The following is a 62,035-nucleotide window of genomic DNA, read 5'->3' as shown; positions in this document are numbered from 1 at the left end:
TGTCTTACCTTATTTAAGAGGGATACAATGACTGCCACCACCACATATGAGACCAGGTTTGGTACTGGTTTCACTTGTACAAGGGACTGATTTCCTGAATTCCTAGGGACGAGTTCCATGGTGTTTTTGAAATCAGTTTCAGTGTTCTTAAAACCAGTTTCATCCTAGTACCAGGTACTGGTACTCCTGTAATGAGATACATAAGGCCAAATAAAGTTTCCCAACTATGGCTGGGATCCTACTGGCACATGCTGCAGTGAAAGAGTTTTCTTCACAAAATCGGACTTAGTTTTCTGTATAAATCCCAAACATCACTTCTTACACATGGCTACACAAGAATACCAGCTTGATTTTAGGGTTTTTTTCAAGTGTAAATCTATCAACACTTGCACGTAAGTTTGGTTTTGCTGGGCCACGTGCCTGAATCAGAATCATAGGGGACCGACCCCGTGTGATTCTGATTCTCAAATGAGAAATTGCAAATAAGTGTTGGATTCTCACCACTTTTTTCTGAAGTCTGTTTAATCAGCCCAATGAGATTTATTCTCATTTGCATTACCAAACATGCCCTTCATATCCAAAACAGAAACTCACCCAATAAGTTGATCAAGAACAAGCCACTCGCAAATTTGTTTTAAGCTACCTTCATGCATCCCATGAACATCTGGGAGCTTATACCCTAATTGTAGCTTTTTTTTTAGAGAATACCATAGTTTTTTTTTTGAAAGGCAAGCTGGGGTTAGGCAGACCCCTACCAGATATCTATTAAGCCCCATATGGCAGGGATTCGAACCTGGGCCATAAGCTTGCCACAGGACCCCGCTTACCACATGGGATACCACCTCGGTGGTGAGAGAATACCATAGTTGTAGCTTGTATCGGTCGTTACTTCTGTTTTATGACTATAACCATTTCGATGTAACTTTGTTCAAATAAACATAGCAGCCATGCAGTTGTGAATCAGAATAACAAGACATGAAGAGCAATGCAACGTAGTCAACCCAAGCTCTAGGATGCAAGGATCTCCCAACTTTACAAGCCAACTGCTCTGCTTAAGAACGAAGGCAACGTGGCTTTGATGTAAAAATGTTATGTGAATCACCAAAAATAACCATTATATGTCAATCTGCATGACTCCAAAACAAGTCTCTCTTGAAACATCACTTGGTTTCAGCTAAAGTTAGCAAACCTCAAAACAGCCAATCAGTCCAAGGAATACGATATCAACACCATGAAACCACCAGCTGGTTGGAAAGGAAACCAAAACCAATCAGTCCAAGGAATACGATATCAACACCATGAAACCACCAGCTGGTTGGAAAGGAAACCAAAACATTTTCCATCAAGAAAAGTTATAAGCAAGTGAGACAAATGGAAGTCATTAGCCTGAAATCACTAAAAGCATCTATTGGTTCCAACCACCTCGAAGAATGTAGTAGATTCAGCTCAGTAAAAGCCACAAAAAGATGGATTCCAAGAGAACAGTTCTAAAACATGCACGTAAACAGCTAACCTTTGAACTGAAAATCATTTTAATGCTTTACACATGCATTTATGTTTCAAACAACCAGATACAGTGACAGAATGAAAACTCCATTTTCATAATCTGACAGTTATCTATTTAATTCAGGAATGATTACAATGACTTTAGTAGCTGCAAATGTTCCAAAACCCGAACCAAAAGAGATGGACTCAAGGAAAGCTTATATAGCAATTAGCAAACCTAATTGTTCACATAGAACTGTAGATACTAGACAAGATAAGCTTATTTCCAGATACTACAGAAATCCTTCAAGCTTGTCAACTTATTTCTTTCTGTGGCGCAGCACGGAAGCAGGAAATCATATTTGCTTGTGTAACACAGGATGCCATCAGCAGCAAAAACAGTGGCTTTTACCTGTCTTCATAGTGGCACCTATTGACCACGAGTGGACACCATTTGCCCACGCCCTCTCCCTCCATAGCCATATCCTCTTCCTCCATAGTATGAGCCCCGGAAATTCCCGCGACGACCTGCTCCACGGCCACCTCTCCCTCCGCGATGCCTAGAAAAATCGCCAAAAGTCTGCAAATGCACACATTGGAAGGAAACCAATATTAACCTTTAACAGTAACTATCTACATAAATACATGGTCATAGCCGCAAGCTTTGTTTGCTCAGTCTGACCCACAGATGTGTTTGGCATGGTCTGATTAGTGGAAATCTGTATCAAGTTGTTTCCACATAAAACTTTAATTCTTCTCTCAAAATTTTGGCAATTTTGAAGCTCTTGAAAAAACTGTTTATGCATCGCAATCATGCAGCCCAAAACATGTTTTCTACTAAACAAGCCAGGAACATCACATCTGTAGGGATCAATACAAGAAAGATTCAAAAAAAAAAAGATTAGAAAGATACATGCAGAATCTACCAGAAAATATGGTCTCCTCCTTCCCACCCACATACAAAGCACACACACACACACACACACACGCACACACACACACACACGAATATGATGAAAAACAAATCAAGTGAGATACCTCGGCGTCTATTTTCATTTGCTCAGAGAATTTAGTCCTGCCATTACGTGATCCTTGATCCAGTGCATTGCACGAAAGTGAATCAAAAAAGTCATCCTTGACATAAACAGGCTGCAGAGGAATCACATAAAAAGTCAAAGAGCACGAAATCAGCAACACTGGTAAATGCAGAAGTATATTAATGATAGCCACCTTAATCTCAATCCTTGAAAGATGGGCATTATCTTCTTCATCTTCAATGTCATCATCAGTGTCATCTTCATCTAGATCTACTGCTTTGTCCCTTTGGTGTGCTTGAGTTTTACCAAGATGACCCCATACCTCATCCTTTTTGAACTTTTCATTCATTGCCATGAAATCAAAATCTTCTGTAAATTGGATCACAGCCCGTGCAGCCTGCAAGAATCAGAGAAGTCTGAATTAGATACAAGACAGGAGCAGAAGATCAATGTCATTCATCACATACTGCTATTTTTTGAAATTTTGAATTCTCACTGGACATCTAGCTACACAAAAAGGTGAAACTCGAAGACTACTTTTTACTCAATAAGGATCTGTGGTCTTTGGAATGAAGACTATTACTTTATTTATTTGTATTTTTAGATATTTTTTTATAATTTTTTTAAAGTTTTCAAAAAAAAATTTGAGGCTTACGCTTTACGCCTCGAGGCTTATGCCTCGCCTCGGTTTTTGGTGGAGTGCCTCGCTACACCTCAACGCTTTTCACAACACTGGTCCTAACCCATCCGAGTTACTGAGTTGACCCGCTGACCCGAGAGTCAAGGGTCAGGTGATCCAAGCCCGAGTCAGGGGTCTGCCAACTATATAGTAATGGTCATGTGGAGGACATCTGGTATACTCAAAGCAGGGTCGCACATCACAGGAAGTTGGGGCCTTGGTACAAGGAGAATTGGAAAAATTGATAGCTTCTACTGCTTAGTTAATGAAGCGGTGGTGCTTGTTGACTAAAGGACAGGTGGTGGTCTAGGCTTATAAGGCAAGTATTTAAGGCTTTACAAGCAATTGGAAATCAAACCGTTGAAAGAAAACTGGTTCTTAGGTATTTAACAGATAACAAAGAGGAGAGGGGAACAAAATTTTGGTTGAAACCTCGGACTAGCTCTATCACCCAACTGCTTGATCCATGAATTCAAGCCACATTTCTTTGTTAGAGGATCGGTGTCACCCTTCCCCTTAAAAGCCATTTGGGAGAAAGGGCCCTAGTCAAAGAATGATGGTATTTTCTTGGTTGGTTTGCCCAGACTGTTTGCTAACAAAACTAAACCTGAAAAAGAAAGGTCTTTCATTTGTCAACATGTGTCCACTTTGTTTAGCTGAGGAAGAGACCATGTTTCAGCTCTCCCAGAATTGTCCTTTTTGCAGATCTTTTGACCTTTTGGCTGCATTGGATTGCTGGATTGAGTTCTACGAGATATTGGCTCATGGTATTAGAATGTGGAATATGAATTGGATATGGATCCGATATCGGATCCATATCCATCCACGAGTTTTGCTTTAGTTGTATTATTATGTAACGTGTGTTACTTATAAGGGGCAGTTTTGTCCCTGTAAAAGGTAATTTGTAACCCTATAGCAATAAAGGTACTGGCGCAGCAACAGATATTCAATAGGCTGTCGACTTCTCAAAAGGTTCTTCTCTCTCTCTCTCTCTCTCTCTCACGTGTTTTCACATGGTATCAGAGCACGCTGTATTCCTGGGTGAAAAAGGGTCTTCCTCAGCAACGTGAACAGCCAAATCCTATCCCTCGACATCAGTTCACGTGCACACGCCAAGATCTGCTGCAGCAAAGGTCGAGTTCTCCTCGTTTCTTCCAGAACTCGTGGATCTGTCTTCCTCACGTCTGTCTTCCTCAGCAACGTGAATCAGTTCACGTGAATCAGGTCAACGTGAATTAGTTCACGTGAATCAGGTTCTATTCTTTCCCTATTCATTTTTGTCAGCGTCTGCTACTTGATTTGTTTGTCTCCTTTTCTTATTCCTCTTAATTCATACACAGCAACTGCTGTGGTTGCTTCTCTCTTCTATTCCTCTTAATTCATACACAGCAACTGCTGTGGTTGTTTGTTTTAATCCACACACAGCAACTGCTGTAGCCTTTCTTGTTTATTCCTCCTAATTCACACACAGCAACTGCACTTCATTTTCTTAATTCACACAGCAACTGCAGGTCCCTTCTTCTACTTCATTCATTTACAGTTGGTCACTTCTTCTTTTTTTTATTCATTCACTGTTTTCATTTCTTCTGGTACCGATTTTTGTCATAAGCTACGTCAATCTATTCTTTGTTTTCTGCCACATTTCTGTCATAAGTCCACAAATGGATTCTTCAGGCAATTCTAGTCTTTCCTCCAACTTCCTGGGGCAACTGGTTTCGGAAAAACTGAATACAAATAACTATTTGACTTGGAAAAGGCAGATTACCCCTTTTATTCGCAGTCAAGATCTTTCAGGTCACTTGGATGGTTCTACTCAAATACCTCCGCAATTTGTCACGACCGAAGAAAAAGGGGATGGAGCAATGACAAGCACCATTCGCAATCCTGTATTTACTGCTTGGATGAAACGTGATCAGGCCCTCGTCGCATATATCACTTCTACACTGTCGCAAGAAGTTTTGATTTCTATCCCTGATGATTGCACATCTAAAGTATTGTGGGAAACTTTAGCTCAAACCTACTCTCAGATATCAGAGGCTAAGGTGTTGTTTCTCAAGCGTGAATTTCAGCTTTTAAAGAAGGGAGCAATGACCATTATTGAATTTTTAAATCAAGTCAAAAGCATCACAGATCAATTAGCCCTTGTTGGATATCCAGTGTCCGATAAAGAAAAGGTGCAACAAACACTGAATGCCCTGGGATCAGAGTATCATGTACTTGTCACTTCTTTATTATGCTTGCCTTCGTTGCCCAGTTTTGAGGAATTACGTGCTAAACTCTTCCAATACGAGATGTCTTTGAAAAGCATATCTGATGCTTCAGCAGGGCAATCATCTACACATGAGATTCTTGTCACAGGGATGTTTGCTGATCGTACACGGGGAGGGCGTGGCAGAGGCAAGGGAAATCCAATTCAGGGTGGACATGGGATACTACCTACACCAAATTCTAATGCCAGCTTTTCAAAGAATGTTCCCACATGCTATCAGTGCAACAAGCGAGGTCATATCAAGGCTAACTGCTGGTTCAACCCACAAAATCGGAATAGAATGCAAAATACCAGAAATGTTGGTACATCAGGAACTGCAGGTACGTTCCGAGTCAGTGAAGATGCTAAGGATCTCCTTCTATCCGCTATGGCCAACTTGAATCTGAAGCAAAATGATGATGGAATATGGTATGTTGACTCTGGGGCAGCAACCCATATTACTGGTAATGCAGGTAAGTTCTCTACTATGACTCCCTATTTTGGAAAATCTAATATTGTAACCGGAGATGGGACTCACCACCCTATTTCGAACATAGGCAATGTCGTCATTCCTTTGTCTAAGTCATCCATTCCTTTATCTGATGTTGTTCATGCACCAAATATAAAAAAAAATATTGTATCTGTTTCCAAGCTTGTTGATTCTACCAATTCTTCTGTGGAATTTACTCCTACTTCTGTCTTTGTCAAGGATCTTCAAACGAAGGAGATGTTCGCTAAAGGAGAGCGACGTGGAGACATGTATGTCTTTAATGAAGATCCAGCCCCCAGTGTCCTGAAGCCCCAGTCTGATCTCGTCTTCAAAAGTGTCCTAAGTACATCCAAATGTAATAAGTCAGATCTCTGGCATTCTCGTCTTGGTCATTGTAGTCAAGTCTTTATTGAAAAGTTAGTGTCCAATGGTCTTCTTTCGGAGTCTGTTTCACCTTTATTGAGGAATAAAATGTCCCAGTTGTCAGGTCTGCAAAAGTCATGTACTTCCCTTTCATCAAATAAATAAAAGAGCTTCTATGCCTTTTGAGATAATATGTTCAGATGTTTGGGGCCCAGCTCCTAATACTTCCTCTTCTGGAAGTAAATACTATGTATCCTTTATTGACAGTTTCTCTCGTTTTACCTGGATATTCTTCATGAAACACAAATCAGAGGTTTTTTCCATTTTCCGTCACTTTCATGCCTATGTTAAAAATCAATTCTCCCAAAATATCCAAATTCTCCAATGTGATGGAGGTGGTGAGTATTCCTCTAAAGAATTTTTAGATTTTCTCCAAGATAATGGGATGCATCGTAGAGTTTCTTGCCCGTACACTCCACAACAAAATGGAATTGCTGAACGTAAACACAGACATATTGTGGAAAGTGCAATGAGTATGATGCATGGGAGTAACTTACCCATTAGTCTTTGGTCAGAAGCCTTTCACACTGCCACTCATGTGATAAACCGCCTTCCCATGCCTATCCTTGAAAATCAATCTCCCTATTATGTTCTCTTTGGTGCACATCCCGATTATAATGAGTTACGAGTTTTTGGATGCACATGTTATGTTCATATTGACAAATCCATGAGAACTAAATTCCAAGACAAAGCCTCTATATGCCAATTTGTAGGTTATGCAGATGAACACAAGGGTTACAGATGCTATGATCCTGCCAATAAGAAGATTAGAATTTCCAGAAATGTTGTTTTTGATGAGAGTAATTTTCTGGGAAAAGAAACAGATGCCAATTGTGAACCTACTGATTCAGTTGTTAATTGGTATGATCCATGGCTTAGTGCTGAACTTATTTCACATGCTGACGAGCATACTATTCTGTCTCCTGAAAGCATACATGGTGAGACAGTTTCAGATGATGCATCACAAGCAGAGTGTCTAAGATACAAAGGAAATGTGTATACCAGGAGATCTAGAGAGCAAACGAATGTACCTACTGAAGAACACATTGCATCGTCTAATGACAGAGAAGCACCAAGAAGATCAGGCAGGATAAGGCATCCTATTGAAAAGTGGGTTAGCTATGACAACTTTTCTATGGACTTTCAGATCTTTCTATCCCAGATTGAAAAACATGATGAACCACTTGGTTTTCATCAAGCTATCCAATCCAACAAATGGATTGAAGCGATGAATGAGGAGATCGAGGCACTACACGAATGTCGAACATGGGAGATAGTTGACCGTCCTCCAGACAAAAATGTTGTTGGTTCCAAATGGGTTTATAAAATTAAATATAAACCGGATGGTAGCATTGAACGGTACAAGGCGCGTCTTGTGGCCAAGGGTTTCACTCAAGAATATGGTCAGGATTATGATGAGACATTCAGCCCAGTGGTGAGAATGGGAACTATTCGCATTATACTTGGCCTGGCAATTGAACATGGGTGGATCCTCAGTCAGCTTGATGTTAAGAATGCATTCCTTCATGGGGACTTAAAGGAAGAAGTCTATATGGAGCAGCCTCAAGGTTATGCAGAGGGAAGCCCAAAAGAATATGTATGCAAGTTAACCAGAGCTTTGTATGGATTGAAGCAAGCTTCTAGGTCATGGTTTGAAAGTTTTTCCTTAGAAATCCATAAACATGGTTTCTTTCGTTCCCAACTTGATCATTCTCTGTTCATATATAGGAACGATACCACTGTGGTTTTCTTACTCATATACGTTGATGATATTGTTATCACTGGTAACGCTCCAGACCACATTCAGCGAATCAAAGTTCTATTGAGTATGCGGTTCAAAATGAAAGACCTTGGGGAGCTGAGATATTTTCTTGGAGTAGAGGTAGATAGACAAGGTGATAACATGTCATTAACTCAACATAAATACACTCTTGATCTTCTAGCTAAAGCAGGAATGACAGATTGTAAACCTCTACCCACACCCAGTGTTGTTAACCAAAGGCTCAGTATTTGTGATGGTGAGTTATATCCTGATGCAGTCAAGTATCGGAGTTTAGTAGGTATGTTACAATACCTTACCTTCACTAGACCAGACATTGTGTATTCTGTCAATCAAGTATCTCAATTCATGCATGAACCAAAGACTGGTCACATGGATGCTGTCAAACGCATCCTTCGCTACCTAAAAGGAACGGTGGGTGATGGACTCACATATACTCAATCTTCATGGAAATCACCGAAGCATGACATACTGGCCTATACAGATGCAGACTGGGCAGGGGATCCAGATGAGAGGAGGTCTGTTTCAGGATACTGTGTTTTCATTGGAAGAAATCTTATCTCATGGAGTAGCAGAAAACAGAAGGCTGTGGCAAGATCTAGCACAGAGGCAGAGTATAGATCTATGGCAGCTACCACAGCAGAAGTGACCTGGATTAGGCATCTTCTTACAGAGATGAGAGAGGATATCTCAAATTCGACACTTATGTGTGATAATAGAAGTGCTATACAAATTGCATTCAATCCTGTTCATCACAGTCGGACTAAACATATTGAAATCGATCAACATTTCATCAGACAAAAGATAGCCGACAAAGAGATTGAACCAGTTTATGTGCCTTCAGAAGACCAAGTTGCCGATATGTTTACAAAAGGTCTTACAAGTCATCGCTTCTGGTATCTGAAGAACAAGTTGCACATGGTTAAACCCCATGCACAACTTGAGGGAGGGTATTAGAATGTGGAATATGAATTGGATATGGATCCGATATCGGATCCATATCCATCCACGAGTTTTGCTTTAGTTGTATTATTATGTAACATGTGTTACTTATAAGGGGCAGTTTTGTCCCTGTAAAAGGTAATTTGTAACCCTATAGCAATAAAGGTACTGGCGCAGCAACAGATATTCAATAGGCTGCCGACTTCTCAAAAGGTTCTTTTCTCTCTCTCTCTCTCTCTCACGTGTTTTCACACATGGATCAAAGGTACATGTCGAAATGGATTTGGATTTGAAGATGGTGGCACTAAGTAGCATGATGGTAAAAAAAATTCAACCAAAATCAATTTTAGTTTTTATGGGCATGAAACCAGAAGGCCATCTTATAAGAATATCTCATGTGGCCAACGGGAAAAAAGGAGCCACCACTTTTAAACTCACATGAAATCCAAACTTACACACATATAAACCGGCTCATCCAAACCAAAACCATGAGGTTTTAAGAGAAGGAGCACCCAGACAATATCTATTAATAAACAGATATAAACTGGTTCGTCCAAAACAAAATCATAAGGTTTTAGCAAAAGAGAAGGAACACCAAGACAATATTTATTAAGAAACAGATACCAAAGGAATTCATCCCTTGGATCTGTAAAAGATTGACCAATGAAAATAGATGGTGAGTGCCTGATCGAGTTGATCAGGTCACGTAGGAACAAGGATCAACTCTCTTGATCTGCTAGGATGCCTAAGCCGCATAAATAACTGCACTTCCACTTCACACTAATCATGATGACAAACGGCTTGTCTCCCCGTGACCATATCTTGAATTCTCAATACTTTTGTCACTTCATCCCAGCAGGGACAGAGAACCCATAGCTGTCTCAACTGTGCTACCAGAGGCTCTGGGGAAGTACGAATAAGAGACACCCATCTTGGGGTGTGCTTACAACTTAGATGCTTTCAGCAAACCTGCTTATGGACTAAGTAGTCAAAAGCGCTAGTTGGTGCCTAAAAGCCACCCCACTAAAGGCCTAGTCGGTGCCCAGGCGGGACTATTTGAACTACTCGGAACCAAAAAAAATTAAAAAATTACGATAAAATCTTTAAATAATATAAAATACATATTCTGAAGCTAAACAACTGAAACTTAAAAAAAATATGAATGAATCTAAATAATTAAATATAATTACATTTTTAACATTCAATTTCATATAAACAAATATTTATTTAGCTGCATCACCTAGAAACGCATAAATGAATAAAAATATTTAAAATAAAAATATAAAAATCACAAAGATAATTGAAAAAACTAAAACACTTAAATATTTAAAATTACTTAAACAAAACATAATTATAATGTTTTAAATATTATAAGAACAAACGTAAAATACCAACCTTAGTAATCTAGGTACACAAAGATAATTGAAAAACCAAAAAAAAAATATTATTTCACACTTAACAAAACATAATTATAATGTTTTAAACGTTATAAAAACAAATGTAAAATACCAACCTTAGTGCCCCTCCTCCAACCTAGGTACTTGTGTAGGCACCTAGGCACTCCTAGGAGGTAGACTTGCGCCTAGGTAGCCTAGGCGATCTAGTCGGGAGCCTACGCGGGATTTTAACTACATAGCTTATGATATGCAATTATTCCTAAGTGATATTAGTTCCTAAACCAAGCAGAAAAAACTTTGTTTGAACATAGTGTGATGGCAATGGCCAATGGGACATAAGTGAATAAGATAGGTAGCCAAATTCATGATGTAACAGAAAAAAAAACAATGAAAAACCTCAGACTTGCAAATAAGTCTAAAAACATATATACTGTGGTTAACCATCACAAATTTCAGTATGTGCCCTTATATCCAAGAACTGACTCAAAGGCGGTTGTATATATTAATTTAATATATCACCCAGGCACCACCCATATTAGGGTTCATATGCAAGTTTGTGACATACTTCAAGCCTGGTCATACAGCCGCAGACAAAAGAGCAGATAAGTAGTGCAGGATGATAACTGCTAATATCACCTAGCAATAAAGGAATCAATAAAGTGCATCCTTGCTGATGAATCTACAACACAAAGTGCTTGCAACTTCAAGAAAAGGTCCATGAAATGAATGGCAAAATACCAGAATTTTAGGCTTTTTTCAAGGAATCTCTTCATTCACATATGAAGTAAAATTTTAGAGAAAAAAATAATCAAAAAACAGATAGGAATGCAGTACCCCCCGTCCTCCATGTCCTCTTCCTCTTTCACGTCCTCTATTATTGAGATGAGAAACTCGATTAGCTCCATTTACCTGAAAAGTAGAAGCCATTTTTTATTAGCATCACTAATCTAAATTTCATTTGACAACTTACTAAAATCATATACAATAACAATTTACAGTTAAGGACTGCCATAAGTCACTAAACCAATCTGATATGAATGTAATCAGTGGAGCAGGGTTCTCATGTAAACCAGACTTGCAAACACCGTGAAGTAGGGGGCATCCACAATTCATCAACAATCATGACCATTAAAAGAGAAATAAATCAAGATTGTCAGTTGTCATCCATGAATCTCATGCTATGAAATCAAAGTCTCTTTTTTCTTTTTCTTTTTTTTGTGTGCGGGCAAGAACCCCGATTCCTCAGGAATTAAAAATAAGGTGTTCTCTTGAGAAAACATCAGGCAAACTTTAGCAAATTTCTAAAGCAAGAAATTTATTTTGTCTAAAGAGAACATGATGAAAGCGAGAATTCGGTTTCATGTGAAGGATGATGACCACATCTAGTGTCTTCTTATTTCTCCCATAAATGTGATACAGGACAAGGTTAGCAACTTCCTGGACTTATATAGTATCTTATAAATGTTAGGTTGCACTGTGACATAATATCAAAAATAAGCATGAACTGAGAAAAACTAGCATTGTCCCAGTTATGGAAAGAAAAGAAAGTGGAGATTGCTGAAACCAATGCATACTAAAACACCAAATATGCTTATAGGACTTGGTATACAAACAAACAAACAAATAAAATCATCTGGAAAGCATCATATGAAGCCATTTGCAGGTTCAGTAAGCAATAAGAGAGTATTAATGCATTAGCATTTAATATGAATAAAATAAATAGCTATGAAGTACTTAGAGTCTTAGACTTTAGTAGTACTTATCCTACAGATTTGCATTCATGCTAGATATCATCGCCGTATGGTGGTATGAAGTTATGAACATTGATAACAAGTATTTGCTCTACAAAGAATGACAAATAACTAATTAACATAATAAAAAAGATTATAAGTGGCACATACTGGTGAGGATATAGATTCAGGTAAAGAATATTCCATTTTTTTAGGAACTTACCCTCAGCAATGATACATTCTCCAAAACTTAATAGGAGTTACCCTCATCACTGGTATATTTCCAATATAACAATACACAGAAAAATAAAACAATAATCAAATGCGCGGTGGCAGATACAGCTCTGAACCTTTTGATCAGAAGGTTTAGGCAGTGGCAAGAGTGGGCCTTTTGCATCTTTTGAAACCAAAGCAGGTGATTCTGCGGTTGATGATGATGATACTACCACCTCCACGTCCTTTTGCACTGAATGCAACAGCTGATTGGTTGAAGACGCAGATGGCCCAGGCTGCACTAGTTGATCCGGCGTGATCAAAGACGGTACAGAAGTATCAGAATGCACTGATGTAGAAGACCCCATGATGGACGACGCTGACTGAGACACAGTCTGATAAGGCAAAGTTGATGGTCGGACTGGCCTTGGTTTAGTTGGAAGTGGTGTAACAATTGCATTTATTTCTTGAGTAGAGGAAGCTAAAGAAGATGCCAATGGTAAACTCACACTTCCACCAGCCGAAGAGAGAGAAATCAAAGGAGCCTTATCTGAGATGAGACTGGGTGATGTTTCAGATCCTAACGATGAAACCTGGGCAGGAGCTAAATTTGATGGCAAGGAAATTGAGGTTGAAATTGCAGAACTGACAGGTGGTCGTATAGGATTTGAAAGTTCAGGCAAACTTATAGAACCTGTCTGTAAGGGTGCACTCAAACCAGGGTATGGAAAGTGCTGCTGCATAGTTTGGGGAATTGCCAAGCCAGGAGGAGGTTGAAAAGGCATAGGTTGCTGTTGAACATGAGGAAGCCCATTAGGTCCATAGAATCCCTGCCAATACATTGGCACAGCAAGACCAGCACCATTTGCATTTGGAACTGGAGGTGAAGAGCCCCAGGAACCAACACTACCTCCTGGTTGGTATAATGGCAAGCCGCCTTGAAATGTTGGTCTGGCCAAATGTGATCCATGGGAACTAAGATCTATAACAGACCCACTGCCACCTGAACCGACACTTGTAGATCCTGATGCTGGACGTGAATAGTGAGACTGCAAAAGAAAAACATAACATTATTAATCCTTTCCACAGTAGGCTATTTGTGAAATCCTCAGCCATAAATGTACATAAATTAGAGTGGTTTCACTTGCTTGTATAATAGCAGGATCATTGTGTATTGGTGGTGTTGCCTGTACAGGTGGGGATGACTTCACTTGTAAATCCTGAACACAACAAAAAAGTAATAGAACATTATAAACCAAAATGCAAACATATTATTCATGAAACAGAGTATAAAACAGCCAATATCAGGAAAAAGTAATAATATGCAACAGCAAAAGGAGAAACAGTTACAATCAGTCTTTGATGATTCCCTTCCTCATTGTTCATACCTTGTCTGCAAGGGAAACTGGTTTTCATTTTTCTTGATAAGGCATGCGACTTGCACACACACACACACACACACACACACACACACACACACACACACACACATGTAGTGCACGCATACATATTTATGTGTTTATTCAAGTTTAAGCACTTTAGGTTAACTTTAGAATTTTCAAGTAACATAAAACTACCATACTACCCCTAAAGCTGGTAGGTTTGAAAATTTTAGTTATTTTTCTCTTGTCAATGTCAACAAGTTACTTTTACCAGACAAAAAAGAAACCAAGTTACCTTTGTTACTTTTTGAAAATTGTGTTTCACTTTTAACTTTCCCTTTCCAACAAGAAAGAGGTATTCCACCATCAACAGAAAAATGTAAATTTAAACAATGCCACCATTATAGGCATAATAGTTTGCTAATTTTATGCTAATTGAACACTTCCAAAGTTATTTACAAAGGGTTTCTCTCTCTGTGTGACTTTTTTTTCCTAAAGGCTCTCTGTGTGATTGCATCCACGGTTGTTCAGAGTGCCATTGTGCACAACTCGAACAAAAATATTATCAGGTAGTTGAAGTAGAGATGGCTTTTCACCCAAGAAACAAAGATGAATTCCCCTTAATATTGCATCAAGAACACTGGTGGAATCACAAATTCAAGGTCAACCAAAAAACTAGTGCAGAGCATGCAACTGATCAGTTATTACTTCATTATGAAGAAAAAATACATTATGGGAATGTCCACATGCACCCCATAAAGATTATTTTTCTTTTTTACGACCTATAACGAAGACCTTAGACATATTTATAATCATTTATGATTAGATGCCTCCATAAAAGGGCTTCCTTTTTACAAATAAAAAATTATTCCTTCTGAAAACATTTACCCTCCTAGCATCTTCTTTGCCCATTTCCCTTCTACTCATCTCTCCGCCATTGAACAAATGAAACCAGCAATAAAATGCATTGGTGCCTGGAGCTCAAGTGGAGATAGCGGCTGAGCTTGAGAATGGGAAGGCCTGGAAATGGAAGGGCAATGGTCTATTCTAGCTCCTTATGTAAGTCTTTGCAAAGACAAAAATGAAAAATGCAATACAAAATTTGACAATATTTATTAACAAAATATAGGTCTCAAAGAGAGTAATCATGAACCTCAAAAGTCTTCACACTACTAAACAAAAGCTTGTAAGTCAATAACCTTGATGTCACTTCCACGAAAAAGTATATACTCATAAACTTTGTCACTTGGAGGAATTTGTGGGCCATCTTTTTTCCGTCCTTCAGTTCCAAACGATCTTACTGCAAAGCAAGGATATGATAAGCAGTTTCAACCTCTGATTTTGACAACTGTCGATAAGGTACTAACATAAATGGCATGGACATGCGGTTATGAACAGAAGTCACAAAACACAAAGTTGGATTGTCATATTGATTGAATACACTATAATAAGATCCAACCCAGCATTGTTATGCATTTAGCATTTGGGTGCATTTTTAAGTAACTTGCATTGGTTTCGTGTTTACATTAAACATTTAAAAGAATGTGTCTTGCTTCTCTTTATATTTTAATTTTTTGGAAAAAAAAAGAGAGAGAGAAATATCCAATCTTTTGAAACAGGATATATATAGAGGATTGTGAGTAGGTGATATAACAAAAGTTAGATGCCTACGCCAAACAAACAGGGTTTCTTGGGGTGTTTTCGCAAATCTGACCCTGCAGATATGCTCAGCATGGTTGATTTGAAAGGAAATGACACTTGGATCATGCTTTTTCGATTATAAAAAAATACACGATATTTTAAAACTTGAATATTTATGAAAACCTTAACCGTTGATTTTCAAATCTTATAAGAGCCAATTTACACATCAGAATCGAACGATCCAAGAGTCAATTCCTATAAAATCAAGCATATAGAACCCATCTGTATGGTTAGGTCTCAGAAAAACATGGAAAAAAAACAAAAGCCCTGTATGATGGATGTAGGCTCGATACATTGTGCAAATAGCAAACCAATCTATTGGCAGTCGTAAGAGCAACAGATGCCCTCAATACATCATGCAACTAAATGATGCAGTCCATAGCAACTACTCAGTTGAAAACCAAGAATTTTACATCAACATTATCATACATTGAGTTTTTTTTTCGGGGGGGGGGGGGAGAGAAGAAGATAGAATAACCAGTTATGTGAAAAAATAAAGTCTTGAAACACAGGAACCACTTGCTCGATGTCAAAACAATTCTGAAACATTCCCGTGGAGGTTGTCCCCCTCCCGTTGTCCCAAGACAAACATTGTAATTATCGGTTAACACAATTCCATGAATTCAAATCAAGTCTGCTGGAAGCCCAATCTGCTTCAGGACATGACATGACAAAATGGTAACATTTGGAAAAACTGAAGAAAAACTTTTTTGTCTAGTTCTTGAAATAACAACTGTCTAATGCAACTCCAGAATTTCTTGATTAGAATCAATTGGAGCAGATAACTCGCTCAGTAAGGGTTTTTTTTTACCCATGCGCTACTAGGGTTTGAACCCACTTCAAAGTTTCAAACCAACTTCTTAAGCAATAGAAATGTTTGGTTCTGAACATTTCAACATTAGAGGTTCTTTTTTCCTTCCATCGCCAAGCCTCTTATTCCCCTACAGGGCTTAATGTCAAGTCAATCAACAACAACTACGCCTTCATCCCAAAACAATTGGGGTCGGCGATATGAACCAAAAAAGAAAATCATTCTGGGTCTTCCACATGAATCCTTCTCCTCCAATCATTTCTATCCAATGCCATGTCCTCGGTGAGGTTCAAAGCATTCATATCTTTTCCTATCACCTCCATCCATGTCTTCCTAGGCCTACCCCGACCTCTTTTAACTAATATATTTTCCCATTTCTCCATCCTTCTAACTGGAGCATCATTAGGCCTTCGCCGAATATGTCCAAACCACCGTAAACGATTCTCTCTCATCTTATTTTCAATGGATGCAACGCCTACCTTCTTACGTATCTCCTCGTTCCGAATCTTATCTTTTACTGAATTTCCGCACATCCATCTCAGCATACATATCTCAGCTACACTCATTTTTTGAATATGATGTCTCTTGGCAGCCCAACATTCCGTACCATATAGTAAAGCGGGCCTAATAGTCGTCCTATAAAACTTTCCCTTCAACCGCAATGGCATTCTACGATCGCACAACACTCCAGTTGCACTTTTCCATTTCATCCACCCAACCTTTATCCTATGATTTACATCTCCATCAATTTCTCCATACTTTTGAATGATAGATCCCAAATATTTGAAACAATCATCCACCGGTATTTCTTGCTCACCAAGCTTCACTACACTCTCATCACTACTTTGTTGCTTACTAAACCGACATTCCATGTATTATGTCTTACTCTTACTCAACTTAAAACATCTTGCTTCCAATGTCTGTCTCCATAATTCTAACTTAGCATTAACCCCAGCTCTAAACTCATCAATCAAAACAATATCATCAGCAAACAACATACACCACGGCACATTTTCTTGAATTGATCTCGTAAGCTCATCCATCACTATAGCAAATAGGAAAGGGCTTAAAGCAGATCCTTGATGTAACCCAACCGTTATAGGAAAATTGGTTGTCACCCCTCCACAAGTGCGGACATTGGTTACTACTCCCTCATACATATCCTTAATTAAACTAATGTACTTGAGAGAAACACCTTTCTTCATCATTGTCCACCAGAGAACGTCCCTAGGTACTCTATCGTATGCCCTCTCCAAATCAATAAAAACCATATGGAAATCTTTGTTCCTCTCTCTATTTCTCTCAATAAGTTGTCTAAGAAGATGTATAGCTTCTATAGTTGATCTACTTGAATTTTCAATCCAACCTGAATTTTGCTTTTAGGACATCTACTTCATGCTATCCATACTACAAACTGCTTGGCGATTGTGATTTGTGAAGTACCCATTAATATTTATCAATCGTGACAAATAAGTTGATGCATTTCTCTGTTTGCTTTTTAGTTTTCATGCTTGAAAATATCTGAACTATAATTTATATAAATTGAAATGGGAAAAGATGATATAGTGTGATAGTTTCATAACTTCCATTTGCATAATTTATTTTAGTTTCTATTTTCTAACCTTTTGTCCAAGAATTTGACCTAATACAATATTTATCTACCATTCAGATGTCGCCTAACCCACTCCCTACAAATTCTACAAATTGGGCTAAAAATAAGCAACTTACCTACCTGTAGAGGGGCACATGGTGCATAGCAGTTGTTAGAATAATGGATCACTTATTAAAAGACTTGATTGGATGCACCCAAAAGATGGCTTGATTTACATGTCCACTGTCCCCTCAACCTGAATGCCAAATACAAGGATTTGTGAAAGCTATGTCACAGGGATTCGGCTAGCAGGGTGCCGCACCCGCGTCGACGCGACTCGACGCGGGTGCGGGTGCGGTCAACCCAATCCTGGGTGCGTTGACCGCACCCAGGATCATTTAGGTCCATTTTTTTTTGGATTTTTTTTTTTAAATTGCCCTATGAAATGGGCTGCGGAAATTTTTAAAAAAAAAAAATCTGCTGACAGTTGTTGCTGCTCCTGCCTTTTCAATCCTGATCCTTCTTTTTAGTAAAGGATTTTCTCTCCCCATAATAAATGATAATGATGGTGGTAGCCTTGCTGATCCTTCTTTTTCGTAAAGGATTTTCTCCCTCCATAATAAATGATAATGATGGTGGTAGCCTGATCCTTCTTTTTCGTAAAGGATTTTCTCTCTCCATAATAAATGATAATGATGGTGGTAGCCTTGCTGGCTATTAGTATTCACTGTTCTCCTGACGAGATGGGTGCGCTATGCAACTGTATATAAAATGAAATTTGAAAAAACCAGCGTCGGGTTAGTATTCGCTATGCAGCTGTATATAAAATGAAATTTGAAAAAACCCGCGTCGGGAGAACCCCGGACCCCCTTATATATATATATATATATATATATATATATATATTTTTTTTTTTTTTTACATTTTCGCCCCTGCCGCACCCGGGTTTTTTGGAAGTGCCGAATCCCCGCACCCACACCCGCACCCATGTGACATAGTGTGAAAGCAATCGGCTGCCTATGTTTATGCATTGCCATCTTCAGAATGCTTTTTTAGAAATACCAAGCAGACACATGCACTGGTACTTCTGGGTACTCAAGCTCAGTGCTTATATGTCATATGTACTGCCAATATATTATTTATATATTTCTTTGTATTTGATACATTCTATTCAACGTATTTAATGAGTTCCTCTATTATACACATGTGCCGCACATCCACACACATTCACAGTCAGACCCAGCTACTGCAGACCCTTCTTTTAAATAGCAAATGGGTTGACAAAACATGACAATCCATATATATCCATGTGAAGTAAGTGGCCAAATGCATTATCAAAACAAAATATAAGAATTGTTTGATGTGGTCATGTAAAATATACTTTATTTCCCTCGATACATGATGAACTCCACTAAATCACAATAACACTAATATTTCAAGAAGTAACAAAAATGGCTTATAACCTATGTCACATGGGTGCGGCGCAATTTTAAAAATTTTGGACACGGGGACTCGGCTATATATATATATATATATATATATATATATATATATATATATATACTGTGTGCATATATGTGGATATTGTCCTCTAAAGTTTGGCACCAGCACGAGTGTTTTTATAAACTTTGCAAATTGTACTTTTGCCCTTGCAGAAAGGGGGTCCGGGTTTTTTTCTGGGGCTTATGTTTGATATATATATATATATATATATATTTTTTTTTTTAAATATATAAAAAGATCTTTTTTTTACCCTAAAAATGGACAATTTTTGACTCAGTCAACGTTGACCGAGTCCAAAAAAGATGGACTCAGCCTGGACTCGTTGACTGAGTCTGACTCGGCGTTGACCGAGTCTGACTCGGCGTTGACCGAGTCCAGGCCGTGTCTGAAGCCGCACCCGTGTCGGGGCGTGTCGACTCAGGTGCGGCGCCTCCCTAGCAGAGTCCGTGTGACATAGCTTATAACTTGACAGGTTTTACAAGCAACTGTCCCAAACAGAAAGACATCTGCACCATCAATCCTCTAGCAGAACAGATGGCCAGAAGAAGAAAATAAGTCAATTGGATAATGGGAACTTGAATCGAAAACACTTGCAGGGGAAGCATGGGAGCATCCTAATGGATAAGAATAGCGAGCGTGCATGAGAATTGGGGGTAAAAAATAACAACGAAACGATGAGCAAAGGCTGTTTTTATTCCTATCCGTCCTTTTTTATTTATTCAACATTTCCAAGCAACAGGCAAAGAACGCCACCCAAACCTGTACCTACATGCATGCTCTTGCAATGGTGGGAATTCGATCCAACCTTGACAAGGAAGAATAAAACGAAGCTTCTTAAATCCCATGGGACTAAAGCAGAGCATTCTTACCGAAGAAATCCACCACAGCAGACAGATTACTTGATGAATGAGACAACGGAACCCCACATCATGCTTACAAATAAATCAATCGCGAAGAACACGGGACTAAGACAGCCCGAAATGACGGAACAAACAAAAAAACAATAAGCTTTTCAAAAACAAGTAAAACATGGATAATAAAGGCATTAAGAACTTATTGAATCGTGCAAAAATCCATCCATAAAGAAGGAACTGGACCAATAAGAGAAATGACAACGGAGAGGGAGATCCCAAATAAATAAGACATGCAATACCGGGCTCTATTTACTGAATCAACCAATACACAAACCCCAAAAGCCCAAAATCAACCACACGAACCCCATTTCTCCCCCCCCCCCCAACGATAAATGAGAAAACGGTCATGCAAGATGCTACGCAACCAACGAAGAGAAAAAAAACATTTGGGTGGCAAATCAATTACAGAAACATACAACAAAAAAGAAGAAAACAAAGACGGAAAATAAAGGAGATAAGAACAGATAAGAAAACCCCCAAAAAGAAACATGGGTGGAAGAGGAAAAGAAAGAGACCGTTGCGCAAGCCAATGCTGGACTCAACGGTGTTGATGTTGTAGAGGATGCCCTCGTAGCGAATCTCGAACTTGGAGGTGAGGCTGATGAGGCTGCCGATGTACGAATCGGCGGCCGATGAGGACCCTCCGCCGCTCGATCTCCCCGTCGACACCTCCCCCATCTTCGCGCTGCTGCTCGTCGTCGCCGCCTTCAGTGGATAGATAGAGAGAAAAACTAATCAGGCTTTTGAGGGAGCAATCCCTTCTCTTCTCTTCTCTTCTCTTTTCTTCTTCTTCTCTCTCTCTCTCTCTCTCTCTCTCTCTCTCTCTTTGGGATTTTGGGGAGGTCGTCTTTTTGCGTCCAACTCCAACCCTCGCCTATTTTATGAAAGGATGGGAACGGGACGCGCGACACGCCGATTCCTCAACGCCAACAAAATCTCTCCTGTCAGAGACACGCCTCATGGGTCGTGTCTCTTTGATATCAGTCCGACACGCGTCGGACACGAGTGGCACGCATCATGAACCTGACGCGTGCGGCGTTGTTTTGGACTTTTATAACGTATTTGTTTTAATGGCTTCTCATGATATTTCAATAAAACATTTTTATATGTCGAGATATTGAAAAAATAATAATTATTGATAGAAAATTTCTCAAACTCATGCGTGCGTCGAGGTCGAGTCCCACGTGAGGTCGTACATCTATCGCTATGAAGTATCTCCTCCCCTAACCAATGGTCCAGATTTGGGCATGGACGTGGGGATAGGAGCTGACCATGTGACACGGATTCGTGATTTTTTTTTTCAAAACTAAAATACGAGAATACAGATTCTTTAATTTTTAGTCATTGACAATATATATTTTAATATGTAAAATATATTTCTGTTGAGATAAATTTACAATTTATTATTATTTGAAAGTTAAAACGTAAAACTATTGAAATATGCTAAAATAATATCCTGTTTGAAGTGAAATCCAATTGGGGATGGGGTTCGGGCTTAGCGGGGGCCACTGCACGAGTGGTCAAGGTTTCATTCCCATGGGTGTGTCCTCTCTGTTCCAGCCGGCCCATAACATAGGCCCCGGGTGCAGGGCTCCTTGGAGTTTTATGATGCCGGTATGACGACTTTAGGTACGACAGGCTGAGCCAACGTGACTAGGTCTTTATGTTGGGTGCATTAAAAAAAAGTAGGTTAACAATGAGTTGAAATCCTGATATTGAGACCCATACTCAAACACTACATATGACAAGTGCATGATTTGCTTAGTGAAGAAATAGTTGATTGAGAGGTGTAAGCAGTTTTTCAAGAGCTTAAAAAATCAATGGACAAATATGCAACACTTTTATGACCCTAAAAACCATCCGTTACGTAGGAAAAAATGTGATTTGAGGTGAACTCTCTAACAAACCGAACATGTTTATCACAACCCTTTTTTTATGATGAATTGTACCTGATATAACTTGTGCTTATGATTTCTAAGTGTGGTTTACTTGGCACAACTGTTTTCATGATTTCTAGTTCAATAATACAATACCTTCAAACATGTTAAATGGGGTTTTTGGGGATCTTCTTCATTTTATTTTTAAGTTCTAACCCTACATATGTGATTTACATACTTGATTTTATAGATAACACAGCTCTAGTATTATTTGATTCTGATACATGGTTGGAGTTTTGTAAGGTTCTAAAAATCAGCATTATAAAATCCTTGTAAAAAATTGAGCTCATATATCATTTTCTCATTAAAAACATATGAAACGATTGTCAAATCCTGGTAAATTGACCATGCGGAACACATCTGTAGGGTCGGAATCGTAAAAATGGCACAAAAAACTGAAAATATCTCTCTCTCTCTCTCTCTCTCTCTCTCTCTCTCTCTCTCTCTCTCTCTCTCTCTCTCTCTCTCTCTCTCTCTATATATATATATATATATATATAACCTTATACAACTAAAATAGGAGTAATGAGTAGCTCCAAAATTGTCTTAAGTTTTATCATCGAATTGCTTAAATCCAAAATATGTTTTTTAGTAAATAACTAATGATAACACACATATAAATTAAGCAAAAAACAGATGTAACTATGTTTCTAGAAACACTTAACATAGTTTGAGACATAAATGGTTTATGAACGGCTTACCACTCACTAAATTATATAGATTGAAAAACTAATTTATTGTATATATCTTATGCAATTTGCCACGTAAGTCACAGTTACCTTTTATTTTTTCCTTTCGATTCATTGAAAATGTAACTCATCGATCATTCACATTAGGGATGTGATATTAATTTGTATATCACATCCAATCCATCTTAAGGTCTAAATACTACTACTAAAATTTTACTTTTTATTGGCAAAATTCTATGCATTTGTTTTTCCTATTTAATTATGTCACATAACTATAGCAATTTATGCCTTAAATTCTCTTCTTCCTACTACATGCAAATTGCATTGTTGTGGGCATTGATAAGTAGAATGAGACTATCTTTATTCTCATTCAATTAGTTATTTCTCCCAACCTCATACTATGAAGTGAATGATTTCTTCATTGAATATTTGATTATTCCTTCAACTTTGGATCGGTTCACTACACAAGAGTTGTTCATCTTACAACTTAAGTTGATTGTAAAGGTTGGGTTTGGACCTTGATCCTATGTGATTTGCAAACCTCTTTAATCAAGTGATTGGGAGACCCCATCGGTTATTCAAACAATAATAACAAACAGTTTTGCCAGTATTGATGAAAAATTAGCTTGAAGCGGCCCAAAATCAATACGACCAAATGCATAAAACCCTACCCGATACAAAAGAAGTAAATTACAAAACTAGACATCTGTCCTCGCACCCCCAAAGGGATTAGTGGTGGATTCCAATCTCAGGCCTAATAGCTCAATTCCTTTTGCTACAACCACAAACACCATTGAAAGTTCTCATTGTGTGGTCAACAAAATATTTTTGGGTCGGGTCATGGATCGAAGAGGGTTCAGAATTCAAGACACCCACAACAGACTCGTTTTGGCCCACTTATAGAATCAGATAACTCATACCTAATTCAACCTGAATAGACTAGTTCTGCTCTTTTTAACGTTTTTTAGTTATTTAAGTTCCAACGATTTTTTTAACTGAAAAAACAAAAAACAACCAATTCAGCTTGATTTGGTTTGAATATGAATCAGTCCATACTCTTAATTGTCCACAATCAATATTGACAACTTCAGTAACAAACATAAAAAATGTTTTTGAAAATATCATGATTTTGTTGCAATATTTTCAAACATGAGATATTCCAAAAAAAAAAAACACGGTACATTTGCAATTAATTTTTGAAAATATCATGATTTATTGCTATAATATTGCATTATTGATGTGATATTAATGACAGTACATATTCAATTATGTTAATGTTTTGTTTTATTTATATGTATTAAAAATTAAACATATCAATATATTTTAAAAAAAAAATCGAGAAAACAAAATGTTCTAAAATACCACGAGATTATCCCTTGAAAATCTTGAAATCGAGATTTGTGACCACGGCTGGTAAACCAGCTGAACGAAGTGAATACATGTTTTCAGGCTCAACTCATCTAACTCATATGAGCCGAGCTGAGCTGAGCTCATCCGAGTTTGAGCGAAATGAGTCCAGCATGGCTCGTTTAAAGAAACTCTTTTTTCACAGTAGGATGTGAGAATTGAACTCATGGCCTTATGCTTAGTAAGCATCCATCAAATCGGTCTAAATCACATATTGTCTACGACGTAATGTATGTAAACTTTAGGAGCGTTTGATTACTGACAATGAGTGTTGTCCTGTACTGTTCGTGGATGTTTTAGGACACACTGTCCTACTACGTCCATGCACCATAAATTTATTGTTTGTTCCTGTCCATCGTCCCGGGGAGGTTTTCCGTGTTTGCTGGGTACACCAAATCTGCACCTGCATTGCATGTCTCAAGTTTGAGTGGGCTTGGTGCATCCCGCGGACGGGGATTCAAACACCCCTTATATATAAAACTCACTCGATCAAGCCAAGTCGAAACCACCCATTATTCATACTAGACTCCTTTGCACTACAACTCACTCAACGAATTCATGTGACAATCAAAGTGCAAAAAAACTTCCATCATCGACTGCACATTGGCTGGCTTCCGGTTGGTAAAACTCTTGATGTTCTTCGTACCCATCGGAGAACACGCCCACTTTAGACTTTGTGGAAAGGGATGCTGTCAATGGGTTCCGAACTTGTGACATCTCGTCAACTCGGTGATATTTAGTGCTGGAAAACAGGCTGAGCTGCTTGTGGCTCGACTCATGTTCAGCTTGGAAAGAGCATGTTCGAACTCATAAAATCAGACAAGCTGAATATGAACAATAGGTACTAGGCTCGACTCAACTTGTATAAGCTGGTTAGATATTGAAATAGAATATTTTAGATATATTCTGCATGTATTCTTTATTTTTATTTTTTTTATCTTAATTAGTTAAGGAATGTTTGTAGAGCGGGTAGTTAATAAAGTTGATTGGTGTCTCCAGGAAGATTCAGAATCTATGTGGAATAAGATAGCGGATGGCATGAGAAAGGTGGCTAAGGAGGTATTGGGTGAGTCTAAAGGCGGTGCACCGCTTGGTAAGGATACATTGTGGTGGAACGAAGATGTCAAATTAGCTATTAAGGTTAAAAGAGAGTGTTATAGAAATCTAAGTAAAAATCGTGATAATGAAAATTTGGAGAAGTATATGATAGCAAAGAAGGAAGCTAAAAAAGTAGTTCGGAACGCGAGGGATAAGGTATATAAGGAGATTTATGACAAGTTGGATACCAAAGAAGGTGAGAAGGATATTTATAGGCTTGCAAAGATGAGAGATAGGAAATTGAGGGATCTGGGTATGGTTAGATGTATCAAAGATGAAATGCAAAGGGTTTTAGTCAAAGATGAGAAGATTAAGGAGAGATGGAAAGATTATTTTGATAAACTATTTAATAAAAGTCATGCTCAGGATCTTGGAGACTTTTCAATTCCTTTTCATGAGATGAATCGTGACTTCATGCGCAATATTCAAAAGAAAGAAATTGCAGAGATTTTGAAGAAAATAAAATCAAGAAGGGCAGTTGGCCCAGATGGTATACCTATCGAGGCTTGGAAATACTTGGGAGATAAAGATTTAGAATGGTTGACAAATCTTTTTAAGAAGATTTGGCGGACAAATAAGATGCCTAATGAGTGTAAGAAGAGTACTTTGGTGCCTCTATATAATAATAAGGGTGAGATACAAGATTGCATAAACTATCGTGATATAAAACTCATGAGTCATACTATGAAACTTTGGGAGAGGGTGATTGAGTCTAGGTTGAGGAAGAGTGTCATGATATCGGAGAATCAATTTGGTTTTATGTCTGGAAGATCAACTATGGAAGCTATACATCTTCTTAGACAACTTATTGAGAGAAATAGAGAGAAGTACAAAGATTTGCATATGATTTTTATTGATTTGGAGAAGGTTTACGATAGAGTACCTAGGAACGTTCTCTGGTGGACAATGATGAATAAATGTGTTTCTCTCAAGTACATTAGTATAATTAAAGATATGTATGAAGGAGTAGTAACCAATGTCCGCGCTTGTGGAGGGGTGACAACCAATTTTCCTATAACGGTTGGGTTACATCAAGGATCTGCTTTAAGCCCTTTCCTATTTGCTATAGTGATGGATGAGCTTATGAGATTAATTCAAGAAAATGTGCCGTGGTGTATGTTGTTTGCTGATGATATTGTTTTGATTGATGAGTCTAGAGCTGGGGTTAATGCTAAGTTAGAATTGTGGAGACAGACATTGGAAGCAAGAGGTTTTAAGTTGAGTAAGAGCAAGACAAAATACATAGAATGTTGATTTAGTAAGCAACGAAGTAGTGATGGGAGTGTAGTGAAGCTTGGTGAGCACGAAATACCGGTGGATGATTCTTTCAAATATTTGGGATCTATCATTCAAAAGTATGGAGAAATTGATGGAGATGTAAATCATAGGAGAAAGGTTGGGTGGATGAAATGGAAGAGTGCAATTGGAGTGTTGTGCGATCGTAGAATGTCATTGCGGTTTAAGGGAAAGTTTTATAGGACGACTATTAGGCCTGCTTTACTATATAGTACGGAATGTTGGGCTGCCAAGAGACATCATATTCAAAAAATGAGTGTAGCTGAGATGCGTATGCTGAGATGAATGTGTGAAAATACAATAAAAGATAAGATTCAGAACGAGGAGATACGTAAGAAGGTAGGCGTTGCACCCATTGAAAATAAGATGAAAGAGAATCGTTTACGGTGGTTTGGACATATTCGACGAAGGCTTAATGATGTTCCAGTTAGAAGGATGGAGAAATGAGAAAATATATTAGTTAAAAGAGGTCGGGGTAGGCTTAGGAAGACATGAGTGAAGGTGATAAAAAATGATATGAATGCTTTGAACCTCACCGAGGACATGACATTGGATAGAAATGAATGGAGGAGAAGGATTCATGTAGAAGACCCATAATGATTTTCTTTATTGGTTCATATTGCCGACCCCAATTGTTTTGGGATGAAGGCGTAGTTGTTGTTGTTGTAATCTTAATTAGTTCTGGCAGCTCTAAACAAATGTTTTTTTTTATAAACAAGTTATAAGCTCAAACTCGGCTTGGATCGCCACAGGAATGAGCCTTTCAGCTCCCTGGTACTGACATTCAAACAAGTCGCCTCTACAAGACCTTACCCGAACCATGAGCTGCTCGGTTCGTTTACCAGGGAGGGCTTCATATGATATTTCGAACCGACATTTTAAATTCCGGATTGTTTTTGATCCGACCCATATCCGATCCGTTTTTATGTTTACTTACCCGACTGAGCCAAGCGACTGCCCGAACTCCGAAGCTTAGAATCATTCATTCGGTGGGAAAATCTGCCAACGAAATTTTCGCACCCATGTTCTTCTCTTTCTTTTCCTCCTCGTTTGATCGTCTTCCTCGTACCTCCGCACCCCATTCGCATATGCAAGAGATATTAAACTCTATTTCTCCGTCGACATCTGTCTAGGCTTGGCGTCTCCAGAGAGCAGGAGAAGTTGGGTATGTGGGGATTTGAGCACTTGGAGCAAGATTTCTAAGAGTTTCGATCGGACGGAAGAAGTCTAAGAATCGGAGTGCCTGTCTCATAGAAGTCGTTAAGGCGATCTTTTCCTTTGGGGGTCGTTTTGGTGGGTCTTCTTCACACGAGTCTCCTTTTCTTCTTTCTCTTGGTTTCATTTGTTTCTAGGGTTCTTGACTTTGCTTTTGTTGGCGTATTCGTTTCATTTTCCTCTGTTTAATCGAGTTTTCCTGGGTGTTTTATGTTTTTCCAAAGGGGAATTACTGTGGTTGGTTATTCTGATTTTTGCAAGTTTCGTCTTGTTTTGATTGTTCTTTCAACCGAGCCTCATTAAAATGCCTTAAGGGTTGAATTTCTTGATAAGACCTACTGCAGAATCTCTATTTGTGTTTTGTTTTTGACTTTGGTAGTCGCTTACCGTTCATGGGGTTTTGCATCAGAAGCTGCTTTCGCCCGATGATGGAAGCTGAGGATGTTATCGAGCTACAGGCGGTTGAAGTTTCGGACGATGAGGGGGAAATACCATGTAAAGACGAAGAGGAAACGTTTGAGGATCACGGAGAGGAGAAAGTTGATCAGCTTCCTTTGGAGATGAACGTTGACAAATGTGCGGATTGCGAGAAGAACACTTTGGGACATACTCCAGAAATGATTCTGAATTCGGTGACAGTGGGATCAAAGTTTGGTGTGGAATTGTGCGGAGTTGGTGAGCCTCATATCCTGTAACATAAAGTTTACTTAAAGAATCGCATTTCAGGCTATACAGTATGAATAATTGTTGGGGGATGGTGGCATTGATGATGAGAGTTCCAATAGTTCCTTCGTACTTGGAATTTAAACCGGGTATAATGGGGTATTCTTCGTGGTAATATACTGTCTCCTTGTGTTGCTTTCTCCCTTTAATTAAATTTTCTAGCATTTTCAGGTGCGAAGCGATCCCGGATATCATGTTCTAGTCAGCAGCCCAATGTCCGTGTGACGTACAGTTTCTTAACAAGGTTGGAAGGAATCTATTTTGCTGTTGTATCCAAAGGCCATGATGATAATGTGGGAATGCTGTTAATGCAATTTATAAGAGTATAATTTTGCTTGATTTGCTCTGCTGTCATGTTATTAGCGAGGATAGATGGCTATGGTATTTGTCTGATGTCTATGTAGTTTTGTTCAGGGAAAGCAAAAAGAAGCTTGGGAAACTCATGCAGCAGTGGTCTGAGTGGCATTCTCAAAATGCTTCAACAAACATGGTATGCTTGGGTCACATCATTTATATGAACTGGACAATTACAATGTCAATTATTTGCTTCCGTGTTGTGGCAATTTGACTTGCCAAGTTTAGTTAAAACCATCAGCACAAGCTAATTTATCTAAAATGTATGCCTTTTACATTTAGTATTTCCTACTTCTCATTGGAGTCGTGTTCATCAGTAAATTGCATTAGCACATTATGAAGGTGCAAGAAGTTCTTATGATGAGAGTTACAAGTGTTTGAGAAGCTATGGTACTAGGACACTCCATTTTACCCTCCGTACCCGTGTCGACACCCAGACATGACATTTTAGTATTTTACCCTCCGAACATACAAGTTTGTATTTAATTTATAATTTATAATTATATTTTCAGTTTATAACTTTATATGTTTAGTATATAATATATATTTTAGATATAGCATATAGATTTAGATTATATTCAGTTTATTTTGAATTTATTTTGTATATATATGTATATATATAGCCGTGTCCCCGTACCCACAATTTTTGGAATTGCCGTGTCGTACCCTCCGCTCCCGCTCCCGCTCCCGCTCCCGGGTGACATAATTCAGAAGGATTTTGAAAGAAAATGATTATGATTTTTCAGTTGCATATATTTCCAGGTGGTTGCATATGGAAACTTTTGTCTTAAACATGCACATAACTTCATTTCTGAATCAATTTCACATGCTATATGCTATTTCACCAACTGCTTGTCTCTGTTGGTATAGAATTTTCTTGTGGTCTATTCTGATGACAATACAATTCTTTGGTGTTTCTATTTCCAAGAACTTCATTGAGCTTGTTTGAAAATTTTCAGGAATCTTTAGAAGAATCACTGGAATCTGGTGAAGAGACGTATTTTCCTGCACTTCATGTTGGTCTTGAGAAGTCTTCCAATGTGGTATGGTGTTCTTGTTGCATTGTACATAATATAACCATATAATATCTCTAAATATAGTTTCTGAAATTATTATTCTGTTGGAGTGAAGTTTGATCTGGTAAAAGTTATTTTATGCCCTGAGCTGATGAACCCTGCCTTTATGTATTCTTGAAAGGCCACAAACAGTATATTGACAAATCACTAAAAAAATTATGAAAGGAGCATGTGTTTTGTTCATAATCTTTTTCTTGTACACATTTAGAAAACCATGCTGCACATAAAGGACAATTTTGGCATTACATTATTTGTCATCATCATCAACACCAGCATGGTATCATCACTACCTCAATCAACATCACCATCATGCTGAACTTTAAACACCAGCATAGTATCATCACTACCTCAATCAACATCACCATCATGCTGAACTTTAAACACCAGCATAGTATCATCACTACCACAGTCAACATAACCATCATGCTAAACTTTGCCATCTATGCGTTGTTACTTTATTAATCTTGTTTCAGTATTCATTTCTACTAAGATTAAACTCCATTTTGCTCAAATTCCTTCATGCCACCTCTCACTAGCCTGCCTGCCTCTGCTATATTCGAATCAATGATGTATCACTTTTGTCCTATGTCTCTGGGAAATATGCCCAAACTATCTCACAAAATATAACTTATGTTCTCTTCTTCTCTTACTGAATTCTAGAATTGTCATAAGTATCTTGTCTTCATCATAGGTTCTCTTCTTATTGTCCCATGACTTTGACCTTTTCTGATATTCCAAATACCTATCTTTTCATAAGCTATGTCACATGGATACGTCTACAGAATGGGGATACGGTAATTTGTATGCAGTTTCCAGTATAACTATCATATAAAAAGATACAGAATGGGATATCCGTGCGAGATAGGCCATAGGCATCTTCTCTTTGTCATAGGCATTTGGAGAAACAAATAAAAAGTGAAAAAAGTCGAATCAGAAAAAATGAAACAGACAAAAAAGGAAGATGAAACCCTAGAAGATGAATAATAGAGAGATGAGCAGCAAAAGTATCCTTAGCACTAGCAAGTTACTCAGGATAGCAAAGGGTTTTTATATTTGTCATCATCATCATCATTACCTACCCATGCCATTCCTTTTAAGATCTGCCAAGATTGCTTTATCAAGGGAGTTCATGACTTCATGTATCCTATCTTTCTTTTCCCTTTATTGATTAAATTAATCACTTTTTACCAGGCGTAACAAAATTAATGTGATATGTTCTTTTTGCAAGGTTTCTTGGTTAGTCATTCTTTAGGCTTGTGTTGGTCATTTTCTGTATTAATTTGGTTCATCTTTTTGTGAAGACATTTTGTATGGATAACCAAGCCAGGTTGGACAAGAAAAAGGAAAGTTCACTGGATACTGACTCAGTGCCACTGTATGATCGTGGATTCACATTGGGACCGGCTTCAGCAGAGGGCTTAGCAAGCCTAGAACGGTACTTGCTTGTTTCTTCTTCATGCTATCATGACATTGGCATAGGAAAATTGGAGATATGGTCAATATCTTAATTTTTTCCCTTTTTTGCCCTTCTAATGCATATTAGGAAGCATGGAATGTACACTGATTTTTTTTGGATGTTGGCAAGGAATTGAAAAAGCGATTCATGCAATGTTGAATCTGTTATGAGACTTGGAAAGATTAATGTTCTGATATGTTTTCCTCATAGTTAAAAGTACCAGGCAATGACTATTGACTAGGTATTGTGCCTCACCTGTCTTCCTTGGCTTAAATAGAACTTTGAATAACAAAGAAAAAATGAGAGAGAGAGAGAGAGAGAGAGAGAGAGAGAGAGAGAGAGAGAGAGAGAGAGAGAGAGAGAGAGAGAGAGTAATAATTGTAAGTCCCTGGTGTGGTTGCACATACCATATCGGTGGGCAGAATCTCACTTGCGCATTTTCAAGTATATCAGACCTACTGATGAATTCACATGTTTCAGTATTTTACAAATCATGTTTTCCATCTAACAATCATGATCTGAAAGGTGATTTCTTTATAGTTAAATTTTGGTCTCGATTGGACCATTCATTTTTTCATTCTTTAAAATAGTTTTAATATTTAAGTTTATTGCTTGGAGTATGTTCTAAAGTAAATGCATGATAAGTCTGTCTATATGGTCATGTTTACACTCAAAATTGCAGGAGCAATAAGATTTTCTGCATTGATAGCAAATTTCTAGTGCCCACATCTGCACCAAGAGTTATCCACACACACACACGCATATGCATATATATATATATATATATATATATATATATATATATATATATATATATATATATATATATGGTGTGTGTGTGTGTGAGTATTCTCCTGTTTGGTGACTCTAAGGTGGTTTGACTATTCACTTTGGGCAAGTCGACCAGGTCTATTGTGTCAACTTTATTGAAATATAATTTCAAGCATCTTATCTGATGGCCTAAACACATGACCTGATGAAGAGGATATATTTATAGGCTCATTTGTTATGTGGGAGTAATGCGTTATGGGCTTTTCCAAAGTAACCTAGGTTCTTCATGTGTTGTACCATGAGGCATGGTTCATGTGGGACCCACATGAATTATGCTAGTCGAGTTGATGGTGGGTCAATTTGGATACACTTGTAATAGAAGGATGACATTGATCAAACAAGTATCATGACCTGCAAGGGTCATCTGTATAATGATACCTTCAAAGATCAAAGAAGATGCTTACAAGGGCAATAACACAGCACAATCCACAAAGGGAAAACTCTCAACATGCACAACTGTACACATTCAATAAAAACAATATAAATTTTATTGATGGAATATGCATAACAAAATGCATAAGAAATAGGGACCTCAAAGTCCCATATATATACAAGTGAGAAGGGCTAGTGAGAGGCCTACTAGTTGTTGGGGAGCTTCCAACGGCTAGTTGGTCCAATGACCAAAAAACCCAAGACAAAATAAAAAATAAAAACGGTACAATAATACCTAGATACATTATAAACATAATATATATACAAATTACATGTATATATGTATATATCTACATATGTGTATACATATTTATATATATGTATACATGTACAACTTCTTAACACTCTCCCTCAAACTTACGGTGAGGTCATTGAAAGTTTTTCAAGGAAAAAATGAAATCTAGGAGAAGGAAACGCCTTGGTGAAGAAATCTGCTAATTGATATTTGGAGGTGACATAAGATAATGATATAGTTTTCTTCAAATATTCTTTACAAACATAGTGACAATCCATCTCAATGTGCTTAGTCTTTTCATGAAATGTATGGTTGTTGACAATATAAATGATGCTCTTGTTATTGCAACAAAACTTTGAGGGTGTTATAAGATGTATCCCCATATCTTCAAGCAGTCCCCTCTACCAAATCACTTACAATGTAGCGGTGGTCATGGCTCGGTACTCAGCTTTTATTGATGAGAGATAAACCTTTTATTGTTTTTTATATTTTCAAAACATGAGAGTCACCTAAAAATACACTTAAACTCGTAGTTGAGCGTTGATCATTAGGTTCTCCTCCCCAATCTAAGTCGGAGTAAGCAACTAAATCAAGTGATGAGGAAGATAACAAAAAAGGCCTTTAGAAACAATTTTATAGATATATCTAATTATTTTCATAACAACACTCATATGCATAGTATTTGGTGAGTGTTGGAATTGGCTTGCAGTGTGAATTGCATGAGCAATATTGGGCCTGGTGATGGATAAGTATGTGAGAGCTCCAATCATTTGACAATACGATGTGGGATCCTCCGGAGGCGTTACATAATCAATTTTCAATTTTTATTTTTGCATTAATTACGTCTAGAGTGTCCACTCTTTTCTCATTGGTAATTCTAGGCCTGTTAATAATCTTAGTTGCAAATTTAGCTTGGGTTAATAAATACCCACAAGGTGAGTGTGTAACATTAATACAAAGAAAATATGTAATCAATCCAAGATCATTCATTTTAACATTGGTTTTAAGGACATTCTTAATATGACTAACTCCCTGTTTGTCTCTACTAGTGATGATCTTTGTTAAGTCATCTGACGCAGGTATAGTCATCATATCGTTATATATAAATGACAATATTGAATCTAGAATACCAAGCTTTAGGAGCTTGTTTTAAACTATACAAATTTTTCTTTAAATAGAGAATGTGTCCAAGTGGAACCTAACAACTAGGGATGGATCCATATAGACTTCTTTTAAATCTCCATTAAAAAAACATTTTTTACGTTCATTTGATATATAGGCCAACCTCTAATGAAAGCTAAGATTATGAGGGTCCTAACAATGGTCATTCTTGTTATAAGGGCAAAAATTTCCTCATAGCGTATTCCGTATTCTTGAGCATATATTTTGGCAACCAATGTAGCTTTGTGTCTTGTTGTATCATTTTTGGTTTTTACTTTGTAAACCCATCTACATCCTATCGATTTTTTCTCATTTGGTAACTTCATAATATCCCAAGTCTAGGCTCTTTCTAAGGCTTCCAGTTAAATTTTCACGGCTTTGACCCACTCAGGAAGATCTTAAGCTTGACCATAAGTCTTGGGTTCTGATATAGACCGATACAGGCTGCACACTCAAACCAAAGGGCCACGATTTGCAAGGGGGCCACAATGTTGTGGAGAAGAAGACACATGAGAGGGAAGGAGAGGCGTGAGATATAGAGATGCGTGTGAGGGAGGAGAGGCGTGGGAGAGAGAGATATGCATGTGAGGGAAGGAGAGGCGTGGGAGAGAGAGATATGCGTGAGAGGGGAGGGAGATCTCCTTAGGCCAAAGTCCTGAGGTGCCATTCTTCTTCCTTAAGAAGAAGCCAAATCCTACCCAAAAGGTAAGCCAAGAAAACTTCTTTATTAATGAGATAAAAAACCGAATTACAAATGACAATTTTTAAATAGAAAATAAGGCATAAAAGAAGGAAACAAATCACAAAAATAGGCGATCGAGCTGAACGTCCCTATCAAAGGGGGATATGTTGCGTTATCTTTCCTATTTTGCCTTTCAAGTGATGTCAATCTATAAAATGAACACATGCCCTTTGGGAACTCGATAGTGCATGGAAGACTACTTTTTTTGCCCTTGCATATTCTTTGAATTGCTTCATCCGTCCTCTTATTTTTAGTTGACAGGACTATCCCTTATCCTAACCCAAAATTTTGCTTACAACCATATGGATCAATAGATCCATTTATCTAACAGGGATGTCCATATCCAAAACACCTAAGCTACTTGGGTTGGGATGCTATCAATCCCACCCCTTTCAAAACGGCCTTGTCCTCAAGGTCTGTGATTGAGGTTGTCTCCCCAATCTCTGGTTATTCTTGTTCTTTTGGATCAAATGTCATCGTTGGCCCTTTCCTTTGTTTGTAGTGACAACTTCTTTCCTTGCATAGTTCGTCATCTTTTAAGTTGAGGGGACATGTAGTGAGCCTTTTGTGTTGACTTTGTTTCTTCTTCGGACGTGTTGCCTTGGGTTTCAATGCTCCTTCCGTCTTTTGAAACTTCTGCGGGGGAGGGGTTGTTGTTATTTCTCTCCAGTCTTCCTAAAGTGGAGAGAGTTTGGTCTCCTTGGATTTTCACAGTTCCGTCCTCTTGTTTAAATTTCATGGTCAACTTCTGGAAATCCCACCAAATTGGACCCAAGGTTTGCAACCACTGCATCCCTAATATGAGACCGACTCCCTTGACAGGAAGCACAAAGGCATCCAAGTTGAGAGTGGTGCCTTGGACCTTGAATTTCAAATCAGGACATCTCGCTTGGCCCGACAATCTGCTCTCGTTTTCTACTACTACTTTGAACAGGTTGTAGGAAGTGGTTGGACACTTAATCTTTCTAGCAACTTGAGTACAAAGGAAGTTGTGTGCTTCTTGTGTCTATGAGGATGAATATCGGGGTGCCCTTGAGAGTACCACACACTCTCATAAATTGGGGCATGTCGACCCCTCTAAGGGTGTGGAGCGAGATTTCTATCTCATCTTCGGGTGGATCCTCATCTTAAAAAATCTCTTCCTCTCCTTTCTCACCGTCACTAATTTCACTATCACTATTTACAAGATACAGATGCATGATTTTACATGCATGGCCGTGGTGCCAAACCTTGTCATAGTGGAAACATAGCCCATTCCTTCTCCTTTCAACCATTGTATCATTAAGGAGCCTTTTTACGTTTACTTTTACATTGAAAAAATTAAAAGGAGGTTTTGAAGTGGGTTTGGACCCACTAGCGTTGGTTGCTGCATTGGATTTGTTTGACCCTCTTTGGAAATGAGGGCGGTTTTGATTGTTCTGGGATCCATATGCGAATCCCACTCAGATGCTTTTGGATCCTTGCTTCTGCAACTTCTCTTTGGCCAATTGTGCTTGCTGAAAGCACTCGAGGATGCTAGTGGGCCGGTTGGCCTACACTTCGATCTGGAGCTCATATCAAACACCCACAATGAAAGTCTCGATAAGAGGCTCTTGGGATCAATCATCTACCAAGTGGATGAGCCTTTCAAACTCATTAGCAAGAAAAGGAGCTCTACGATTGATGACGTTCCTGTTCTAGTCTTTTTTTTACAGTAACCGTTGTTGGATGACTAAGAGCTCTTGTGCTCCTTGTTTGAAATATCCGTTGTTGTCTTCGTAACCATAGTGAGCTCAACCCATTGCATGAATCTGAGTTGCAACTCTTTCTATTGTGGCTACAAGACTAGCCGTTGTTGATTAAATAGTAGCTCTTACCCTATCCGCGATTGATGCTGAGTAACCGTTGCTATAGAATCAACTGTTGTTCAGATTCATTACTATGGCAGGGCGATACACTATGCTCTCGCGACCCCTATTCACATCTAAGACTAAAGGCCCCTACGGAAGATGAGAAAAGCGAACACTGAAATGAGAAAGGTTTACAAACGAAAGTGTTTTGTGTCCGCAGGTGCGCTCCGCCTAGCGTTGTGATTCACTCACGTATGCCGAAGGGTCAAAACATAGTGTCAATTCACGTGTGAAACCACCCCATGTTTGCACACCAAGGTTCATTTTGAACCAATGATACCATTGCAATCGTTCTTTTTCTTACCTACATCACGAGTTGATATTTTCATATTAGACTTGCAATCGTTCCATTTCTAAGACTTTTAAACTTACAACATCACGACTTCTGCCAAGTTTGTCTGAAGAACTACAACATGACTGTTCCAAAAGAAAAAAAAGAAAAAAAAGTGTCAACAAACTTGTGTTGTTGGGTCAATGAATTGTTGAAGAACTGAACCAAAGTTTTTTCTCTTTATCCCTTAATCAATTCTTTCCTTTTCATCAACTCGTGTTTTCTCATTCTTCTCTTTAGTCAACTCGTTCATTTATTTTTTTCATGGATTCCCCATCACTTCCGTCCAGTTTTCTTGGTCAACTCATATCTGAGAAATTGAATACCTCTAATTTCTTGACCTGGAAGAGGCAAATTTTGCCTTTTATTCGTAGTTTGGACCTCTCCGGTCACCTTGATGGAACAATTCATGCACCTTCTGAGTTCCTTCTGCAGGAAGAGCAAGACGATAAAGACGAGGTTTCTAATAAACTAGTTCACAATCTAGAATTTACAACATGGAAAAGAAAGGATCAGGAGGTTGTGGCTTACATTACCTCTACACTTTCTCAAGAGGTATTAATGGTCATTCTAGATGAATGTTCAGCTAAAGAATTGTGGGAGATACTAGCGCAGACCTATTCACAGATTTTTGAGGCTAGGATTCTTCATTTAAAGAGAGAGTTTCAGCTCTTAAAGAAAGAGAATTTATCGGTTACAGAATACATGAACAAAGTCAAGAGCATCAGAGACCAATTAGCGATGGTGGGATGTGTTATTCCGGACAAAGAGAAAGTTCAACAGGCGCTGAATGGTCTTGGATCTGACTATCACATGCTGATCACCTCTCTTTTATGCCTTCCTTAATTGCCTAACTTTGATGATTTGCGCGCGAAACTCCTGCAGTATGAAGTTACTATTAGAGGTGAGGAGTTGACTTCCAATTCCAGCAATCATGAGGTCCTTGTCACAGGCATGGTGGCAGGACGTGGCCGTGGAGGCTTTCGAGGTGGACGAGGACAAGGAAGAGGTAATCAAGGAGGTCGTGGATTACTTCCCACGCCTAACATGTCACCCAACTCATTCCCAGCTAACCAATCTTCTAGACAGATACCAACGTGTTTTCAGTGTAATAAAAAGGGGCACACTAAGGTAAATTGTTGGCATAATCCTCAAAACAGAGGCAAATTTGGTGGTGCTGGGCCTTCCACTAGAGGACAAGCAAGGGATGAAAAGGCGAATGTGAAGAACCTCTTGATCTTTGCCCTTTCCAAGTTAAGTTTCAAGCAAACTGAGCGGGGGACTTGGTACATTGACTCTAGGGCTGCTGCACATGTGACAGGTGACGTTGGTAAGATTTCACAACCCATTCCTTATCGTGGTAAATTTAGTATTAAAACTGGAGATGATGCCCTCCACCCTATATCCCATGTTGAAAACATTTCTCTTCCACTCCTCAATTCTTCACTTCTTTTATCTGATGTTTATCACTTACCCAGTATTGTTAAAAATATTTTTCTGTTTCTAAACTTGTCGATGAAACTAATTCTTGTGTTGAATTTACTCTTTCTTCTGTATGTGTCAAGGATCTTCTCACGAAGAAGACGCTCGTTGAAGGAAAGCGACAAAAAAATATGTATGTCCTCAAGGAGTCTCTTTCTGCTCATGCTGCTCCAATAAATCCATAGCTAGTTCAACCAGTGTCATTTAAAGATTGTTTTAGTTTGTCTCAGTGTAATAAGTCAGAAATCTGACATCGTCGTTTAGGTCATTGTAATCGTTCATTCATTGAAAAACTTGTGTCTAGTGGACTTGTTCCACAGTCCAATTTGAGTATTGAGTCTGATATTTCTCTTTGTTCCAGTTGCCATTTATGTAAGTCATGTTCTTCCATGTCACTCAATAAATCAAAGAGCTTCTGTGCCTTTTGAAATTGCCTATTATGATGTTTGGGGACCTGCCCCACAATCTTCCTTATCGGGCAATCGCTATTATGTCACTTTTATCGATAGTTATTCCAGATATACTTGGATCCACTTTATGAAACAAAAATCTGAAGTGTTCAAGCTTTTTATTTAGTTTGTAATCAGTTCTCATCTCAAATCCAACATTTCCAATGTGATGGTGAGGGAGAATATCTATCAAAGGAATTTACTCAAATTTCTCCAGGATAAAGGAATAAGTCATCGAATATTTTGCCCCCACACACCGCAACAAAATGGTGCAGCAGAAAGAAAACATCGGTACATTGTTCAAAGATCATTAAGCATGATACATGGCACTCACGTTTCTTTAAGCTTGTGGACAGAAGCTTTTCATTCTGCTGTGTATATCATAAATCGACTGTCAATGAAATTACTTGTGAATCAATCTCATTATTTTACACTCTTTGGGACTCACCCTGATTATAATGAATTGCGAGTGTTTGGTTGCATATGTTATGTTCATATTGACAGTTCCCAACGTGACAAGTTCCAAAACAAGGCATACAAGTGTAAGTTCGTTGGTTATGCTGATCAATACAAAGGTTATCGCTGCTACGATTCCACTACTAATCGCATCAAAATCTCACGAAATGTTGTGTTTGATGAGACTCATACTGAGAGCCCAGGAAGGGTAGAAGAACAACGCGTAAATGATGAAGGTTATCAACCGTGGCTTGCTGCTTAGGTGTTTGATCAAATGGCTACTCGCGATGCTCCCTCATGTCATACAATATCGACTGAACAGAATAAACCTGGTGTGTGTATACAAAGGGAAGAGACGCCGACCATGCAGGATACTATGCCTACCACTTCAGACATTACCAAGTTTCAGGGGGCTGTCTATGTACGACGAAATAAAGACAATGCTCAGCGAACCGCTGTGCACCCTAGAAGGCCTAAGAGGATTCGTCATCTTATTGAAAGATGGGTTAGTTATAACAACTTCTCTACTGACTTGCAGCTATTCATCTCCCAGATTGAAAAATAGGATAAGCCTATTAGTTTTTTACAAGCATCTATGTCACTCAAATGGGTTGAAGCCATGAATGAGGAAATGAAAGCCTTACATGAGTGTGAAACTTGGGAGATTGTTCCCAAACCATCCGACAAAAATATTATAGGGTCTAAATGGGTCTATAAAATAAAGTATAAACCGGATGGATCTATTGAACGCTATAAAGCAAGGTTGGTGGCAAAAGGTTTCACTCAAGAATATGGGCAAGATTATGATGAGACTTTTAGTCCTGTGGTCAAGATGAAAACTATTCGATTAATTTTGTCTTTGTCGGTTCAGTATAGATGGACTCTTAATCAACTTGATGTCAAAAGTGCATTTCTGCATGGTAGCCTGAAAGAAGAGGTGTATATGGAGCAACCCTCTGGTTATGCAGAATATAGCCCTAGCACACATGTTTGCAAACTACAAAGAGCCATCTATGGGTTAAAGCAAGCTTCTCGTTCATGGTTTGACAATGTTTCCTTTGAAGTTCAGCGATACGGTTTCATTCGTTCTCACCTTGATCATTCATTGTTTATTTTCTGTGATCGTCAGGTACGTACCTTGATTCTTATATATGTGGATGACATTATTATTACTGGGAATTCAGATGAACACATAAAATCAACGAAGGACTTACTGAGTCGACAATTTAAGATGAAAGATTTGGGAGTCTTACGTTATTTCTTGGGAGTTGAAGTGGATAGACAGAATGGATCTCTTTCATTAACCCAACACAAATATACCTTGGATCTGTTGGAAAAGGCAGGCATGACAGATTGTAAACCACTATCCACTCCTAGTGTATTAAACCACAAGCTCAACTCTCAAGATGGAGAATCATATAAAGACTCCAAGCAATATCGTAGTCTCATTGGAATTCTTAAATACCTCACCTTTACCAGACCAGACATTGTGTATGCAGTGAACAAAGTGTCACAATTCATGCATGATCCACGAACATAGCATATGAATGCTGTTAAGAGAATTCTTCGATATTTAAAAGGCACTCTTGGAGATGGTCTAGTCTATCATCAGTTCAAGTCCAAAGGGGAGTGACATCGATGAGATGTTTACACAAATGCAGATTGGGCAGGAGATCCAGATGACAGACGATCGATTTCTGGATTTTGTGTTTTTCTGGATAGGAACATTTAGCGTGGAGTAGCAAGAAACAACGTGCAGTTGCGCGATTCAGTACAGAAGCTGAGTACCGATCTATGGCGGCCGCTACAACAGAGGCTACATGGCTGAGACATCTTTTGACTGAGATCGGAGAATCTATTATGCCCACCAATCTCCTTTGCGATAATCAAAGTGCCATACAAATTGCTTTCAATCCCATTCATCACAGTCATACCAAACATATAGAAATTGATCAACACTTCATTCGGCAAAAGATCGAAGATAGAGAAGTTGAGCCAACTTATGTTCCCACAGCTGATCAAGTGATAGATTTGTTTACTAAGGGACTTACCAACGTCCACTTTTGGTTTTTGAAGAACAAGTTGTCCATGGTACGAAACCATGCACAACTTGAGGGAGACTATTAAGAATGTATATGTACATATGGGTCCAGATTTGGACCCTCAGACCCGATCCGATCAGTGTATTATATATATATATATATATATCAAAGAATAGGGCATGATTATTATTGATTAAGAATCGTGCTTCTTGTGGCTGCCTCCTCTCTTCTCTTCCTCACAGCAGTGATACAGAAGACCAATATTAGAGGTGCGTGATTTCTTAGAGGGAGACTGCCAACTCTTACACTAAGGATGTGTTTGATGCTGGAGATAAAATTATCTCTAGAGATAACTTTATCTGGGAGCAACTTTTTCTCCTCAAAAAACGAGAAGAAATTCCTCCTATTAAATGCAAAAAGCAGGGAGGTATTTCTTCCTTGTTTAATGGGTGTTTGGGCCCCATACAAAAACCGAAGTTTCCCATTTGGGGAGAAACTTTCGGTGCTATCAAACAGAGACTATCATATAATCTATAATATGTTTGCATCATGTGGTCAAGGGAAATGTGTGCCTTCTTCTCGTGCTTTCCCTCAATGCCCAACCAGTGCTGTTAAAAACATGTCTCAAGGCGCAAAAAAATGCACCTCGCCTCGAGGTGCACTTAAATAGCACATGAAGGCCACAACGCATGTCTCAGGGCGAGGCATGCCTTACCCTAAGGTGTGCGCCTCATTTGATTTAGGTTAAATGGGGGCTTTGACCCCCATTTGACACAAATTTGGGGCGAGCCCGACCCTTCTCTTCTTTCCCTCTCTCGTTGCTCAATCCTCTCGTCTCTCCCTCCTATCTCGCTGCTCCATCCTCCCTCTCTCTCGTCTCTCGCTACTTGTCTCTCATGTACGCAATAGAAAAAAAGAAGCAGAAGAAAAAGAAGAAGAAGGTGCTTCTTTCCCTCTCTCGCTGCTCACTCTCTCGTTTCTCATCTTTCGTCTCTCATATCTCACTGCTCCCTCCTCTCTCGCTGCTCCCTCCTCCCTCTCTCTCGTCTCTCGCGTACGCAACAAAAAAAAGGAAGAATAAGAAGAAGGTACTTCTTTCCCTCTCTCGCTGCTTACTCTCTCCTCCACTTCATTTTTCTAAATTTATGAAAATAGGTTATCAAAAAAGAGAAGAAAGAAAGGTGGTATAGTAAAAGAAGATACTAGAGGTTTGAATATGAAAGTTGAGAACTTATTTAAGTAGATGTTAAAATTTTGTGAAGGCATTTTCCTTTGTGGTTTTCCTGCCATGCACTATTAGTTCTTCCCGTTGAGGTGTATTCACTAAAAACAATTTGGATAAATCCCTGGTTACCGATATTTATATTCGCTGTTAAACATCAATCAAGAATTGTCTTTCCTTGGTTCTTTTCTTCTGAATTTTCCTTCTCTATGCTTTTATTCTGGGAGAGTTGTTCACTGTGGGATTCTTTTACGGTGTATTTGATTACAGGAAGAAGTTATCACAGATAACCTCTCTCGGTGAACCTTATCGCAGAGAAAAAGTCGGAGCCCCCCCCTCTGACCTGGTGAACCTTATTGCAGAGAAAAAGTCAGAGCCCCCCCCTCTGACCTGGTGAACCTTATTGCAGAGAAAAAGTCAGAGCCCCCCCCTCCGACTTTTTCTCCACATTTTAAGACATTAAAATGGAGAATAACTACCCAAAAAAGAAGGGATTCAAATTCCTGCTTTTTGATGGTGTGCATGGGACCCACACAAAAAGCGAAAGTTTCTTCCATTGGGAGAAACTTTTGGTGCCATCAAACACACCCTTAGTAACATGAAAACTGTACTTATACATATTGTTAATGGTGACGGTTTTGATAAATTCTTCAACTGATTAGCTTCTGTCAGTTACATGCTATATGTTAAACCATGTCCCCATTATTGCCCTTTGTTTCACATTTTCCTTGCTGCATCCAGATTCTTGAGGATCAACAAAGAATTGTGCAATTTATGTTCTTATTTGTTTTGCAGATGTATTGAAGCACCAGAGCATGATTCTCGATGCTTCAATTGCGGATCATACAACCATTCTTTGAAGGAGTGCCCAAAACCTAGAGATAGTGTTGCTGTTAATAATGCTCGCAAGAAGCATAATTCCAAAAGGAAGACAACTGGACCTCGCTTACCAACTCGATATTATCAAAATTCTCCTGGGGGGAAGTATGAGGGCATAAAACCTGGTGTCGTTGGCTCTGAAACCAGGCAGTGCCTGGGTATTGGGGTAATGTGGAACTTTCTTTGGGGGAAACTGGAATATGTTTACCAACCAAATATGTTTGATAGTATAAATCAATATTTTCATAGTTTTTTTTTGCAAATCTAACCCTGCAGATGCAGTCGGTGTGGTCCATTTGCTAGGAATAGACTGTTGGATCATCGTAATATCAAGAAATACAATTTTTTATGTTTGAATATTTATGAAAATTCTCAGCCATTGATTTTCAACCCTTAAAAGATCCTTCTTATACATCATAATTGGATGATCCAAGTGTCTATTTCTATAAAACCAAGCGTCTAGATCACATCCGTACGGTGAAAATTTCTAAAAAAAGTAAAAAAATCTATGAAAATATACCATTTAACATATTTGGTTGGTAAACATATTTTAGTTACCCCTTTCTTTGATATATATATATATATATATATATATATATATATATATATATATATATATATATATATATATATATATATATATATATATATATATATATATATTACACATGTTATGCACTAATTCACCATTTCACCTTGACACAGAACAAAACTCTTTTAGATCTGCATATTGTGAACTTTTGATATCAGTAGTTTCTGAGTAGATCTGTGCGTATATCCAAAAAAGGAACTCATTATGTTAAAAATTACTTGTTTTTGAATTGCTGTTGTGCATCGTCATATTTGGGTAGTTTGACAGCATTCATTAGGACACCTTTGAATTTTCAGTCACTCAAAATGCGTTTAGTTGACATATTGAGAAAAGTCCATGTTAGCTATTTGCTTGCTTATGAGGTAAAACATTTCAAATCTGTCAAGAATGGCATAAATGTGGAAATTGTGTAATAGATATTGAATAAAAAATGAGAAGCTGGAAAAATCATGAAAAATATAATAAAAACTACATGTTAAAAGTTAAACGAACTGATTTTTGAGCTGGAATGCTTTAAATTCTGTTTAACATGCATGACACATGAGTTCACAAACTCTCTCTGGATTTAACGAGGTTCACCTAGTTTGTACCATAACAAATTTAAGAATGATACAGTGACATTTGGTGCGTTAATTGCCACCATCTTGGGCATTTCAATAGCCTTACAATATATATATCTGTGTGTGTATACACATTGAGTTAGAGCTAAGAAATGTTTGATGTCTTTCCAAATCATCCGTCATTATTGTTTGTATTTGCCTATCTCTATGTTTTTGTGCAGGAGCTTGATCCTCCCCCTTGGCTTAATAGAATGCGGGAAATTGGCTATCCACCAGGATATCTCGGTAATAATTGCAATTATATGTTCATTAGATCTTTGGCATGTTTGACATTGTGTTTTCTTCTGTTTGTCAAATGGTCAAAGAAACACACACCAGGCATTCATCACTTTGTGGTTAGATTTTTAGTTTTCTTTACAAATAGGTCTAACCATCTAATCTATCCAATTGAGGCAATACATATTCAACTAGGATCAAATTTCATTATGCATCTGCCTGTTGTGAAATCAAGTGTACTGACGAGAACTTTAAGAATTTGCTGTGAACTAACCTAAATTGTAAAAATTTAAACAAGAACTGGGGAATAGGAAAGAAAGCAAAAGAATAGAAAAGTGCTAATATTTAAGGTTCATTCTCTCTAAATATTTAAACTGTATCCTCCATTCCCTGTTTATTAAAAATACCCTAATTTTCCTATCAAATGATGGCATGGTTTGGGCTTAGATTCTTTTTCTCCAAGGAATTTGGGCCAATATATTCTCGATAATGTTTCAAACCACAAGTGGCTCGTTTAGTTTTGATCTTGAAGCCCAACAAATCTAGCATCTAGCCCCAACATTGCACCACATGACTAAGGATGTAAATTGTTTCAATTGGGTTCAGTTGTAGGTATAGCGGAAACCACTAAATTTGGCAAAGCTTAATCAATATGGATTCAGATTTAGATTTGGATATTGAAAGCCCTTTCTGGATCTGGATCTGATTATTAATTTAAATTTTTGGGATTAAGTATTATAATCAGGTTTGTTCTTGTTTTTCGATTTCATGCTAGATCAGGCTGATTGCTTTGTTGTATCTGGAGGGACTTCCCATATTTTTTTTTGAAAGGCAAGCTCGGGTTAGGCAGACCCCCACCAGTTATTATTCAACATACCACTGGGGTTTGAATCTGCCACCTCCCACCACAAGGGGTCGTGCACTGACAGCTCCTACCAACCATGCAGAGCCCGTTGGTCGGGACTTCCCATATTTGCTGATTAGTTATTAGTCAATACAAATCCATATCCCAGAACCTGATCTACTGTCATCCCTGGACATGACAAGCACATCATGATAATCTATCATCTGTTAAATAGGAGGCAATTAAACAACATTTAGAGCTAGATCAGTAGAATTCAAACAGTGAGTGATTTTGATGCTCGGGTAAATGATTGGTGAACGATGGGAAGAATGTGTATTTTTTGTCATTTAAATACCGTGATGTGATGATACTTGGTTCTTGTTCAAAGTTGGTTAATTGTGAAGTGTTAAGGCAATTTACAAAACATTTAAAGCCAGATCAGTAGAATTCAAACAGTGAGTGATTTTGATACTCGGAAAATGATTGGTGAATGATGGGAGGAATGCATTTTTATCATTTAAATACTGTGATGTGATGAATCTGATGATTCTTAGTTCTTGTTGAAAGTTAATTGTGAAGTGTTGTTTATATATTCATGATATATATATTTTTTTGGCAAACAGTTTTTATTTTCATGGGGTTCATTTTTGGATTTCACCCTAAGCATTTTCTTTTATGGGCTTTCAGAAATTCAGTTCTGTGAAACTGTTGATTGCAACTTGGTTCGACCACTTTTGCAGATACAGAAGGTGAAGATCAGCCATCAGGAATCACCATATATGTGGATGAAAAGAGTGAGGATGCATGTGAAGATGGAGAAATTTTGGAAAAGGATAACTCATATTCACAGGAGGGTAAGAAATTGATGGTTGATTTTCCAGGAATAAATGCACCTGTTCCTGAGAATGCCGATTCTAGACGTTGGGCAGCTTCTCCAAAGCAACCACGCAGTTTTGATTCAGGTAGAAACTCGTCACGTCCGAGGTTGAATCACTCTGAAGGTAGGCAGTACTTTGAGCATAGGAGCTCTGGGGATTACGCAGACGAAACTACACCGGGAACCGCTGGCCACTATTCCACATACAAGCAGAGTTTTGGTGTTTTCAATCCCAGTTACTCGAGTGAATCCGAGAGTTCAAGAGGCCACAATTCGATACCCAGGAGTCCAAGTTTAACAAGGTCATATTCTGAAAGAAGGGGCTCAGTGATGCACGACAATTCACACAACCGAAACTATGGCTCATATAAGGATCCAAGTCACAGCCCACATGGCTCAAAGTATTATGCCCATGGCTCACTTCCATTCTCATCTCCAAGTTCAAGTCAGCCTTCTCCCCACAATTATAGCCCAACAAGGTCAGATCCTTGGGGTCTGGATGATCGGCGGGGACATAGGGAGACTTATGTAGAGTCTGACTCATCACACTGGAAAGACCATTATGATCGCCATCACCATCATAGAAGGTAAAGTGGGCATTGGACTCCCATATGCATGTCAGTTATGTGCCACTCTCCTGCTGTTTTACCTCTATTGATTCTCGGAGCTTTCTATTAGATGCCCTGGCGATTGCTTTTTGTATCACTTGACCATGTCATGCATTACTTTGATTAGAGGCAAGGACATGGTCCTACATTATGGGAATTGAATGAGCCAATTATGGGAAACAAATTCTGCTTTTTTTCTCAAGGGGAGCATTTTGCCTAAGGTTGGGTCTAATGTGTTTACTCAACTTGTATTTGGTGAGCAATGTTCTATCGTGCCTAATGTTTTACTCGAATGCCCCTTGTACTTGGTGAGTCATCTGTTTTGAACATTGAACTATGCTGTATTATTTTCACTGTGCTTTCCAAAGCATAGTTCCTTAATGCTATTTAGAATATGGCCATTTTGTTCCGAATTATTGTTACAGAGACTGGAAACTGGTTTTCATGGCAGGGATTGCTTAACCTGTAATGGAGTGAACCCCTGATTCTGTTAAAGGAGTTTTTTATACCTCCCAGTGAGCAGCAACCACCGTTGTAACCTTAAACAGAGATTTCATGGATAAAATCAGTTTTTCGTCTCCAACATCGACAGATGTATTTACTTGTTCTAGTTCACTAAGCTGTTGGTTTATTTTGTAGGCATGTATTTGATTGTAACGGCTACGAAAATTGCTGCTCGTTGTTTCCCCGCACTTGGTGGGTCCATTAGGTGGCCTGGTTCTCAGCGAGGGTTCCTCATCATAATTTTTTTTTGTTTCCCTGCACTAGCAATGTGCTTACCCAGCACAGTACTGCTGTCATTCTTAAACGCTTTCTCCCCACTTGTTCTAAAGAAATGTAGGAAAAATGTAAAGGGAAATCTTATAATTCATGTGGAAATGAAATTAGTTCTCGCTCACCCAACTTGTCTCATGTTCCTGGTAACATGAAGATGATGGGCTGAGTTGAGGCACTTACTGGGATCTGATGGGACCTTCGTAAATGGCTCTTGATTCGGGCTTGTAGGGTTTGTTTATATCATGTTCAAGTGTAGGATGCACAAAATGCTTATGCAAAGAAAGGTCAAAATGACTTCGATCTTCTTGTACTTGGGTCTTAGATCTTGGTGCTCTTGAGAAATTTGCAAGAAGATCCAGTCTTACAAGAGTGGCCTAAACAAAAGAAAATACAAAAGAGACTGAGAAGGGGTTTGGTCTAGTCGATTGCTAGTTCTTACAAGTTCTAATCATGGTGCGCAAACCTAGGTTACAGACCTCAGATGAGCCTTGAATTTAGACAAGTAGGTCGTTATACATTACTTGAACTACTCATAAAATTTCAGCAAAAATACATGAGTAAAAATGGCTAGTGTAAATCGGCAATTTTGCCCGGTCGGTCACAAGTTTGTGCACATGCATAAGATCGTGCGCCAAGAACCTCCCCAAAGGGGGTTTATGTGAAATTGATAATGCACAAGCTTAAGGACCAATTACACGATCTTGGGCTTGTATTTTATCAAGAATGCACATAGCGAACCTTGATCAAGATTCGACTAAAAGTGATAGCACATGACATGCGGCTATGGACTTGCGCAAGAAGTGACTTTAACGGAGTGTGCGGCAATGCATTTCGACTGCATCAATTAATCTTCGATTCACCAATCAAGAAGATGAAGTTCAACATCAAGAACATGCCACTTACGTCCACAATCATCTCAAGCTCTGAAAAAATAGAGGATGATAGTGAAAAATGAGTTTGATGGATGGATTCAATGGAATTGATTGAACACCTAAAAGAGACACAAGGTATTCACCAATTCATCAGGAAAACACCGCAATCTTGATAATCTTTTACGGTGAAAATATGTTGAAATGGATGCAAATAGAACCACTGTGTTGGTTGCACCCTCACGAGCTCTACATGCGGGTTGAACTTGCCACTGTCACCTACACTTGCCGGTTGTACGATGAATTCTCTTCAAACTTGCCAAATCCTCAAGATTGACAATCTGACCCAAGGATCTTGAGTTCACCAAAAATCTCAGTACTTGAATTCTCATTTAAGCAAAGAGAGAAAAATCCCCACAACTCATAAGTTGTATTCCTTAGAAAATTCTTTATAATTGAAAAGCCATTAGCCTTCTCTCACCTTGGCTTATAAAGGCCTACCAAGGTGGTTTACAAAAAACCGTAGGCCCTTAGTGGTTTGGGCAACCCGCAAGTAGATTTGAACTGCTAGAGTCGACTTGAAGCTTCTAAATCTCAATTGCAACAAACTTACTGTGCGTGGCGCATGGGATGCACGTTGCGCAAGGTGTATGCGCAGGGTGGGGAGCATGGCACCTTGCATTCGTGCACAGTGCCCACGCACACGACACTCACGTGCGGCGCATGGTGCTCATGCAGGTGGGGCACATGGAACCTTGCGTTCATGCACGGTGCCCATGCATGCGACACTCACGCAAGGCACTCATGTGCGCATTACATGCGCGGTGTATGTGTGCGATGTGCCTATGGATTGAGCAGGTTTGCTGCTTCATTATTGACTGCGCCCATGTGTGCGACACCCATGTGTGTTGTGCGCGTGGGAACACATCATTCTACCACGCTCTGCCTTGCCTTGTCCTCAAGACTCCTCGCCTGAGGGTTACAAGCCTTTTATTTTCATGCTTATTCCCGCCGATTATATTAACTGCAAATACTGGGTTGAGTTGGCAAAGATGGATGCCGCTCAAAATTTTCAAAAGTATTGCTGAAGTGATTGCCCTCATCCTGTCCCATCCTCCTGGATTGAACACAACTACTTGTTCCCTTCCATATGTGTCTTCGATGATCTTTGCCAAAACCTTGGCAATAAGAAACTCCTCGTGAAGTCAATTCAGTCTTGAGCTAGTAAACATCTTTTAAGATAGTTTGTTTCCATTGTTGCTGTGTTATTTTCTCGCCAATGATAGTCTGTGCTGTCAAAATAGTGGTTAATCTCCTGCAAATTTTTCCTTACCACAAGATGGCATAACCCGAAGCAGGTTATATGTTCTCCCCCGAAGACGCACTATTTGCTACAGTGCGTGTTCGGGGTCCGAATGAGCACCACATATATAAGCTCGTGTGGCTCGTATCCCCGTGTGTGTCAGCATCACTTAGCATCGGAGTCTGGTGCGGTTGCAAAGACTTAAGTATCCTTTCCCACCATTCTCGCCAAGAAACAATAGTTCAAGAAAAGGACAAAAATGTCCTCCATCTAGAAAAGTGAAATGACAGTTCGAGATCCTCAATCTAGAAAAGTGAAAACGCCGGTTCTAGAATGATGTTAACTCTTCAAAGTCCAAACATTTCATTTTTGCCCTAAGCAGTAAACTTTTGCACCATCTGCTATAACATAAGCTCCCTTTGTCGTTGTCTGTTGCCACCGGACCCTCGTTTGCCGTTGTCTGCTTTCACCAGAGCACCCTTTGCCGTCATTTGCTGTCGTCTCAACAACCTTTGCCTTCGTCTCAACAACCTTTGCCTTCGTCTGCTATCGTTGGAGTACCCTTTGTCGTCGTCTGTTGTCGCCAAAGCATCCTTTGTCGTCGTCTGCATAGTGGCAGCATCATTGCCACCATCAGCTGCATCTATTTTCTGGGTGTTTCTCCTCCACTGTCAGATTACCAAAACTCGTATCGTTTTGGTGAGTTTCGTATAAGGTTTCGTTATGCAAACAAATCAATTTGTAAATCTGAATGCTAAATCTTACAACTGGTTTTACTATTCATGCTAAATAACACATATTTTTATACTAAAATAAATCAATTTGTACCTATCCACCTTTTGGACATCGAAAAACAGTTAGCACGATTTGTTCTTCTAAAGTAGCAACAATTTATACGTTTGAAGCAATAACGATTTAATGAAATTACCATGATTTGTACTTAAGTTTGATAAATTATACAACAATGTTTACGTATAAAGCCCAAACATTATAACGATATGTACTTATAAAGTTTGCGATTTCTACAACGATTTATATGTTTGAAGGAGTAACAATTTAATGAAATTACCATAATTTGTACTTAAGTTTGATAAATTGTACATCAATGTTTACACATGAAGCCCAAACATTACAATGATATGTACTTACTTATGAAGGTTGTGATTGCTACAACAATTTATAAGTTTGAAGCAATAACAATGTGTATTTATGAAGTTACCTCAATTTGTACTTATGTTTGCTAAATCTTACAACGATGTTTACTTATGAAGCCAAATATTGCGACGATTTTTAATGTTGGTGATTGATTGTTTAATGAATGAGATAATTTATAATATTATATACTTGGGGAGGCGGTTGTAACATATAATGATGTGGTTAAATTTATGTGTTGTGCAGGTTAACAATGTCTAAAGTTCACCAGACAATAAATCCCCTACCGTTTGATTTCACGAGACTTAATGAAATGATCCGCCATTCCCATCTATATGAGTGTTATGAAGGGTACCAAACTATAATGAAGATTGAGAATGATAAAGAAAGTGACAAAACGTTGGAATTGTATTATGCAGAGCAATATCCATCAGATATTAAGGCTGAAGATCAAAGAAAGCATGAGGAAGAACTAAAGATGAAAAAGAAGAAAAAAGATGACGAAGAAAAGGAAAAGCAAAGGAAGAAGGAGGAGAATGAAAAGCAAAGGCAAATGAAGGAGGAGAGGGAGAGGGAAAGACAAAGGAAGAAGGAGGAGGAGGAGGAGAGGGAAAGGCAAATGAGGGAGGAGGAGAGAGAAAGGCAAAGGAAGAAGGAGGAGGAGGAGAGGGAAAGGCAAAGAAAAAATAAGGAGGAAGAGGAAGAGGAAGAGGAAGAGGAAGAGGAAGAGGAAGAGGAAGAGAAGAAAAGTCAATTGAAGAAGAAGAGAAGAAAAAGAAAATGATGAAGATGGAAGACAAATTAAAAAGCATTAGGATGAGGAAGAGAAGGAAAGGCGAAGGAAGGAGAAGAAGGAGAAAAAGAAGGAAAGGGAAAGAAAAGAGAAGGAGGACGAGGAAGATAAGGAAAGTCAAAGGAAGAAAAAGGAGGACGAAAAAGATAAGGAAAGAGAAAGGAAGAAGCAGGAGGAGGAAGAGAAGGAAAGAGAAAGGAAAAAGCAGGAAGAGGAAAAGAAAGAAAGAGAAAGGAAAAAGCAGGAGGAAGAGAAGAAAAGGAAAAGGAAGAAGTAGGAGGATGAAGAGAAGGAAAGGGAAAGAAAAAAGCAGGAGGATGAAGAAAAAGAAATGAAAAGGAAGGAAATAATTGAAAAGGAAAGTAGGGAGCCAAATGAGTGAAGGAAGGAAGAAGAAAGTTAGAGGATGGAGGAAGGGGATGAAGAAGAGAAAAGTGTGACCAAGGTACATAAATCGATCATGTCTGTCATGATTTACTGTGATAGTTATTACTATGTATAACGATTAATGTGATATCGATTACTATGAACGATTTACTGTGATAACAATTACTATGAATGATTTACTGTTATAGGTATGATTATGTATATCGATTACTGTGATAGCGATTACTATGTATAGTGAGTGTACAATGATTATTATTTATAGTGATTACTGTGTACAACGACGTGTAGAAGTACAAATGAGACTAATTTTGATTTGATAAGAATAATATGCTATTTTGTATTATAGGGAGGTCACAAGAGAAGTAGAGCATCAGGTGAAAAGCATAGAAGGCGGTGTCAGTGACCTATAGTTCTGTCGTGGTATAGACAACTGAGTGAATATCAGAAAGATTGATTGCAAAATATGTACTTCGGCGGCCTTCTGGACCAACATTCTTTTGAAATGTGCTAAAACACCATGACCCACCTGGTAAATAAGTAGAATAATAAGACAAACATATTGCAGTTTGATTCTTTTGAGATCACCATGACTCTAGAAGATATGACACAAATTACGGGCCTTAAGTGTCATGGAAGTGCTATCTTATTACGAGATTCAAACTATACCACAAGGGACAAGTGCATGACCCTTCTAGAAATGTTAATGAAGGACTAGAGACAATGTATTTCTGGTGAAAGCAATTCCACATCGATGAAAGTTTATTCTTTCTGTAATAAATGGGAAGGTCAGTTCGCTACATGTGCATCTGAAACAACTGACCAAGAGTTGCGCAACTTTCTTCTTTATTTTTTTGGACTTACTTTATTTTCTGATTTGTCTGATTTGAGAATAAGTTACATGTGACTGCAATTCTTAGAAGACTTAGATAAAGTCGACAACTATGCATGGGGTGCTGCTATGCTCGCACACTTATATAATCTACTTTACAGTGTGAGTAATGGTATAAAAACCATCACAGAGTTTTGGCCATTTATCCAGGTAATTGTTTATTACATATTTTATAGTTATAGACTAAGATAGTTGAATGTTATATTCTTACTAATATATATGATTTTGTAGGTTTGGTTGTGGGAGCATATTGTTGCCTTGCGTCTTTAGTGTGGCCCTGCGATTTATGGTTTTCTAAAGATCGGTCAGTGGGCTAGAATAAATGTAAAGCAAGATAATGCTAAGTTCATTTTAGATGGTCTGCAATTAAATGAGGTAAATGGTTTAAAATCGTTTACAATTGTTTCATCATTTATCATTCATTAGTATAAATCATTGAAATGTTTAGCACTCTTAAGTAATCATCACTGCAGGATTTTCACTTCGTTAGTACAAATCATTCTAATGTTTAACATTCTTAAGTAATGATCGTTGCATGATTTTGTATTCCTTAGTACAAATCGTTATCGCTTTAGCATTTAACTTTTGTTAGTGTAAATCATTGTAATCGTTAGCATTCTTAAGTAATGATCGTTGCGGGATTTTGTATTCCTTAGTACAAATCGTGATCGCTTTAGCATTTAACTTTCATTAGTGTAAATTGTTATAATCGTTAGTATTCTTAAGTAATGATCGTTGCAAGATTTTGTATTCCTTAGTACAATTTGTTATCGCTTTAGCATTTAACTTTCATTAGTGTAAATTGTTATAATCGTTAGTATTCTTAAGTAATGATCGTTGCAAGACTTTGTATTCCTTAGTACAAATTGTTATCGCTTTAGCATTTAACTTTCATTAGTGTAAGTAATCATTAGCATTCTTAAGTAATGATCATTGCAGAATTTTGTATTCCTTAGTACAAATCGTTATCACATATAAATTGTTGTAATCATTAGCTTTCTTAAGTAATGATCCTTGCAAGATTATTTCTTCATTAGTACGAATCATTATCTTTTTAGCATTTAGCATTCATTATTGTAAATCGTTGTAATATGTAACATTCATTAGTGTAAATCATTTTAATACAAAGCTCTCATTAGTAACAATCGTAATATATTTAGCACTCATTATTATAAATTATTTTAATATTTAACATTCATTAGCATGAATAATTATGTCAATACCTAAACCATAATCTCCAATGTACAGGTTGTATGAAGACCGTTTGGAGATGGGGAGGACGAGGACCAAGAGATTGTTGTTGAGGCTGCGAGACTGTCTGCCTGCGATATTTGGCTGTTTAGCAATTATAAAGTTGAGTTGCATCATGGTAATCGAGTTCTCCTACAAGCTGGCTTGGGCCAGTCTACCACAAAGCAGCCTGTGCAAGTGAGAAGGAAGATCAAAAGTGGTGGGGCCAGGAACGTGAATTGGTACGATTGCTTTAGAGAACAATTGGATAGCTGGAACAAAGGAGGTGTTCATGCCATGACGTATGATTATAAAGAATGAAAATATGACCCCAACTATTTAAAAAAATATAGGGAACCAATGCGTCGAAATCTAGAGATTGAGAATAAGCAACGTAGAAATGTTGGGAACCCATGCGTCTCTCCTGTCCCCCATCATGTCATCTCTCAGCAAAGAAAACACGTTCATCGTGTCCCTTCGGCTACAACAATGATTCTCTCAGTTGCAATACACGATAAAGAGCGAACACAACTCATAAAAAAGAAGGTAGTCTCTGCCATAAGGTTTGAGATGCTGGAGAAGGACAATAAGAAGTTACAAAAGCAGGTGAGGAATTTGGGGAGACAAATGTGGTCATTTGTAAAGTTGATTACCAGTGGTTTTAATAAGATTGCAAAAACCAAGAGGTTACCGAGGAAAGAGAGTCCACCAAGAAAAAGAAAGAGACGATTTGTATGTCAAAGTCCATCTGAGTCGTCAAGTGCCATTGAATAAACATTATATGATTTTTTATCCTGATATTTATTTATTGTAATTCTATAAATTTTTTTGTAAAGTGACATTCTATAAATGTATATTTTTTTTAATAAGCATAACACACAAGTGTCACTGAACAAATCATTGTAATGTTCGGCCTCCATTAAAAAAAACTCGAAGAAGCGTTAAGCATTGTGTACTGCACAAATTATGAATTGCTTTTACGAGCATTCTTCATATCACGATTTATACAAACGTTGATAAAATAATGAAATGATTTATACGCATAAAGACTGCGTACTATTGCAATTTGCTACATCATGATCGGTACAACCATGCCACTAAAATCCATCAAATAATCAAACCAAATCTGTTTGAATATCCTATTACGATTTGCCTTTACGAGCTTTGTCTAAGCGAGCGATACGTTCCATCACAATTTACATAAATCGATACAATGTTTAGACTTAGTAAAGAACAAATCGAGTTAACTTCAAAGATACATACGTCATTGTATAAATCATGATGAAACAATATCTGGTATAACGATTCAGATACATTATATGTATAATAATTTGTCTTATCGTGATTTACATTGACTGATAAAAGGTGAATAAATACAAATCTACTTAGAACCATATTTCTTTAAGTATCATAATATAATAATATTTTTCCTCTAGCGATTTGCTTTTACGAGCTATGTCTATGTGAATGATATGTTCATCGCGATTTACACAATGACTGATTCATAAAAAATGGCAAATAAAAACAATAAACAAATCAAGTTAACTTCAACGATACATTACAACCACATTTATTTATAAAATATATGAGTATTTAGTTACAATACATGACCTTCGCTAGTCACTTGGAATGATAGAAGGCAAATCTATCTACCAATGAAGGTCCTTATCTCTTTGCAAGTTTTTTTTGCAGCACATTTCTACCTCTTGATTATGCATAGACTTGTTCCCATGTGTTCCTCCTAATGTATAAGAGTTGTTTGACTTTTCCCATGTATAGACTTTTACCAAGATATGCATCTGCCTTTTAACATCCACTTCTACCAAATATCTTAACATCAAAATCCAAATTACCATTATATGCAACTGCAGATACATCATCTCCAAGAAAATGAGCTCAAAAAGGATAAAATGTGCAACTGTCTATCATGCAGAATATCTGTGCTTGCTCCGGTATGCCGGCAACGATGGACATCGGCATCAACCCCTATCTATCATACAAAATATCTGTGCTTTCTCTGGTATGATAGCAATGATTGAAGATGATTATTGTCGTTATATTTTGCGTAAGCTTCGATATACTTCACGACAAATACGCCACAGTCATATGTGTCATGAATATATCGATATATACACAGAAGATAACAACCATGATCATCATCAAAGATTATACAGATCTTTCCTCAGAGCGTGAAACAACTGTATCATCAACATCAAACCCTATCTATCAAGCACATGTAGAAGGAACACAGAAGAACAAAAAAGAAATAAAAATACAAGGAAAAAGAAGAAGAAGGAGAAGAAGAATAAGACGAAGGCGGAGGAGAAAAAAGAAGAAGAAGAAGAAGCTGCACTGCTACAGAAAAGAGGAAGAGATTTCACAACAACAATTTATTCTATCGCGATTTGCTTTGATGGGCTTTGTCTATGTTAACAATTTGTCCTATCACGATTTACACAATGACTGCTAAAAAACAAAAAAGAGGATGAAAAAATAAATCAACACGATGTTTATTGGTAATGTGAACAATTTTCTTATAGTGCTTTGTCAATGTAAACGATATGTCAAGAAAAACAATAAATAAATTGACATGATGTTTAGACTTAGTAAACTACAAATCGAGACTTAGTTGCAAATTGATATCACTGCAACAATACGCGCTATTGCAATTTGCTTGATACATCCTATCACGTTGACTAGTTTTGTAAAAAGCAGATGAAATGACATTTTTTAATTTAATTAATGCGCAATGCATATTATTTGCTTGCACTTTTTGAAAATTAGCGATATTTTTTGACATATCACGGTATGTGAAATGACATTTCCTTTATATATGAATGAAATGTCGCACAAGTTCAAGACGGTGTCGCTTTGCTTTGCTTCGTGAACAAGGAATAGACGAACTGACGTTTCCTTTATAAATGACTTGTTCGTGAATCGAACATATAATCTGCTTCATCGCAAAGGGGGTATCGATGTCGATGAAGGAGACAAGAAAGGAGAAGACGACAACCACACGACCAACGATGGCAAATCAGGCGTATATTTTCTAAACCTCGTGACGAGTTTCTTTAAAATTTGTCTCTTTTATGGCGTATATTCAATTTGTGTTGTCTACTGTAAAAAGGAATTTCAATATCGTTTCTTGAATATTCTGCTAAAGTCAGTAGAACATCCATAAAAAGCGGTGCCCAAAAACTCAGCAAAGAGCTGTAAGATAACATCAAATGACTGCAAAACGAATTCACAGAAGGAAACACTATCAATAATTTTATACGTATGAAACCACTATCCGTTATATATTACATATGCCATGGGTATGCATGCCAACACATTCATGTTTGTTGCAAATAGACTATATCTAATTTCATCATGTATATTCAAAGCAACGCAATATTCAATACTAGATGCATCGTCACCCCTTATTTCATGGTATATTGGTTCTCTTATATGTTTATTTTTTTTTTATTTACTCTTGTTGCTTCGTGTTTTAACCTTACTATTATCACTGTTTCGTTCAACAGAGTTTCGTTCGCCGATTGTCATACTCCATTGGATTTCAAGATGGACTACCATACTGGAGTAACGATGATCACTCACTGCAGAGACTTTTGGTCAAGTGAAAAGGTAAGTGAAGAAACTTCTTGTCCAAGGTTTAGGCATAACAGTCGTAACATGATTTGTACTATCAATTTGTAAGATATTGTATCGATTTGCAGATATTGATTCCTACACTCTAGAAAATTGCTCAACATTGGGTCTTATACTTGATGAATTTACAGAAAAAACAAATATGGTGCTGCAACTCATTGGACTTTCACACTAGTGTATATCATGACATTTTGCATTTGGTAAGTTTCCATCTATAAGGGTATCATATCATGTACGGTGGCCAAGATTTTACTTGCTTCTATAGGTGAGATTCGTCAAAGACATTTTGGGTGTCAACATTGACGAGTGGAAGTTTCACTCAGCACACGATGCTCTTTTACAAAATAATGGCATCGATTATGACGTATTTGTAATGAAGTATATTGAAGCAATATATAATGATTAAGAACCTGATTTTGACGTTGTATGCTCTTTATTATTCTCTATATTGGGGACTCAATTTATATATTGGTGTCATATTACATTTTTGTTGTAGGATGATATACCTGGATTCCGCACAGAACTATGTGAAAAATTGACAAAATTTTTAATTGTGGAAGAGAAAAAAACTCAATTGACAAAAATATCTAGAAGGTAACGAATGACGTGACCCCCCCCCCCCCCAAGTAATATGATGTACATCAACTTCTAATAGATTTTATAGACTGTACAACCAAATATTGTAAGTCTGTGTATACAAATTATGTAAATCTCTCTAGGTTGAAATAAATAAAATTTCAATTTTACTAAACATGCCAATAAGTTAGACTGTTATTTATAGTAAAGGCAAATTGTTGTTATGTTCGCCCTTCATAAAGAAAAATTGTAAAAACGATTAGCGTTGTGTACAGTAGAAACGAACTATTTTCTATAACGTGACATTCTATAAGTGTAGCACACAAATGTCACTGAACAAATCATTATAATGATCGACCTTCATAAATTAAAATCGAACAAGCATTTATATAAGTCTGAAATGATTTGCACAAACATTGATAAACGACTGAAACAATTTGCACAAACATTGACCATGCACTTTTACAACGATTTGTACTCATGCACAGTGCGATTTTCATCAAGTTGTACGATTGTGATTTACACAATGTTGCATGAAGGCTATGTCTATGTCAACGATATTTCCTAATTGCTTTTACGGGTGATTGGGGTTGAGGGTTTAGGTTTTGGGATTTGGGGTTCAGGGTTTAGGATTTGAGGTTTAGGTTTTAGGTTTAAGGATTTCGGGTTTTACTTCAATGATACAAAATGAGTTAACTTCTTAAATACAAATCGATTTCGTTCACAAAAACAAACAAAGACATATCGTTCTCGCCGTAACTTTGTAACGACAAATCTACATGATTTACAACCACATTCATATACAAAAAATATCAGTATTTAGTTACAATATCTATGGGAGGACATTTTCGTCAAACACATATCTATCTTTTAGAGACTCCCATTTTTACAGACGAGATCACCAAAACATCTATATCATTCATCGTCGAGTTCATTTCCTGCTATAAAGCGATTCTATGGGCAGCTGATGATACATCCTCTCCAATTAAACGAGCTCATTAGTAATGGCAGCCCACTATACCATTTTTCTCGGACTGAGGCTGATTCTTAGAGACTCTAGAAATGGTGCACTCTTAAGAATATGCTTCACAAACTTCAGCTCAGGCACTGCACCATATTTGTCATGAAGTATATCAAAGATTAGGCAGATATTTTTCTAACTATAAAGTATGGTTTACGAACAATGGAGGGTCCAACATTAGGAATAAATATAATAGATGGACATCAACATCACCCCTATCATGCAGAATATTTGTGCTTGCTTTGCTATGGCGGCAACAATTAAAGATGATTATGGTTGTTATACAAATCTTTCCTCACAGCATGAAACAACTACGTTATCAGCATCAAACCCCATCTATCAAGCACAGGTAGAAGGAACACAAAAGAACAAAGAAGAAAGAAAAATACAAGGAAGAAGAAGAAGAAAGAGAAGAAGAAGAAAGAGAAGAAGAAGATGAAGGCGAAGGAGAAAAAAGAAGAAGAAGTTGTGCTGTCGCAGAAAAGAAAGAGGAAGAGAGGTTAAATGGATTAGGGTTTTAAACCTAGACAACGGGTAAGGTCGGGTAGGGTTTTATATATAGATCTATATTAGGGTTTTACATTTTATAGGGTTTTACGCACGTGTACACAAATTGACACAATGTTTAGACTTAGTAAAGTATAAATCGATTTACGTAACAATTGCAAAATGTTATGAGTAAATCACGTTATTACATATCAATATGGTTTACATAGACAAACAAAGACATATCGTTGTCGCAATTTCTTCATAAATACAATTAGATATCCCGATAATTACCTACTGGTGATGATATTTGTTTTTTTAATTATGATGGTCATGTATTTTATCTAAGCCAAACCATTGTGGTAAAGTAAAAAGGACTAAGTTTTTTCATAAATGATTATGGTTGTAAATCACATTGATTTGTAGTTTTAAAGTTATCGCGCCAACAATATGTCTTTGTTAGTCTTTATGAACGAAATCGATTTGTATTTATGAAGTTACCGTGACAATGCTATGTCATTTGCTAGTCTTTGTGAACAAAATCGATTTGTATTTATAAAGTTACCTCAATTTGTATCGTTGAATTATTCTCGATTTGTTCTTTACTAAGTCTACATCGTGTGGCTTCGTTTATTATTATTTTTTTTGGCCATTTATTAACCAGTCATTTCGACCATTGGTCATGATGTATTGTAACTAGATACTAATATTTTTGATAAATGAATGTGTTTGTAAATAATGTTGATTTGTATTTAAGAAGCTACACGACAATGACATATTTTTGTTTGTCTTTGTGAGTGATATTGATATATAATATCGTGATTTACTCATCGATTTGTAACTATTACTAAAATATTGTTTCTATATAAAACATAAATCAGTATCATGTTGTAAATCACTTCAAATTTACCTCAAATTTTTTTGTTGAATTTCACATCGATTTATAGATGAGACAACGATTTGTCCTTGCACTTTTATCGCGATTTGTACTCATGCATATTGCAATTTTCATCGAGTTGTACAAATCGATATACATATGGCAAAATATATTACAAATCAATATAGAAAACATCATAATAACTTAAAAATCGATATTAACAAACAAAACAATATCTCACAAATCGGTATTATGTTACTACAACCGTGATTTACGATACATTGCATATACTAAGTGAATGAACGATACGGGATGGGGTAGAGGTCCTCCCATACAATATGAATGATACAATATATGTATAATGATTTGTATATGTGAATGCTAGATGAGACAATAATTTTTACTAATTGTATAAGCACTGAGCAACAACGTTTTACCTACGATATCAAAATTGTAGCTCTGTAGGCTAGATGAGACAACAATTTATATATGTGAATGATACATATTACAATGATTTATACATGTGAAAGATACATTAT

At 37.7% G+C, this 62,035-nt stretch overlaps 2 protein-coding genes across 2 annotated transcripts; one reads left to right on the top strand and one right to left on the bottom strand.

The window, feature by feature from the left end:
• Positions 1 to 1,514: 1,514 nt before the first annotated feature.
• On the bottom strand, positions 1,515 to 21,176 carry LOC149846837 (protein decapping 5-like). The gene is made up of 8 exons (XM_089996604.1): positions 20,842 to 21,176; positions 15,006 to 15,106; positions 13,573 to 13,644; positions 12,562 to 13,473; positions 11,316 to 11,390; positions 2,716 to 2,919; positions 2,524 to 2,634; positions 1,515 to 2,065 (listed from the first exon to the last, which is right to left on the bottom strand). Exons 1-8 carry the CDS (start codon positions 21,002 to 21,004, stop codon positions 1,916 to 1,918), a joined length of 1,788 nt encoding a protein of 595 aa, XP_089852730.1. The 5' UTR covers positions 21,005 to 21,176; the 3' UTR covers positions 1,515 to 1,915.
• A 6,537-nt stretch (positions 21,177 to 27,713) lies between these two features.
• Positions 27,714 to 48,247, top strand: LOC149846836 (uncharacterized). Its single transcript, XM_089998168.1, has 10 exons — positions 27,714 to 28,046; positions 28,378 to 28,643; positions 28,863 to 28,935; positions 29,106 to 29,181; positions 30,005 to 30,088; positions 31,423 to 31,556; positions 43,645 to 43,894; positions 45,102 to 45,165; positions 46,741 to 47,464; positions 48,125 to 48,247. The coding sequence occupies exons 2-10, from the start codon at positions 28,394 to 28,396 to the stop codon at positions 48,192 to 48,194; spliced, it is 1,725 nt and encodes a 574-aa protein (XP_089854294.1). The 5' UTR covers positions 27,714 to 28,046; positions 28,378 to 28,393; the 3' UTR covers positions 48,195 to 48,247.
• Positions 48,248 to 62,035: the final 13,788 nt, after the last annotated feature.

Source organism: Nuphar pumila, chromosome 2 (assembly GCF_984573655.1).
Source record: "Nuphar pumila chromosome 2, dmNupPumi1.hap1.1, whole genome shotgun sequence".
In the NCBI taxonomy this organism is placed as follows: domain Eukaryota; kingdom Viridiplantae; phylum Streptophyta; class Magnoliopsida; order Nymphaeales; family Nymphaeaceae; genus Nuphar; species Nuphar pumila.
Note: the sequence above shows the minus strand (reverse complement) of the source record. Positions and strands in the feature narration are given on the sequence as shown.

Bases quoted from the DNA above. Each gene is read 5' to 3' on its own strand.
- LOC149846837 (XM_089996604.1), bottom strand. From the start codon at position 21,004: ATGGGGGAGGTGTCGACGGGGAGATCGAGCGGCGGAGGGTCCTCATCG. The intron at 13,645-15,005 runs GTTATTGACTTA...TGTTGTGTTCAG, and splicing joins TTCGTGGAAGTGACATCAAG to GATTTACAAGTGAAGTCATC. The intron at 11,391-12,561 runs GTTCAGAGCTGT...TCTACTTTTCAG, and splicing joins CTAAACCTTCTGATCAAAAG to GTAAATGGAGCTAATCGAGT.
- LOC149846836 (XM_089998168.1), top strand. From the start codon at position 28,394: ATGATGGAAGCTGAGGATGTTATCGAGCTACAGGCGGTTGAAGTTTCG. The intron at 30,089-31,422 runs GTATGGTGTTCT...CTTTTTGTGAAG, and splicing joins TTGAGAAGTCTTCCAATGTG to ACATTTTGTATGGATAACCA. The intron at 45,166-46,740 runs GTAATAATTGCA...CCACTTTTGCAG, and splicing joins CTATCCACCAGGATATCTCG to ATACAGAAGGTGAAGATCAG.